At 33.9% G+C, this 69,059-nt stretch overlaps 4 protein-coding genes across 4 annotated transcripts; 2 read left to right on the plus strand and 2 right to left on the minus strand.

Moving 5' to 3' along the window:
- Positions 1 to 22,830: 22,830 nt before the first annotated feature.
- LOC124842227 (protein CHUP1, chloroplastic-like) lies at positions 22,831 to 24,548 on the plus strand. The gene has a single exon (XM_047318671.2). The coding sequence runs from the start codon at positions 22,851 to 22,853 to the stop codon at positions 24,231 to 24,233; it is 1,383 nt and encodes a 460-aa protein (XP_047174627.1). The 5' UTR covers positions 22,831 to 22,850; the 3' UTR covers positions 24,234 to 24,548.
- A 1,979-nt stretch (positions 24,549 to 26,527) lies between these two features.
- Positions 26,528 to 29,785, plus strand: LOC148193937 (peptidyl-prolyl cis-trans isomerase FKBP16-4, chloroplastic-like). Its single transcript, XM_088096094.1, has 10 exons — positions 26,528 to 26,686; positions 26,766 to 26,918; positions 27,023 to 27,078; positions 27,174 to 27,229; positions 27,528 to 27,585; positions 27,914 to 27,988; positions 28,250 to 28,339; positions 28,768 to 28,845; positions 29,416 to 29,456; positions 29,534 to 29,785. The coding sequence occupies exons 1-10, from the start codon at positions 26,617 to 26,619 to the stop codon at positions 29,559 to 29,561; spliced, it is 705 nt and encodes a 234-aa protein (XP_087952220.1). The 5' UTR covers positions 26,528 to 26,616; the 3' UTR covers positions 29,562 to 29,785.
- Positions 29,754 to 38,103, minus strand: LOC124842222 (splicing factor Cactin). The gene is made up of 14 exons (XM_047318664.2): positions 37,991 to 38,103; positions 37,425 to 37,753; positions 37,237 to 37,328; positions 35,943 to 36,042; positions 35,672 to 35,743; positions 35,414 to 35,476; positions 35,187 to 35,327; positions 34,914 to 35,009; positions 31,405 to 31,689; positions 31,193 to 31,328; positions 30,950 to 31,101; positions 30,691 to 30,867; positions 30,217 to 30,483; positions 29,754 to 30,134 (listed from the first exon to the last, which is right to left on the minus strand). The coding sequence occupies exons 2-14, from the start codon at positions 37,710 to 37,712 to the stop codon at positions 30,015 to 30,017; spliced, it is 1,989 nt and encodes a 662-aa protein (XP_047174620.2). The 5' UTR covers positions 37,713 to 37,753; positions 37,991 to 38,103; the 3' UTR covers positions 29,754 to 30,014.
- A 24,946-nt stretch (positions 38,104 to 63,049) lies between these two features.
- Positions 63,050 to 63,478, minus strand: LOC148193938 (uncharacterized). Its single transcript, XM_088097052.1, has one exon. It carries the CDS (start codon positions 63,476 to 63,478, stop codon positions 63,050 to 63,052), a length of 429 nt encoding a protein of 142 aa, XP_087953178.1.
- Between the last annotated feature and the right edge of the window lie 5,581 nt (positions 63,479 to 69,059).

Genomic DNA, 69,059 nt, shown 5'->3' on the forward strand with positions numbered 1-69,059 from the left:
TTTTTTTTAAAATGTGAAAAAATGAAACCATTTTCATTATGTTTTGTAAGATGGCGTTTGGACATGATGAGATAGAAGATTGTACAAATTACTTTTTTATTTATTTTTAAAATGCAATGTAGTTGATGCATTTGTGTTGCTCCTTTTAGAAAGGGAGTTATGTTTGCCCAAACATTTGAAAGTGTAAGCCTTGAAGAAGAGATTGTCTTTCTCATTTTGGTTTGATCAACCAAGGTATGTCTCGTTCTCATTTTTGTTCATCTTGCTTATGTAATGGGTGGTGATGCAAAATCCTAGTGTGTTTTTTCATGGTGGTGAGTCAAGGAGATTGGGTATAATACCTATTTGCTATTGTGATAAGAAAGTAGTGTTGAGAACTACTAGAACCTATGCGAATAAGGGGAAACAATTTTGGGATTGTCTTAAGTTCAAGATAAGATTCATGGAAGCACTTTTTTTTTTGGTTTTTGAAAACCATAAATGTTTGTTTGTACTATTTGAAGTGTGTTTTTATTGAAGAAAGGGATGGTCAACAAAATGAAGAAATGGATTATATTATGATGAAGATGGAAGAAAGGGAAGGTGAAAAGAGGAAAACATCAAATTTGGTGAAATTTATTTTCACTTTGGAAAAATGGTTGAAGGTGTTAATAAGGATGATCTTTGTTGTCTGTGTAATTAGCATAATTGCCATATCAATGTTGTTGAAAAACTCATTATGTGTTGTAAAATGTTGAAGTAGTTCATATAATATTTTTCAGTCAATGGCATTGTTGTAGCATTACCTAACTCATATGAATGTCATTGAATATTTGACAGCTCGATGTCATTCCCTACTCTTCAGACCTCATCACCATTCGAATCATTACACTCTTCTTGTCTCATTTTTTACCCTTGAAGTTCCAATTGGTCGACTGCAATCTTCTTCTTTGAGTTTTGCCTTTGAAGTCCCAATTGTTCCAAAAAGGCCTTTTGGAACACTTTCAACTTGACATTCAACATTATCATCTCATTCATTATCTCCTAATACACTATCTATGTCACATTCAATATTGATACCAAGTAGCCTTTCATCACTGAAAGACTCACATTCACTATCACCCTAATCATCATCTACCTCCTCTAACACAACATCACCCTCTACACCTAACTCATTGTCATTCGCGTCCTCTGAGCATTTTTTACCTTCACCATCACTCTCAAATTGACTCCCCTCCTCTAAGTCTTTCTCACCTTTGCCATCACCCTCCAATTGAACCCCCTCTTCTAACTCTTTTTCACCTTCACCATCACACTCAAACTGACCACCCTCTTCTAACTCTTTTTCACCTTCACCATGACCCTCAAATTGACCATCCTCCTCTAACTCTTTTTCACCTACATTATCACCCTCAACCTGATCACCTTCCTCTAACTCTTTTTCACCTAGACCATCACCCTTAAATTGATCTCTCTCCTCTAACCCAAGTATAGCATCAACCTCCAACTCAACCCCCCTCAATCATGTATATTACTTTAGGACCAAACATTTTGTGTACCACATATAGATGCACTACATCGTTTAGTCTAGCTATGTTAACGTACCTTTGTTATTAGTCAAAAGTTCAAACCTATCTTCCAACACAAACCCGCCTCTTAAAGAGTACCATAACTCTTTCACTCCAACATGTCCCAACTCTTTTAGTCAAGCTACAATATCAAAATAATTCCACGTATCTGAGTCATATAACCACTTTTTTATTTCCCCAGCAAATTGTAGTTTTCCATCGCCATCACTTACAAAATATGCACTATAGAGGACCACCACTTTAAAACACTCATCAGACATGTTTATTTATATATATATATATATATATATATATTTCTACACTTGTAAATTATGCCTTTAAAATAATAAACATATTATGGTCCTTACCACTAAACAATGAAATAGGACACTCAAATGGGGACCAAAACTTTCAAAGGTAAAATCTAATGGGAATTACAACTTATACTTAATGAATAACATAACACAAAAATAAGTAACAACTGATATCCAAACAATAGAACATTTCCATCCTTAAACCAAAACGCAACACCCAACCACGACAATAAATACTCAATCAATGAAAATAATCAACGAATACTGAAGAACTGAAACTCACCTTCACTAGTAACGACCTTCGATCATCGATGAATGCATCCAATGGATAAAACTCTCTTTCACTGCTCCTTCGATCAAGGTTTTTAAATTCTTCAAATCCTTAATTCTACGGTTTGAAACCAAAATCACCCAAAATCAATGTTTTCAAAAATAGGGATCTAATTGGAACCATTCATAATATGATGACTTAATTGAGATTTTTAAACAAAAGCGAAGATCAACCAAATATTTTAACCTAATATTAAAGAATATTAAAGAATATTAAAGTCCTAGAGGATAAATTTACCACAACTTCATTTATTTTTAAATTTCTTCGTTATATTCTTAATGGCTATAACATCTTCATCATTTTTTTAATTTCTCAATTATTTACTTAATGGGTTATGAGTCCACAAAGTTAGAGAAATTAGTCCATCAAGCTATTCATTTTTGTGAAGAATTCACAAATTGGTCTGAATAACTACAATTTTTGTGAACTTTTTAACCTATCGTAAATGATTCTATTTTTTACTGACTTACATATGTATTTTGTCTTTGAACTATTATGAAAAATTATATTTAATTCTTAAACTTAATTATAAATGTTTGTTTCTTTTACTCTATAAAAAATCAAATGTAATAATCCTATTGTTTTAATCATTTTCATAGTAATAATGAAAATAGTATAACGCATCAGTAATTATCATTATATGGGATTATATCTCAATTCTTAAACTAGAGTATATCGTATCTAAATGCATCATATATTTACGCAAAGGTTGTATAATTAAATATTTGAAATATATAAAATATCAAAGAAGAGACTAAGGATCAAACATAGAACTACTATAACACAATTAAACTCTTGCTTCCAAAAGACTCGTGAGACTCTATATTGAATGGACTCGTGAGACTCTATATTGAATAGACTCGTGAGACTCTATACCTATCAAAGTAATCTTCCTCTCCTTTTTCTATACAACAATAACTCAAGTGGAACATCATATATCTCATTAAATATTGAGAGGGTTAACTTCACTAATTCCTTAAGTAATATCCTCTTTCATATCATATAGTATATCCATTGAATCTTTTTCAACTCTCACCACCTAGTTATCATCCTCTACGTGAGTTAGATACTAGTAAAGTCAGGATAATTCCAGATCACAACTTCCCTTCAATACACTTGAAAATAGCTAATTTGATAATCACAACACACTAAACTTTCACAAGTAATCCTAGAAAGATAGTTGGGTTTATAAAATTAACTCTATAATAAATACTATATTTATAATTTATCCTTTTTATTAATAAAATATCTACAAAATTTATTCCTTCAATTTCCTCTCTATTTTTTTTCATGACATATAATCACACACACACACCCTTCCAATTTAATAAATTTCAAATGTAGAAGTTTAGAAATTTTCTTAATTCGTCAAATATAAATCACTTCTACTTTGTAATTCATCAAGATATGTATATAAAACTACATAACATAATATCATATTAGATATCTTCATCCATCATCTCTATTTCCTGACACGGACTTCATATAATGTAACCCCTTATCAGCAATCAGTCTATATTTTATGTTTAGTCCCAAACCCCACATTCTCATTACTTAGTCCAATATAAGCTATCATGTTCTCAAGACACAAGTACACAAGTTATTCACTATTCATCTACAAAATCAAACTTTGATTATCTTACCATTTTATAGCCATACACTATCATAAACATTTTCACACCATTTATAAGCACAAAACAGGAAAACCTCTAAATTTTACATTCAACCCAAGCTTTAAAAGTTCAAAGGTTTTGAAATAAAAATTCAAATTAAAATATACAAATTTAAATTATTAGCTCCTCTCACATTTTCTTTTAGGCTAGCTCCTCTTGAACACATACAAAGAATTTCATTTTTTTTACAATAGATTCAATCCCAACAAGTTTCTCTATTTCAATCGTTTTCCATAGTCACATATTTATTTTTCCACGGTTCAACTCAAACACATTTTTTCTAGCCTTTTCTATTCATAAAAATATCACCAATATCAACTCTATTTATCAAATTCACACTTATAAAGATTATCATATTTAAGCAAACATGTAATCACATCATTTATGCTAAAATCCTTAATTTCAAAAACATTAAATTTTTAAGGAAATTAGCTTCTCTTACCTCATAGTCTTAACTTAACATTGTTTTTTTTTTCTCCTAAAGACTCCACGTGTCAAAGCGCTCTATCTACACAACAAAAGGCCCAAATGATGATCAAGATACAACATTAGGGTCTCAACCTAAGGAAATTTCATCAAGGATGAATGGAGAGCACATGAAAAACAAAATGGAGCTTGTATGTTGGAGAAAACATATTGTTATATATAAAGAATGAGAAAATTTTCAAACTCACTATTAAGAGAAATTGAATGGGGCTTTTGAGCTCTTTATGTAGATTACTCTAGTGGTGGTGAATCTTCAAAAGAATTAGAATTGAATAAAAAATTTATGGTAAGAAAAGAGGATTTTTGGAGAGAAAAAATAGGACTAGAGAGAAGAAGGGGCTAAGAGTAGAAGAAGATATAATTTGAGATTATATTTTAGTTCACTATTAAACTTTTTTTTTTCACATGAGAAATACTTCACATCTCCTTAGTGTTTTACATGACTTTCATAAATACACTATGATATAGTTTAAAGACGAAACACATTTTTTTATAATAGTTTGAAAATAAATAAAAAAACATGTATAACCCTTCTGTAATTTAGCTTGGTTCAATTGAATGGTGAGTTAAGTTGACTTGTTTTAGTAACTCTACTTTTTTTAATATATAGTATTGGATTTAATATATAATTCAAATATTTTATAAATATCTTTAATTGAAAAATCAATTAATGACTATATAAAAAGTAAAATCTAACAATTGAATGATCTTCTAATTTATTTTTAGCTTATTGTCAATTATATAAAATCCTCTTAATGATAATTATTGGATTATTATTTATATATTTTATTCTTATAGTTTAAAATATCTTATATAATGTCTTCATTAAAGGGAGATTAGTTTAAGCTCACTATTTTTTTTTATTGACTCTTATTTTTCTAATATTTCCTAAAATTTCCAAGTTGTATTATTATTATTTTGACAAGAAGTTAAACTATCTCAAATTCATCCAACTATGAGATTGACACATCTTCATTAATCAATAGTCTCAAAACTGACATGGAAGAGATGTAACAAAAGAATGTGTGAGCCTTGTGGTTATGCAATAAAAGAACAATAGTACTCAACTTGTAATTCTACATAAAAGGTAATCACTTGAAGCTTGTTCAAAAATTAAGCAAGCACAACCACAGTCTTTCCTAATTCTTTTATGTGATGGAATCTCATATTATATTTACATATCAAAAAACCAGCACACAACTTCAACAAAAAAAAACCCATCCAATTAGGCATAATACAAAGCAACTAATTACAAATTTTGTCACTGATATATAATCACATTTTTACTTAATTTAGAACATTTAATATTATCTTTCTTGAATTGTTTTTTAAATTAAATCTACCATTTAAATTAAAAATTTCCAATCGGGATTATCTAAACCTTAACTAGAATTATTAATTAAAATTAGTGTTTAGCTCCAATAAATGATCTAGTAATAACAATTTATATTATTTGAATTGAATGATTTTATTTTGGAAACATGCCTAATCCAATTATGGAAACAAAAGCTTGTACTCAACTATGATTTGTAATTATATTTCCATATTGTTTTTTTCTTTTTTCTTAAAGCATAAAAAAAATGCATATGCGCCTGGTAATGCAAATTGTGTAGAATAAAAGGTTAGCTTATTTAGAACCGCAAAAATTTTATTTCAAAAATTTAGACACCACTCTCTATGATAGAGACTACATTATGCACTATATACCACTACTTTTTTATAAACTGTTTTCTGAGATTTTTATTGGAAGACAACTTTTAATTCACCAAATCTATTTAATCCGGTCTATAATTAAATTATATGGACGCTTTATGTGGTAGACAATTTACTTTGTTAATTCTTTGAAAATGAGAATTATAGTCACTTAGGATAAATAATCCTGATTACAGAGGTGGTTGTTGAAAATTACCATTTTAATCTTCATAATGACTTCTCAATTACATTGTATTGAGCTTACCTCAAACGGACAAATTACTGTCTGAAGACAGTAATTGGTTCGTTTAATTAGTGGTAATTAGTGGTTCCCGTTTTTGCCCAAGAACTCTATAAATAGAGTTCTCCCCATTTCATTTTAGTTGTAACAAAGACATAAAGAGCAGATACTATTACAGAGAATATAGCAAGTGTGTATTTTTCTTACCTCCAACGAAGCCTCTGTGCTGAGCGTATTTTCCTTTCGCCAAACGTCCATGGCTGCATCGTTCTGGAAGGTGCTATTCCACTTCTCTCTCTAGTGCCTGGCAGAGCCCTAGGCTCTTTCTCTCTCTGTTGTCTGGGACGAAGACTACTTCTTCGTAAGCTATCTTGCTTAAGTGATATTTCATCTCTCTTACGGGCCTCCAATCCAATTGGGTCGTCCAACCCTCAGATATGCATTGGGCCATATTTTAATATGGTATCAGAGCAGGTTTTAAACCTGCTCTGCTTCCGCTGCCTCTGTTTTCAAGACTACCAACAATTCTTGGATTGTTTCTTGTTTTCTGCTTGAATTGTTTCCTACTGATATGGAGCACATGGATCAATTTGCTAATCCTACCAGCCCTTTCTACCTGCATCCTGGGGAGAATCCAGGACTCACTCTCATCTCTCAAGTTATAAATGACAACAATTACTCTTCTTGGAGGAGAAGCATGAGGAGGGCTCTTCTTTCCAAGAATAAAATCAAGTTTATTGATGGGTCAATCAAGAAACCTCAAAGAAGTGAGGTTTTATTCGATGCTTAGGAGAGATGTAATATGATGGTTCTTTCCTGGATGATAAAAACTCTTTCTCCAGAGATTGCAGAAAGTATAATATATGTTGAAGAAGCAAAAGAACTATGGGAAGAATTGAAAGAAAGATTCTCTAAAGGTGACTATTTTAAAATTTCTGATTTACTCCAAGATATCCATTCAATTAAACAGGGAGAGAGAGGCGTTAGCCAATTCTTCACAGATTTAAAAATTCTTTGGAAAGAATTAGAATCCCTTAGACCTATACCCACTTGTACCTGTGAGATTCCTTGCAACTGTGAACTTTCAAAGATTTCTCTGAAGTACAGAGAAATAGAACATGTGATATGCTTCTTAAAAGGGCTGAATGACACATATAATACTGTAAGAACCCAAATTCTTTTGATGGATCCTCTCCCCAACATCAATAGAGTCTTCTCCCCTATCATGCAGCATGAAAGACAGGAGAGACAGGATTTGGGCATAGTCAGCCAGAGTCAAACTACTGAAACCAAGGTTCTGGCCAGTACTGTTGATAGAAACAATAACTGGAGATCTGATCAGAACTGGAAAAGCCAAGGGCGTGGAAATGGACTACGTGGTCAAGGAAGGGGGAGAGGAAGGAACCCTAACTATGGAAAATAGTGCTCCTATTGTAATAAAATGAATCATACCGTAGATGAGTGTTATTCCAAACACGGTTACCCCCTTGGTATAAGAAAACTGACAGTAATCCGGACAGGAAAGGAGACTGGAATTCTGCTAATGCTTGCCAAAGCAGTTCAGGTCCAGAGGGTGTTCAATCTACTCATCATGTCAGCATCAATGCTGCCCTCAACTCTTTTACCCCTGAGCAAATGCAAAAACTCCTCAAAATGATAGAGAAGTGTCAACACTCAATTTCGTCCAGGTGACTAAATAATATATGTTTTTTTTTAATTTTATTTTATCTTATTTTATGTCATTTTATCATGTTAATTCTATTTTATTTCGTTTTATATTATGTGATTTTATTTCATTTTCTATATTAGTTTGTGTTTTAATTCTATTTTTATTTTATTTTTACTTTATTCTATTTTTACGTTAGTTTATTTTGTTATTTTATATTTTAACTTCTCTTACTTTTTAATTCTTTTGTTAAACGTTCTAAAGAAACAAAACAAAAGAAATGGAAAAGGTCAACTCTCTCATAATGCTTTCTTTTTCTTCGTTTCCACGCTATCTCCCTTTTTGGATGGGAATATTTGGCTCAGGCATGCATGAACTTGCGCTACCTTTAGCTGGATTACCACAAAGGCAAAAGTCTTCTCTGACCATGGGAGGAGTGGTTGCAGGTGCCTTGCCCGTGAAAGGGAAAAGAGAGTGCAGAAGAAACAAAAAAAAAGAGGGAAAAGAAACAAAGTTCTTCGATTTGGCAGAGGAGAGGGACATTGAGAGAAACATTTTTTTCTAGTCAAGGAGCAAAAGAAAAAAAGGAAAAGGGGAAGCACCAACATCATTCACAGAGACTGCTCTCAACTCCTCCTCAGGAATTTCCTCCATGAGGCACACCCACCATTTCCTAACCTACATCCTCATTCACTCATCTTTCCTAGCCTCTACCCACGGTAACAATAGAAACTCCAACCTTTGTCTCCTTGGCAAGCCATCATCGACCGCTTGGATTCTCCACTAGACCTTGACTCCCCTCACCCAATCATCAACCATCATCCATATTCACACATCGCCATAGTCATCTTAACACTACGGCTACTACCAACACCCTTCCACCATCTTCATCTCAATCAAATATTCATTCTCATCCTTCTTATCATACTTCTCTCCCATTTCCCCTGCATTCAAACAAAAACAGAGAAGCCCAAATCAACATCATGTTCGACTTCACCCATCAACCACCAAAAATCCTAAGGGCCACTTCCATGTAAAGACAGAAAACACAATACAGAGGAGGTATTCCCAGTCACGGCATTGTGGTGTGGCAGTGTCGCGGTAGTGAGCGGCAGCATCAGCGGGGAGCCACGATTAGCGGTAGTGAACCTGGGAAAAGATGAACCCCATTGGAAGGGGGAAGGTGAGAAGGTAGCATCGGTAGCGGCCTCCAAGGTTGACGGCGGCGAGGTAGAGACGGTCACCGACATCAACAACGCGGTATCGGCGATGGCTCCGACCGGTGGAAGGGAAACGTTGGCAAAGCCATGGCCTAGTGTTTGTTTGTCCACTAGAAATTGGGGTTTCTGTTTTGTGTTGAAGAAGAGGAGATGAATTTGGGGGTAAGGGCAGTTTGTCCTGGTTTCTTTTGTTTGAAGTAGAGACCCTGTCGTGAATCTAGAAGAAGGAAGAAACCTGGTTACTGATCTGAGAGAAAAAATGGGCCTTGGGCTTGGACCGTACCCCTCGTGGCCTCGGACTGTGCACACATTCTTGGTTTCTAATCTTTGCGTCCTTACTCTTACTGAGCTTTTCTTGTTTTGTTGTTGTTTGAATTTTATTTTATGCATTTGTGTTTTTCATCTTTTTTGTTGATTATTAGTTTTTACTGCCTCTTTTAAGAGAACCCCACCCCTTTGCCTTGTGTTTTATTTCATTAGGCTTGTTTGTCTGCTGTATTCCACTTCACACACTCATTTTTCTAATGAAAATATCTAATAAAAATCATAAAAAAAAATAAACAAAAAGATAAAATTATAAAATCAAAAAATGGTTTTAGGACATCTGATACATCTTCGTTTGCAAATAAATAAATAAAATTTTGATTTGTTAGTTTTTTATTATATAGATCACAAAATGACAAAAAAAAAATAGCCTTACTGTTTCTTAATTATTTAGTACCCTTTCAATAACTACAGTATAATTTTAATTTGTTTCAATTTTAGGTCTCTTTAAACATACTTATGTAAATAATACTTTTACTTTATATTTTATAATTTCAATTTTAATACTTATGTAAATAATATTGTCATTTTAATAAATAGCTATGTAAATAATATCATTGTTTCAGTTCAAATACTTAGTAATTTTTTTTTATTTTATATTAAATCCTTACGCAACTATTATTACTATTTTTATAATCTATTTTAAATATTTTTTGTAAATACTATTTTCATATTATAAAAAATATAAAAAAATATTTTAAAGGTTAAGCACATGTGTGATCGCTCGCATCGTCCTTGTGTTAAAAACCTTTTCTCTTTCTTTTATAAAAAAATACCAAAAAATATTTTAAAGATTAAGCACATGTGTGATCACTCGCATCGTCCTTGTGCTAAAATCTTTTTCTCTTTCTTTTTATAAAAAATGATAAAAATATATTTCAAAGGTTCAGGCACATGTGTGATCGCCCGCATCGTCCTTGTGCTGAAACCTTTTCTTCTTCTCTTCTAAAAATAATAAAATATTTTAAAAGTTTAGGCACATGTGTGATCGCACGCATCGTCCTTGTACTAAAACTTTTTCTTCTTCTCTTCTAAAAAATAATAAAAATATTTTAAAGGTTTAGGCACATGTGTGATCGCACGCATCGTCCTTGTGCTAAAACTTTTTCTTCTTCTATTTTAAAAATAATAAAAATGTTTTAAAGGTTTAGGCACATGTGTGATCGCACGCATCGTCCTTGCGTTAGGACCTTTTCTTCTTCTCTTCTAAAAAATAATAAAAAATATTTTAAAGGTTTAGGCATATGTGCGATCGTTCGCATCGTCCTTGTGCCAAAAAACCTTTTCTCTTTCTTTTATAAAAATATAAAAAAAAATATAAAATCTTTAAAAACTAAAAACATCAACAATTTCAAACAACAAACAATCTCTCACCCAAAACTATGTGATCCTTGGTTCTCCATCAAGAGTGGAGATACGTAGAGCAAGGCTAGTCCTTGTCAGGTTCACTTCCCTATTATCCAAAATCATTTCAAAACAAATTTTCAAACAATTTCCAAACAAATTTCTCAAACAGATTCAAAAGAACTACGGAACCCTGATTTCTCATTCTGAATGAGAATACGTAGGAGCAAGGTCAATCCTTGTCGGGCCCAAAAAAATAAAAAAATATATTTTGTTTATTTAGAGTTTTATTTTAGGGGATAGTTAAACATTTTGAAAACCACATCATATTCGTGCATTTAGTTAAAGGTACTGCCTTAGGGCAGGCGTTGTAGGGTGTTAATACCTTCCTTACACGTAACCGACTCCCGAACCCAGAATCTGGTTCTTGTAGACCATGCTTTATCCTTTTTATGGTTTTTCCGTAGTTTTCCAGAATAAACTATGGTAGCGACTCCAAATCTCTTTTCGAAACCCGTTCCTTTTTTTGGATCGTCGTCCCGCCGCGATTCCGGTTGCGATAAGAAGGTTGATGAACCCACTCACAAGATCAAGCAGGTGCATAGAGATAGCGCAGAGATCAAACAAGGTATTTCTTCTTGGATTCTTGACACAGGGGCCACAGACTATGTGACCCATGATAAAAGAAACTTTGTTACCTTTTACAAAATTAAACCTATCTCTATCAGGTTGCCAAATAACACTATTATCACTGCTGAACATGCAGGAACTGTCCAATTTTCTAAAGTTTTGGTTATTTTTAATGTTCTGTATATTCCTAACTTTTGTTTCAATTTGATTTCTGTCCAAAGTCTTATCAGAGACTTAAACTGCAATCTAACTTTTTCTTTTGAGATTTGTCAGATAAGGGAGAATTCTACATTGAAGATGATTGGGTATGCTAAACCCTACCAAGGTCTCTATTATCTACAAGCCTTTCCTAATCCGGACCAAAATTTTATTTCAAAGTCTGTTTTCTCTTATAAACATGTTGATGTAAATTTGTGGAACTATAGGTTAGGCCATCCTGGACATAAAACTATGAAACAGATATGTGAAAAGTTTCCTTATGTGCAAATGGGTGTCCTGATATTGTTTGTGATGCTTGCCACTATGCTAAACAACATAAACTACCTTTTCCTAGAAGTAATTCTTTGACTACTGATTGTTTCGAAATGGTTCACTGTGACATATGGGGCCCTCTTTCAACTTCTTTTGTTCACGGCCATAAGTATTTTCTTACTATAGTTGATGACTCTAGTAGGCATACTTGGGTCTTTTTAATGAACAATAAAGGTCAGACAAGGGATTTATTACAGAATTTTATTGTCAAGATTAAAAATCAATTTGATAAAGTGATTAAAACTATTAGGTCGGCCAATGGACCTGAATTTAATTGTGTTAATTTGTATGATTTGTATGGCATTGATCACCAAAAGAGTTGTGTTGAGACCCCTGAACAGAACTCTGTTGTGGAAAGAAAACACCAACATATTCTTAATGTGACCCGTAGTCTCCTTTTTCAATCTAATATACCTAATGCCTATTGGTCCTATGTTGTTAGTCACGCTGTTTACCTGATAAATAGGTTGTCTTCTCCCATTCTTAATACCAAGACTCCTTATGATCTCGTTTATAATGTTCCCCCTACCTATTTGAATCTCAAAGTTTTTGGGTGTCTATGCTTTGCTTCTACCCATGAAAACAGCAGAAATAAGCTTGACCCAAGAGCTAGAAAGGGATTTTTCCTTGGTTACAAAGGTGGTGTCAAAGGCTATGTTGTTCTCGATATGAACACTAAGGAACTTTTTATAAGCAGAAATGTTGTCTTTTATGAAGACATTTTTCCCTACAAAGACCAGCGTGACAACAGGGAAGTTACTGACACAGGAGAAGGTAGAACCACATCTCTTAATGACCTCCTGGGCAGTCACAACCCTATTGACGATGAAAGACCCACGGAGATGGATGCCAATGAGCAAAGAGAGACGCAACAGACTATCGCTGACAACAATAACAGTGACAGTGCTGCTAATGGTGAAGAAAATCATAGCTGCAGGAGATCAAACAGGGTTAGAAGGACTCCAGAATATCTGAATGACTATGTGCATAGGTTAATCAATCCTTATCTGTGAAAAATACTTTAAAAACCCCTTATCCCATTTCTGATCTATTGTCCTGTGACTCTTTGACAGCAAAGCACTTAAAGTATACTATGGCCATTACTACAAATGATGAGCCTCGGTCTTATAATGAAGCCAAAGGCATGTGCGAGTGGGAAGAAGCTATGTAGAGGGAAATCAAGGCCTTGCAAGACAATAACACCTAGTACTTAACACAGCTGCCTCCAGGAAAGAAACCCATTGGTTGTAGATGGGTATACAAAACCAAATACAATGCTGATGGTACTATAGAAAGATACAAGGCACGCCTGGTGGCAAAAGGATACACACAACAAGAAGGGATAGATTATTTAGAAACTTTCTCCCCTGTTGCCAAACTCACTACTGTTAGACTACTTATTGCCCTTGCAGCCTCTAATAATTGGTTTTTGCATCAACTTGACGTGGACAATGCTTTCCTACATGGGGACTTAAATGAAGAAGTTTACATGAAACCACCACCTGGTCTTAATACCCATAAAGAGGGTTAGGTTTGTAGGCTTACTAAGTCACTATATGGACTAAAACAAGCTAGTAGGCAATGGTTTGAAAAACTTTCCTCCTTTCTCATTTCTGTCAACTATACCCAGTCTAAATCTGACCACTCTCTCTTTATAAAAGGGACTTCTACAGATTTTACTGCCTTACTTGTCTATGTAGATGACATCATATTGGCCGGAAACTCCATGACTGAAATCAACAATGTAAAGACTCTATTGCATAACAAATTTCAAATAAAGAACCTAGGAGAACTCAAATACTTCCTAGGCTTGGAGGTGGCCAGATCTAAGAAAGGTATTCATCTATGTCAAAGGAAATATGCATTGGACATCCTTAAGGAAACAGGAATGATGGGATGCAAACCATCTTCTACCCCTTTCTTAAGTAATACAAGCTCACTGTATAGAACAGACAGCTACTTAGATGACCCTAGCTCCTATCGAAGATTGATAGGGAAGTTACTCTATCTCACCAATACCAGACCTGATTTGTGTTTTTCCATTAATCTATTGAGTCAGTTTATGAAATATCCCACTAACCATCATTATCGGGCTGTGCAACATGTTCTTAGGTACATCAAATCTAAGCCTTCAGAGGGATTGTTCTTTGGAGCTGCTTCTCCAGTTCATCTAAAAGCTTTTAGTGAATCAGATTGGGCAACGTGTCCAAATACTAGAAGGTCCACTACAGGGTTTTGTGTATTTCTTGGATCATCCCTCATTTCGTGGAAATCCAAGAAGCAAAGCACTGTTTCCAGATCTTCCACCGAGGCGAAATATCGTGCCCTAGCAGCCATTGTATGTGAGATATAGTGGGTTCACTATCTCCTACAAGATCTTCAAGTACAGGAAGCTGGAACTCCTGCCTTATACTATGACAACAAATCAGCGTGACACATAGCTCATAACCAGAGCTTTCACGAAAGGACCAAGCACATAGAGCTTGATTGTCATGTTGTTCGTGAAAAAATACAGGCAAATTTCCTACGACTTCTCCCTGTCCGGTCGGATGAACAGCTGGCCGACATCTTCACCAAATTTCCCCGTCGTGTGCGGTTCAAATCCATAGTTCCCAAGCTTGGATTAGTGAGTATACATCATCCAGCTTGAGGGGAGGCTATTGAGCTTACCTCAAACGGACAAATTAATGTCTGAAGACAGTAATTGGTTCGTTTAATTAGTGGTAATTAGTGGTTCTCGTTTTTCCCCCAAGAACTCTATAAATAGAGTTCTCCCCATTTCATTTTAGTTGTAACAAAGACATAAAGAGCAGATACTATTACAGAGAATATAGCAAGTGTGTATTTTTCTTACCTCCAACGAAGCCTCTGTGCTGAGCGTATTTTCCTTTCACCAAACGTCCATGGCTGCATCGTTCTGGAAGGTGCTATTCCACTTCTCTCTCTAGCGCCTGGCAGAGCCCTAGGCTCTTTCTCTCTATGCTGTCTGGGACGAAGACTACTTCTTCGTAAGCTATCTTGCTTAAGTGATATTTCATCTCTCTTAGGGACCTCAAATCCAATTGGGTCGTCCAACCCTCATATATGCATTGGGCCATATTTTAATAGATTGTTTGAAAAAAAATGAAACAAAAATTTTGGAACGCATGAAATATATTTCGGAAAAGAGCTTCTTGAAATAAGATTTCCAAAGAAACCTTTTCGAAATAGATGTTATTTCGGAACAGAAAGTTTTTTCTCTTCATCTTCCCTGTAGCACTCTCCATCTCTTTTTCTTCCTCTGTTTGCAACGCCAATGATGGAAGCAGCGGTGAGTGATGGCAGCTATAATGAAGGATATTTAAATATTTTACTTTAGTATAGGATGCAATTAGAAATAATATCTCATAATATTTTACTTTTGATTAGAGGCCCAACCTCCACATGGGCTGAATAAATCATTTACAGAGGCCTCTTCACTGCATTTTTTCACATTTCTTTTCTATCTTCATTTTTCAAAAATAACATTCTTTAACTGATTTTAAAAGAAATTTGTTGAAAGATTTTTCGAAAACTCTAACTGATTTCCAAATTAAAGTTTAGAAATATTTTCAACATATTTCGAAATTTGTTAAAAAAGTAAGTCAGGTATAAGATTTTTTAAAATACTTTTGAAATTTTTAAAACATATGTGAGTACATGAATAAATGTTAGGTGGTATAAGGAGAAACATTCTCATTTTCATTTTGTGTTGTTGGTTCTTTCTCTCCTCACAATTATTTACAAACCAATAAAAAATGTTTTGAAAATTATATAATTTGATTAATTATAGTAAATAAGAATAAAAGTAGAAAAATTCATAAAAATAAGTGAAAATATTTTTATTTTTTTTCTCACCTTTTATCCTTTTGCTAAACATCCAACGTTAATTTTCCCTCTCCCTATCTTTCTTCTTCCAGCCAAGGGTAAATTTTCTAATAGGTCCTACACATATTTAGATCCTAAACAAATACTAAGGTGGTGATTTGTAAATTTAAGAAATTTTAGTGAGAATTAATACTTTAGGGAGACTATGTTAAATTAAATTAATGATGAATTAATTTAAATTATGTTGAAGAATAAAATATTAAGAGATAATCCTATTACATTTGTTTTATTATGTTAAATAATCTCAATTGCATCACCAAACATTTAATTAAGGTAAAAAAAATTATATATACATTTTTTATTTAATTCGCAAGGTATTATTTAAAGGATAAAATCATAACATAACTTTAAACTTTATAATGAATAATACACCTCAGATGTGATGATGAACTCTTAACGTGGACAATTTCTTAAAATAAATCATATATTAAGAGAAATTCATTTAGTTAAAATTCATAATTGATTAATTTTTAAATTTGTGAGAATACACATGCACTAGTTTCCTTAGGAGATTTACTGGAAATGTGAACATATCCCTTATTAACTCTTCAAAAGGTAGGAATTGAACTTGAATCACTTTTGTTAAATGAGGTGAACACGTCGTTGGTACCGATTCAAGTGGGTCTCAAGATGATATCTAGAAAATATAGAGAGAAAAGAAGAAAAATATATGTCATGCAATATCAAATAAGAGAAAGATAAAAAAGTTAACAACGATTAATAAAGTATATGTACTAATTTTAGAGATATCAAAATGAATTTTAACTTATGAATTAATCAGTTTGTTATGGATCGATGGATTGGACTGAATAAAATTAAATATTTTTAAATGTAATATAAATTGAATTCGAATAACTTAATTGATAAATTAAATGAATTTGATTTATGTAAGAGCTCTTTTTTTCTATCTTGTTTCTTCTTTCTTTTTTTGGCTTAATATTCCTGATGGTTCCTATTTTCATCAAGTGTATTCGATTTGGTTCCAGTTTTTTTTCTGTTCAATGTTGTCCTAAAGAATGTAATTTTTGTTCAATTTAGTCCTTTTTGCAGACGGCGTTTAAATCGTTAACAGCCAACTGTCCAACTGTGCAATAAGTGACACATCACTCTTGATACGATATCATCATTTCCTACCTCCAAAAACCCTAATTTCCCCCTAAACCCTAATCGTCGTCGCCACGCTCCCGGCCAGCCACCATCTTCACACCTCCGTCATTAAACATTTTGAAACTCTAACCAAATGGTCGCGCCGCCACCACCGCTGTTCATCTTCTCCATCCAGTACCCTTCCTACACCGTGAATCGCCATCAACATCTTCTCGTGACAACCATGACTGCCGCAACGAGACAGTGAGCCATGCGCGAGCTGATCTTCTCGGTCAAGTCTTCAACCTGCAAAGGGAAATACAGAGAACAAAAAAGCCAATTGGAGCATAATCGTTGCCACAAAAGCACCATTCTCCATCAATCTTCATCTTCTTCAGCCATCGCGAAGCTGCTCTTCAAACCTGCAAGTAGAAAGAAACCAAAGAAACCAAATCGCAGACAAGCAACCACGAGCCAGATTCGCATCGCGACGCTCCTGCATTTCGAAACTCATTCAACTTTCCTCTCGCGGCGGCGTAAGGAAGCTTTTCCCCCTTACATTCAGAAACCCTAATTTTTTGGGTGGGGAAGGGACTACCACGTGGCAGTCTCTCATTGGCTGCGTCATGTTTTAGTCAAGGCATGTCAGCATTGATATGCACAGCTGGACAGTTGGCCGTTAACGATTTAAACGCCATCTGGAAAAAGGACTAAATTGAACAAAAAATACATTCTTTAGGACAACATTAAATAGAAAAAAAAACTGGGACCAAATCAAACACACTTGACAAAAATAGGGACCATCAGGAGTATTAAGCCTTTTTTTTTCTTTCCCCTCACCCATATCCCTTTCTTCTTTCTTTTTTCAGAAACCTTAAGGCTAGGGGTTTTTTGGGTGTGAGAGAAGGAGAGCGGCAGGAGAGACTCCTTTCTCCTTCCAAGTTGGGATTTGTCGCACACATGGAAAGGAGACGACTTTAGCAACATACGCGACTTCATCTTTGCGGCGCGACGACCTCCGTTGTGACCTTCGCTCGTGGGTACAGCGGCAGCGGCATTTCAAATCGTGAGGATCTCATTCTCAAGCCTCTTAGAAAAGTAGAGACTTGGATTGAATTCGCGATCGAGTTAGGATTCAAATTTTGGGGTTATGGTTTCGAAAGGGGGTTTTCGTCCGACGTCTTGCAATCTTGGGAATTATAGTGAAAGAGAAGAGTTTTCAGGTAAGGGAAACTAGTGTTATATTTCTTTTCGATGAAATGATTGTTTGGTAGTTTGTGAAATTGATGTATATTGTTGAATTTTAGTAAAATGTTTGTTATTGATTTTTTTAAGTGTTTTAGAAGATGATTTGTGGTTGTGTAATTGTGTTTGATCTATTGTTGGTGGACTTGTATGATGTTGTGTTAAACTTCAAATTTTATGATGGATGGTGCTATTGAGATGTGTGGTGGTGTTGTTTTGGGTTAAATGTGTGGGAAATTGACCTAAGTTGAATGGTAAGTGTTTTTGGTAAAAAAAACGAAGGGTTTTGGTATGTGAGTTTTTGAGTTAGGGGTTAGAAAGAGTAAATTCAGTTTTAGAGTATATTTAGAGGTGAATTAAGACTTGTTGGAGTTGTTAATTAGTTGAAATTTGATCTAGAAAGAATTAGTAGTACTTTAATGGTGTTTTGGTTGGTTTTAAGTTCAAATTATGGGGTTTTGATGAGTGAAGTTTTGAAGTAATGATCAAATGAGAGAAATTGTGCCTTTGGGGATATTGTGTGGACATTTGAAACTTGTCTAGGCTCTTAGTAAAGAGAAATCTGAGGTAAAATGAAGTAGTAGTTCGAATGTTAGAGTTTTGTGTGGTTTTAAGTTCAATTTTAGGGGTTTTAACTAGTGAGATTTCAAATTAGAAGTTCTGGACTATAGATGATGAATTGTAATATGTTATTGAGTCTATTAGAACTTGTTCAAGTAGTTAGGTTGCAGAAATTTGGTGTATAGGATGTAAATATGAGTTTAGGTACTTTTTTGAGTGTCAAAAATAGTTTGATACACTAGTCTTGGGTTTAATGATCAAATGGATGTTTACTTCTACTTATAAATGTGTTTCCCATCAATTCTAATGTTTAGAGATCCCCTTTGATCAATAGAACAAGTTTCAAGTGCATCAAAAGCCAATTTTGAAGTTGTTGTCAACCGGTATGGCGCTCGGGTACCCCCGAGCGCCCCTTGTTCTAGTGCGGCTTGCGCTTGGGCGCCCCCTTGCGTCACTACACCAGTTTTGGAGATTTTCTGGGTTCTAGATGTTTGTTTTGAATGTTCTTTAGGTTGTTTTGAACTCTTTCGAAGTTGTTGGTGAGGGTTTCAAAGTTGTTTTCCTTGCCTAAGTATGAGTTTAAAAGGGTTTTATGTTGTTTAGTGGTTTTACTTGGACTATTCTTGTGTATTAATGTATATGGAATGATTTCATGTTATTTTTGGTGACTTGTTAGGTTGTTTATGATCCTTTGAAGTATTATCAGTGTTATATATATATATATAGATATATATATATATATATGTATATATATAGATATATATATATATATATATATATATATACATATATATATATATATATACATATATATATATATATATACATATATATATATATATATATATATATACACATGTATGTATCTATACACATGTATGTATAGATACATACATATGTATACATACATACATACATATGTATACATACATACATACATATGTATGTATACATACATATATATACATATGTATACATAGATATATATATACATACATATATATACATATATATACATATATATATACATATATATACATATATATACATATATATATACATATATATATATATATACATATACATATATATACATATACATATATATACATATACATATATATATATATATATACATATATATATACATATATATATGTTTGTATGCAATGTAAATGACGAAAGGTTATTTGTATATGATTTTAAATGGATTCAATGTAAAGATGAAGTGATATCAATGGTTTCAAAGTTGTGGAAGAGAGTTCTGAGGAAGAACATCTAGTGGTGGTTTCAAGTGTATTAGTATGAATGGAAGGAGTTCAGTATTTGGGGTTATCCTGATACTCTAATGATCATACATTCCTAAATAGAGAGGTTTGACGCATGTGGTGAGAATAGCAAGAGGTCCGAGCCTAAGGGGCCTTTCTCCATTTGGCAAAAGGGCGTTTGAGGACTAACCTTGTGATGTGTGGTAAGATGAAACCCAATTGGCAAGGGCTTTGCAAAGCAGTAATGGCCACCACAAGTGCACAACCCGCCATAGCGCGACATTCATTCTAAGTCCAGACAGTACAATTTAGGTCATTGCATGTTAAGATGTTTGGGATAGATTAATTTATATACACTAGTAAAAAAATAGCATTTAAACTCGCACAATAAGTCTCGGTTTAGAAGAAACCGAAGCCTATCAGAATGCAGTGGCATTTTTGTAATTTTGTCGAACTTATATGCCTCGGTTCAAAGGGAACCGAGGCATATAAGCTATATTACCTCTGTTGCAATTTTAACCGATGCTTAAAACCCTGAAAAATTCAACAGCTTTTCAGATCCTGCTTACTGCCTCAGTTCTGTGGTGAACCGAGGCGTATAAGTTGAATGTAATTTCAAAAATGCCATTTTATATTTTTCTTTTATTTATTTCTGAGGTGTATAGACATCGGTTGCTTTGTTAATTGAGGCATATAGACATTTATTGCCTCGAGTAAGTGAAGAACCGAGGTAGTATAGCTTTTTATACTTCAAAACTCGTTAAAAATTTTAACCTACTGTTTAATCTTCTTCTTCCTCCCGCAAGAGCTCTTCTTCCTCGCACACCCAAGAAGTCTTCTTCTTCCTCGTGCAAGCCTCCATTGCTCTGGCGCCATCCTCGTTGCTCGCTTTCTTCACGCGTTGGTGCCTCTGGTTCTCTTGCTGCTGCTCCAAAGTGTCTCGTTGGGCTTGGCTGAGTTTCGTGAGATCGGAAGGAAACTCTTTTCTCATGGCACGACGAGGACGCAGCGGCAGCGACGTGGAGGTTAGGCGTTGGATCTCGCGATTTGGGGCTTGATTTCTAGTTTTGGTGATTTTTATTTGTAGGTCACGAATGGAGTTTCTGTGAAGACAAAGCTTTCAAAGGCGCTGTCTCGCAATTTCCATGGTGGCACGATGGCTTCGCGTGATGAAGATGAGTTCTTGCGGTGGTTGTTGCAATTAGTTTCGTGAATGGAGGAGATCGCGACGAGCTCGCGTGCTTGGAGGTTCAGCGATGATTTGGTGAAGGCGCGGAGAAGGAAGAAAACGCGGCTAGGGTTTCTGGAAAAATGGATATCCGATTTGGATCTGAAAAAATTAAAAAAAAAATTAAAAACACTCTACTGCCTCGGTTGTCTGTGAACCGAGGCAGAATCCGAAACCTTTTGCCTCAGTTCTGAACCGAGACAAAAAGTCTACTCCTTTCTACCTCGCCTGTATATGCCTCGGTTGCGGAACCAGGGCCTATAAGCGAAAATAACTGCTGTCATTTCTCTTAACTGCACTAGTGATATATGATTCTTATATGAAATGCTTTAGAATTATGAAGTATGGTTTTGTATCTAGCTTACCTTTGTTTTTATGTTGTCTATCTTTGTATTGTTTTTCTCTTTTGCAATGATCACTTAAATGGTGTGAGCTTAGAGAAACATTCTTTCTAGTTGTTCTAGCAATAGGTGAAGGAGAAACATATGAATTGTTAGATGGTTCTGCAAAGGTAGATATCTCTCGTTTTTAGTAGGTTTGTATTCAAGTATAAATTCTATTATTATATGTATAACATTTTAAATTTTAGTAGTTTTAGACTAATGGGATGTACTACAAGTTAGATTGAAATCAAGTTAACTTGTAACCTATATTACTAACAAGATTTTATTAAAATTTTACTATTTTTTATAAATTTTGTATTATAATTATTTTATTACTTATAATTATATAAATTGATAATTTATTTATTTTTAAATATGCTTACTATAGTTTAAATATTTAATTTATTTATGACATTTTATATTTTAATTATTATTTTTATAATGTTTTTTTAAAATAAATCTTAATCTAGCTCGATAAAAATCCACAGATTGATTGAATAAAATTGAATATTTTTAACGTGGATTAAGTTGAATTCGAATCACTTAACTCAAATTAAATGGATTTATTGGATTGAAAATAAGTTAACTTATAATCTATCACTAATAACATTTTATTATTTTGGTACCATAAAGTGTTATAATTATTTACTTATAATTATATAAATTGATACCTTATTTATTTTTTAATATATTAACTAATGTTTGAATAATTTAAATATTTAATTTATTTATCATGAGTTGGTATTTTAATTTTTAATTACTATTTTTATAATAGTTTTAATGAAACAAATAAACAAATTAATTATAGTACTATAAAAAAATTAATAAAGTCAAAATAACAAAATATTCTTAAACAATTATCCATCGACCTATGTTTCCTGAAAAGTTAATCGAATTGGGGTGAGTTATTTAAGCCGATCGATGAGCCAACCCTTCCCATAAGTAGTTTGTAATTCTTAGAATATTTTTTATCTGAGTTTGAAAAGATGGAGAATATATTAACATCACACAAAGCTGGTGGAAGAAAAGAAGCCCTGACATGGCAAATATCTATTTGTGAATGCAATAGGTTGACACGGAAAGGAATCAGATTCCTTAGAGCGATTGATGGTGCCGTACAACCTCTCTTGGAGTCGTCAAAAAGTTACACTTCACCCTTCCTATAATCAAACATATGCAACTTTCCTCAAAAACAAAGATCAATTTCACATTTTCTTCAAACCAACTTCCTTTCTTCTTCATGGGACTCACACCACTCAAGCCAGACAATTTCAAGCCACTCATCCTCAAAGCTGGTGTTCCCTTGGCTGCATCTTTAGCTGGTTTTATCTATGCATGGATACTGGCAAAGAAAAACTTGTCTTCTAAGGTTTTTTCTTCACCAGAAAATGGATGTCATTCTCCAAAAATCACTTCTCACCAGAGAGCTAAACATGAGAGTTTTGACAGCCTTTCTTATGTGGAAGATGGTGAATCATCTACTCCTATGAATAGGTTGGTGATGATCCATGACAAAAAGTCATGTTCGGAACACGAGATCACTGGCCTGAGAAACCAGATTGAAGGTCTTCAAATGAGGGAATTGGCCATGCGTTTGCAGTTTGAGCTGTACTGTGAAATGAAGGCACAAGAGTCTCTACTTGTTGAAGTCAGAAACATGTTGTCGTTGGAGAATGATCGTGCTGAGTTCTTGAGCAAAGAGATTTCTTCCATAGAGACCGAGACAATGAAGTTGGAGAGTTTTGTAGTCCATTACATGAGTGTTGTTGAACAGCTTCAGTATTGGAGATCACAGAATAGGGTGCTTCAAAGGAGGGTTCAAAAGCTTCTCAGGGACTCCAAGGGAAAGTCTCGTTTGATAAAGGTGCAGGCTTTGATGATCAAAGAGAAAGAAGAAGAACTTTTGAGAAACCATGAGGATTTTCAAACGAGGGTATGCGTGATTAACAAGTTAGAGGGTGAAATCAGAGAGCTACGAAGGATTTTGGAGCAGATGGAGGAAGAGAAGAAGGAGGTCGTGAAGAAGCTTGAAAGAGCAGAAGCAGAAGCAGATGCATCTAAGTTGAACAAGGAAAAGATACATAGAAAACCATTGAAATATTATTTGGAGGTTGAATCAGGAGATGTGAGTAAGGAAGAGTACAAAAAGGTTCTGAATGAATTGGAGGAGATGAAGAAGGAAAGATCAACTGAAGTAGAAGAGCTGATTCATTTGAGGAGGGTGAATACTTGTTTGAGGCAAGAGTTGATGAGCCAGTACGAAGAACATCACGAGCAACACAGAGAGCATGAGGAGGGAGAGTTTGAAGGAGGCTTAGGAATTATGCAATATGATTCAGAGCATGAGTTGCATTACTCCCTCTTGGAGCATCACAATGATTCTGCTGAGAGTGATCATGCTTCTTCAAAAAGGAAAAAGTTTCTTAAGAGGCTGAAAAGGTGGGTTGAAGGAAGTGAAAAGGTAGTGAAGCCTGAAATTATCAAACAATCTTCTGTTTCCTGTGGATCAAAGAAACCTCAAGTTTCTTCAAATTCAAGGTTCTGTTCCAGTGCTTGATGACTCAAAATACCATTCAGCTTTTCCCTAGCAAAAACTAAAATATATATTTAGACCAAGTCATGATCATAATAGAGCAAAGCTTAGATACTTTCCAAAGTATTTTTTACGTTGTTTTTATGTAAGGATTGAAGTTTCATCTTACCAAAATCCAATTCTTACACAAAAACTAACACTAAAAAAACTTACATAACAGCATCTAAGTTTTGATCACCACAATATAGCTATGGATATGTATTACACAATAAAGATGCATAGGGACTGTGCGTTTGTTGCAAAATAAATGGTGATGGCATTTCCTAATAATTTGTACATTTCTGCATGCTGTTTTCTTTTAATATCTATCTATCTGTTCTAAGTTACAGAATGACTGCTAAAGGGTTGAGAATAATATGAGATTAAGTTCCATATTCATATATGTGAAGTTAATTCTTATATTAGAGGTTAATTTTGTAGAATAAATTAATATTAAAAATGTCTCTTGATATTAGAAATTCTAAAGGATAAGTCATGAGAATAACTAGATTAAGAAAAAAATAATGATATTACGGCCGTAGTCTTAAATATAGACATGTTAAATGCGGTAGAATATTGGATGAAGATTACAATAAAAGTGTTAAGTTTGATATTAATTACATACAAATATTATTTTTAATGAGTTTAAAAAACACGTGATCATGGCACTTGATGTGCTTGTACAACATTTATTATTTACAAATTAATATTAATGAGAAATATAAAGTAGAATTGGTAGTCAAAGTGCTTACGGGAAGGGAGATGTATATAAAATAAGTCTAATCCGATATGATAGCTTGAAGGCTTTTACTTTCTACACCCCAACATTTTCTTCGTGCATCTTTCCAACTTTTCAAAAATGACCATTTTATCTTTTGTGAAACTGATTTTCGGATTACATATATTGAAAATTTTCCAGAGCAAACTTTTCGAAATTTTAAGAAAAAATTTCTGAAAGGTATGAAATATACTTCGGAACAGACTTTTTATTATAGAATATTCACAATAATTTTTTCAAAATACATATAATATCTTTGTAACAAATTTTTCAAAACATGTTTAAATAAAATATATTTTGGAAAAAGAAATGCAAAAAATTGTATTAAATGGAGCATTTGGTATACTCCAACCCGTATACAAGAAAAAAGAAAATATAAAGAAAAGTGAGAAATTTTGAATCTAAACATTTCTCAAGCTTCCATTTTTACATTTGAATAAATAAGATAAAAGATAAATTATATTTGTTTTTGTTTTGGATTTAATATTGTTCATATTATATTGGAGATAAAGTAAAAAGATTGAGTTTTAATATAGAGTTTAGAGTTATTATAACTAATGTATTTAAAAAATTAATGATAAAATTATCAATTGATTGTGGTTGATAATTTTTAGATTAAATTATTTCTAGGTTATAGCATATAATAGTTATAGAAGTTGTCCTCCATTGATCTTTGCACCTTGCTTCTCCTTCCATGGTTTAAGTTTAATTCTCATGATAGCTGTGAGTATAAAATAAATATAATTAGTAATTATTCTATTATAATATAAATGATTTGTTAGTATGATTGACTGTATTTGTTTCACATGTTCTTACATTGTTCTTAAGCTTATTTATTGCGCACTTTATAAAGTTTTATGTCTCATGAAAAATATAAATTTATGACTTGTTAATTAAATGAACAATAAATAAATAATTATTAATAAAAAATAAAATAATGATTAGACTTAAAAAAAAGAGTTATTTTCATTAAAAACAAAGGAGAATATCTTTTTGTTGAAAAATAAATCACCAAAAAATCACTCTAGTTAATAGACATATTATTATGGAGATTGTTATTGATTTAATAAAAAAATAAATAACATTTTTTATCTTACATGGTTCACATTACTCAAAAGAGAAAAATCGAGTTATTAAAAATAAAGCTAATGCGAGTGGTTTATTTAAATATTATTATTAAATTAGCTCATTTCAGTTTATGATTAATATCTCACTATTTTCAAGATACTGGGATGAGTAGACAGATATAAAATAAAAGTTAAATTAATTTACTTCACATACAAAAAAGGAAAAAAAAATGTTAAATAAACAAAAAAATCTACAGAAATCATTTTCTGTTTTCCTTGTTCTTACACGAAATTTTCAGAGACAGAATTTGTTTAGATTTTGGAAAGATTTGTAGGTGACTCATCAATATCTATGAATTATATCAAGAATCTAATATTCTATATTTCTGAAACCAGTGATTTTTCAATGCTTCGAAATTGTGGATGGAATTAACCACGTTATCCTCTCTCTCTCTCTTTCTTCTCTAACTATACAAAAAGGAAAAGATTCTGATCACACTGTAACAAGCAAGAATCAAACACCATGGAACTCTCTCTGTTCCACCATCAGCACCATCCTATGATGTTCCTCAATTGCCCCATTAGCTTAACAAGTAACTTCTCTCTTCTCTGCTTCTCCATATACACTTCTTTCAATTCAAACTAGCCTGAGAAATTTCCTTAACTCCACAGGAACACACACAACACTTAACAAGAAAAATTCATACAGGTTATCATGCCACTGTTCATGTTCTTCCACAAAAAACACTACAGCAGAACCAGTTACAGTGTCTTCTTTGAGTATTGAAGGAAGGAGAGCATTACTCAGTTGTCTCCTCACAACTTGTTAGTTTTTAGTTAACTATCTTGGAATGTTCCCTTTCTATGTTTTCTATGTTTTCTATGTTCCATTCCATGTGATTTTCTTAAATGTTTTTATCTTATGCTAGTTTGTGGAGTCTATGCATGTGATGTGGCTGGAGCTGTTAGCACAAGTAGAAGAGCTGTATGTGGCCCCATTATTCTACTTTGTTAGTTTATTTGAAAGAAAAATCGTGGTTCTGATAAGTGTGGAATTTTCCACTCTTCTGTTTTCTGCAGCTAAGAGGAGCAAAAATTCCTGAAAGTGATTATACAACCTTACCCAATGGCTTGAAGTGAGTTTATGCTAACATGTTGATTGTGAATCTTTCTCTACCTTCTTTCTCATTTAGTATCAGACTCTGATGACTAAAGCGTGTTGAAATTCTTCTAATGGATATCATCACAATAAGAATTCCACCTTCTAGAACATTTATTGATGTTTTCTTTATCATAGAGAAACAGAATCTGTCACTTTTATTTGATTGGCTAAACTTACATTGGTAATCTTTAAAATTTCGTAATTTGCACTGATTTTTCTTTTTGTTGATTGCATTTTAAAGATGTGTTGGTATGAAACTTTTATATCTTCAGGTACTATGATTTGAAGGTCGGGAATGGAGCCGAAGCTAAAAAGGGATCTCGTGTTGCAGTACGGTTGTGATCCAGTTAAAAATGTTTCACTCATTATTGCTTCTGCATGTGGTTGAAAGCCATTAGCTGAATGTGCTGTGAATAATTAGAAATCGAATGCTGAATCTACGTTCCATATCTAATAAAAATGAGAATGTTGAGCAATATATACTAAAAATGAGCAATAAACTTGTTATCTTAAGATTTTGGGTTGGAGTGGACTATTATATTTTCTGTGTAACTCTGATGTGCTGCCATGTGCATTCATATATATGATCTTACCAAAAGATTTTTATTTGATTAAGTATTGCTAAGAATTCAGAAATAATGAGATTATGGTATTGTAGATTCACTATGTGGCCAAATGGAAGGGTATCACCTTTATGACTAGTAGACAAGGAATGGGTGTTGGAGGAGGAACGGTATGATCCAAGTAACTATGCCAAATTTCTCATCCCTTTCTATATTGTGTTGTTAAGGTCGATTGGTGTAGCAAATCAAATGCAATGGCGTGAGAAAATGAACCCAATCATTTCTATTATTTCTATAGAGATTCACAGTTTCAAAAACTATTTATCCTCTACTTGATTGGTCTGGATGATCAAATGCATTACTATATATGATGCATATTTTTTCTGAAAAGTTGCTAATAGGCTGACGAAAACATGCTTGAATCATTGCAGCCCTATGGATTTGATGTAGGGCAATCAGAGAGAGGAACAGTCCTTAAAGGGTTGGATTTAGGCGTAGAGGGCATGCGAGTAGGAGGCCAGGTGAGAACAAATTGTTGGAGCACTTTTCTGTTTTATTGACAATGCAAATTTAAATATTGATAATCAATAAACTTAAGTCTGCAAACTCTAAATTCCTTTTAATCCATTTGATGGGAAGTTTCATAGTTCATTGAACCCTAAGGGCATTACTGAACAAGTACATTGGATTGGAATTCATGCTACTACAGATTTTGTTTTATTTTGCTTCAGCTTTGCATATTCTATTGTGACATAAGTATTCAAAGATTTTATGCATAAAAGTATCTAAACTACATATTTTCGTTGGATGATCTCACTAAATTCGTTAACCTCATAAGCTGTCATCAGCATGCGTGCAATAGTTTTGCATGAAAGGGTTGCAAATTGTTTTGACTTTCTGGGTTGAATCATATGCCTCAAGAATGTGTAATTTAGATGGTTTTTTGCAGCGACTATTGATTGTTCCTCCTGAACTTGCCTATGGAAGCAAGGGAGTGCAAGAAATCCCTCCTAATTCAACGATTGAGGTGAGTTCTTCTGATCTCTTTGTTAATATTTTGTTCCATTACGTTGAATGCTGATTTTAGCTCCGTTTCTTTGCTCTCATACATATTGTAAGACCGATTCCAACCAATTATAATTCGTGAATAGTGTTCTTATGGTTTATTTGATTTGACCGGAACCTTCTGTTACCAAAACAGTTTAATCAAAATTTAATTGTAAAACACAAGTTGTAATGAACAACCTCTTTGTGCTGTCAAACGGAAATTCATGGGCATTCAATGATTGCTTTATTTCAAAGTTCAAACATATGTTTGAAAAGTTGGATATGACCACTTTCACCCAACCAAAACCATTTTCCCTCCACTGTAGCCTACCCCTTCCTACACTAGATATCAGGTTCTATAATCAAAGGGGGTAAAACAATGTTAACAAGTTGGATAATTTGGTCATTTTGATATGATTTGCTATTTTTCCATGTCATCATCATTTAGGCCGAGTCTACTGCTGAAGTCCTTTATTCGACTGTTTTCCTGTCAAAGTGATTTTTCTTTTTTAAATTTACAATTTTACCGTTTGATACTTTCGGAATGCAGTTGGACATTGAACTGCTTTCTATCAAACAAAGTCCATTCGGGTAAGTAACGATGTCAGATTTTTTTTTTTTATATTTTAGTCTCCTGTAGTTAATTTAAATTATTTTTGGTTCTGCAGGACTCCTGTAAAGATAGTTGAAGGTTAATACAATGATTTCAGAGTGCTTAGTCGACATTTTAAGAGAAGAAAAATATGCCCACCCACTCACCGGCCTTTACTTTTCCCAATATCTCAATGAACAATCTTTTCTGGAGCTACTATTGTTTCAATTCAGATTTCTGTTCGCACGGAGTTGTAAAGTTCATCAGATGTGATTATCAAAACGAAAATAAAGCAGTGAAGAAAATAACCGCATCTGTTTTCACTTTTTCTCTTGTGTCCTTCCGCCCCTTCAATTGTTTCCTAATTCTTTCAACATTCAACTTTCAAGTCAAATGTATCATCAAAAGACAATGATCGGGTTTTGTTCAATGTTGGTTGTACAATTCCTCCATATACATAAAAGAAACTATAGGCCAGCACCTTAACATTCACGGATATGCACCTTAAATTTCAAAATGGTAACCAACCCATGTAGAAGGTAAGCCAGAGCCTGAAATTATCTGCGGTAGCGGTAGCGTTTGAAATTGAAGTACACATGTAGAATTCCACGTTCAAAAGTGCACTTAAAACCTTTCTTATGAGAATATTCCCATTCTTTATTAACAATGCGAAAAGCCTGTCATGGAAGACAAATAAAATGGGTAATTTGTTTGAGAGTGTATATAATAAACCTTCAGAGCATCAAGAAGTAGACTTACAATGTCTTCATATGGTGGCCCTGCATGAAATCTTATGATGCAAGTTTCACCATTGCTACCATCCTTCTCAATAGTGTAAGTTGGAGCTTTTGTCTTGTCTACTAGATCCGGGTAGAAAATGTTAAATTTATACCCTTGTACAACCTTTGGCGGTGGATTGTCATGATCGTAATGAGTCTGATTATATTTGTTCCATTCGTACCCAGTGTGGACACGGTTGAAATACTTTGGTTTCCTGGGCCTGTATTTGTCATGCCACCAATAAACCTGCTCCAACATTACCAATTACATCAAACTTTAGATGTTGATAATCCCACGTCCTTGAATATAGTAGTATAAAAATCCAGAACTTTCTATAATGAACTAAATATTTTACAATCTATCAAACATGTAAATTTCGAAGAATCATAGATAACGACAATCATTTAAAGACATTTGACAGAATGAAATTACATAATAACCAAGACAGGTTACCTGTGAATCTAGATTCACTTCAGCACCAGATCCAAACAATGCATCCCCGTCTTCCATAGCTCCCATAGCTTTCATGGCTTTCGTCTCAAAATTATCTTCAGATGGAGCAGGCTTTAATGCCATTGCTTCTTGAATTCGTTTATGCTGCTCTTCCTTTACAGCCATACGCTTCCACTCCTGTGAACGTACGATGAGTTAGACTACACACTTGACACTCAAACGAGAAATATCATTGTTGAAAACCATGTTTAAAGATTACCAATAGAGCTCTGTCCTCTTCAGGGTCAATAGCTTCCTCATCTTCATCACCATGAAACAGTTCCGGTGAAAATGAGCCAGCCTGATCCTCAGCTTCTTGATCTTCTTCTACTTTAAAAGGTTCGGGTGAAAATGATTCATCTGCAGATTGGGCTACACAATAAACATCGAGCAAATATCAACACATAATTTGGGTGGAGAATGCATATAAACTAACAATGACAAAAATCCACCGCTAATATACATTTTCTGTAATGTTCATTGTCTTCGTCAGAGTTTCTAACTGGAGCATCTTCCAGTTTATCTTCATCCTCCGATGGTTGTTCAAGGTGTTGCAAATGTTTGTGTAACATCTTAGAATGGATTTCTTTTAAAGAAGCCTGCATATAGCACAATTAATAATGAAGTGAATGTATCCATTATTTTAAAGCATGCTCTTAAAAGTAAGAGAGTTACCTTGGCCTTATATATGTGGAGGTATTTTAAAACTGCCTCCCAGTACTCAACCACCTTTGCCGTACCAGTACGCATCTCTGATGCTATATGCACCTGTAAAGCTTCTAATTCTGCATGTGTCTTTCCCTGCAAAAGCCTCTTCACATCTGGCTCAACACTGTAATGCAGACCCCTTTCTTCTGCAAGCAGCTCAGGGGGAGGTTCTTCACCACGTACCCTAGCTCGATCAATTGCATCTTTTTTTCGAGCTTCAGCGAGCTCCCAATCACACACTAGAAGGAGTGCCTGTATGAAGATATTGAGCAACTTCAACTTAGAACATGAATTGTGACATGATTAATTTAGTGTCAAGATCAATGGCATTACATGTTAAGGAAGTCACACAATGGCCATACGAGTGAACTGAAACAGAAGAGGAAGAGATTAAGGAAACTAATTCATCTGGGATCCAATTCAGAGGATAAATTTCATATGTATAAACCACAAACATAACAAGACATCAATAGTCACATAAAAGAAACTGCATCAATAGTCACATAAAAGAAACTGCATCGAAAGGCATAAGCACCAGCATGCATATGACAAAAATATATAAACTACGGGGGAGGAGGAAGAAAGCACACCAAAATGAATTTGAACTGGGAAAAGCAATCTCATTGTCTAATTGAATATTCTCCATGCTACAAGCCATTCCATAGCATATTGTTATAGAAAAGAAACCTTAATCTAAATTTTAAATACCCATCTACGCTATGCCTGACATAGTTTGGAACAATCTTCCACTCCGTTCCTCTAAAATTACATCTACACCAACCTCATAACTTTTTGTGTATTAAGAATTTATTAGAAGATACATAAAGAAAAGTGAAATTCCTGCTGCCTCAATTTTACCCAAAATATGTGTAATAGTGATATTATGTTATCTACCTTAAACAGGGAATTAGACAAAACATAAACAAGCTGAAACATGTTTTACATTTCAGTAACCCACTTCTACTTTATGCAAGCAACCAGAAGTGCAAAAATTGTATGAGACTTCACCATGTTACAACTCAATAAAAGTACAAACTTGTAACACAAAAACTAAGTTTTAATACCTCTCCAATCCCGACCAGAGTTCAGAGAGAGAGTGGAAGAACTTCATTCTACAACATTCAATACAACTATGACAAAAAGAACTTCAATGCTAAAGAGGTTATACCTTATTGAATATAGTGAAAACTATATATGAAATTAATCTCCCTTGTGTTGAATATACACATAGGGTACTCTATTTACAATAAAAGAAATATAGACTAAGCCCAAAATACAAATAAGGAATAATAACAAACTAACTAAAGATAAAAGATAAATAAAGATAAGATAAAGATAATATATCTAACAATCCCCTTCAAGCTAGTGCATACAAATCATATGTACCATGCTTGTTACTAATATAATCAATAAAGACTTAGTGAAAATATCTTCTTTTGCACTCGACACCAAATTGTTAATGATTTACAAAGACGACATAGAAGACAAAATACCAACCCAGAAGACTCCCCTTGAGCAACAAATATGGGAGGTTATTCCATATAAATCTCTTCTAGCAAATCACCATCGAGGAATGCATTATTGACATCCAGTTAATAAAGAGTGCGAACAGAGGTCGACAAACAACTAACAACAGTTGTGGAGAATAATATTGAACAACGGTGGACTACCGCGAAACTTTGATAACTTTGACAAAGAAGATTACCATCAGTAGTAGACGATGGCTAACAGTGGTGGACAACGACAAACTGCAAGGACTAGATTGTCATCAGTAATGGATGGTGGCCTGCAGTGACTGACAGTGATAGATTGAAGGGACTAGATTGGACCACATAGAAACAGACTCCCCCTCACAGCGAACGATGGAAATGACGGCGCGTGACAGTGAAGGTGGAAGATCTGACTCTTCAAAAGAATGGTCTCCTTTGTTCATCAAAGGACCTAGACACAGACTCTCCATCACGAGGAACGGTGGTGGACAGAGGCACAAACAGTGGACGATAGTGAAAAAAACACTATAGAGAACTAAAATCAGGAGTGCAGGACTGAGGTACTCAAACACATGTGTTGAAAGACAAATTTCTTAGGGCGGCTGAGACGATCAAAACCATGTGGTCACCAGTCGAAACTGGAACTCCGGCGACAGCAGCAGTAGACAGTGGCCTCCAGCAATAGACGACCGCGTCACCGACAACGGCGATAGACGGCGGATGTAGTGGTAGAGGTGACAAAAAAAATTTCTCAAAAGAACCTTAGGCTCTAGATACCATGTTGAATATAGTGAAAACTATAGATGAGATTAATCTCCCTTGTGTTAAATATATACATAGGGTACTCTATTTATAATAGAAGAAATATAGGTTAAATCCAAAATACAAATAAAGAATAATAACAAACTAACAAAAGATAAAAGATAAAGATAAGATAAAGATAATATATTTAACATAACTTTTATATTTAGCACTAAGAAATAATAGAAGGCAGTGTTTTCATATGCTCTTCTACAAATAAAAAGTCAATAATTAAAGGGCATTATCCCTGTGCATAACAGTTAAATTCAAAGCAAGTTCTCTTACAACTGCATTCAAGCATATCCAAGAACATAGACATGATATTTCCTCTTTAAACCCAAACCAAAGAACATACACCAAAAATTTCCTCTTAATTTTTGCTATAGTCTTCTGAAAGTATTTTAAAACCCAAACCAGAAAAATGTCAGAAAAAGTTGTTAGTTTTACAGTCAATCAATCAGTTCAAGTAGTTAGATTACTAATTGAACCAGATATATTATATTTAAAAGTTAAAACTAAATATTATGTGCATATATTTATAAACAACCTGAAAAAAAATTATCCCCTTACCATAAAATACATACACAAATTAGTGACAATCTAACTATGAAGGATTGGTATATTAACAGGCGTTAAACGTGTGTCAATCTGCATTATTTTGCCATTGGTAATGAAATTATATTTTGCTAAATCACATAATGATAAATAACCACTCACAAGAACAAAATGCATTAAGCTAATAATAACAAAGAAACATATTCTGCATGGAAAATCTACAAAAATATTTACAAACTAAGATAATACATATTAATCACATTCTTTACTAGCACTAGCACATTGGCTCCAGCAATCATGTTTTGTTTTATGCTGTTCTATAATTAGAGACTTCCAAAATACATATGATGTTTTGCATGTAGATATTCATAACCTTGAATTTCAGCTGTTTTGTTGTTTTGCATTACTTTTTTATGTTTTTCTTTTTAATAAAAAAATGTGATCCTTTGTACCAGAACTGGAATAGATTCATACTTCAAAGTCACATCACAGTCACATTCAATATAACCTACGGTGTATAAAACAAGATGGTAGTATAAAAAATAGACAGGCTAAAAATTATTAAGTAATTAGTACGACTCTGTGAAGGACTATAAAGTAATTAACTAAAGAGTGGATAAAAGATGATACCTCCCAATATTCTACATGGGTGGGTGTGGCCCTGTCAAGGTCCAGATGCATTTTGATGTCATCACGAAGCTCATCCATTTCCTTTACTGTCAAACCCTGAACCATATAATTCAAATTGTTATGTAAATTGTCCAACAACATTGGTATTTAAAGCTGGAAATCTTTAATCATACTAAGGAAAAGGTTCAATGAGTTTTCAAAGGCCATTATATTATAATCTTCATCAGTTAAAGGAAAGGGAAGATATGAACTGCTATAAATATAAATATTAACCTTGAACACCATGTATGGTTCATTTATTTCTATATCCAAATCAGTGGATCCATTGAGATGCTTGGTTAGGATATCAATCGGCCTGGCACGCCCTTCACGCAATCTAATTTCGGATCTAACCTTGCTTTGATCAAAATGAAACTGCATATGAAATCGTCTTGATTATCAGATTGTAATTACCACAACTGAAAAATTAACAATAAATGAAAGGAATTCAAGGAACATACCTCCTCTTCTCTTTTTTCCCAGTCATGGAACTCAGCTCGTGCGCGCTCTCTAGCTAACAGTGCCTGTGAGAGAGAATGTGGATAAGACGTAATAGTTTTTGCACTTACAGGATAGGAAATAATTAGCATGTCATACGAGCATATACCCACCACAGCCAGGCTCCAGCCAGAAACATGAGTGTCAATTGTTAAGAAAGAATTGTCCCTCCAATAGATTAATGATAATTTTTCTAATAACATATTATGGAATGAACTTACCATTTCTTCTTCATGCCGTGCTTTCTCAAGTGCCCTTTCTTCTCTTCTTTTTTTTACCTTTTCAATTTCTGCCTGCATTATGATTTTTACCAAGAACTTAGTGAATAAATGGAAGACAGAGATAATGGTTAGTTGTTTCACAATTTCATCATTATAACTTAGTAAGGCTGGAAGGCAATAAGCAATAAGCAAGAAGCTACAGCAATTATTTATTTAGTATTGCCTACAAAATAGTAAATATTTATTTTATCTTTTGCAGAAAAATGCGTACCATCCGTTCTCTCTGTCTCATTTTTTCAGCTTTAACTGAAAATGCATCAATAGGCACACCTTGAACAACATCACGCTCAATCTTCTTCCGCCAAACAAACCTACAACTCAGTAAATTTGAGAACCATAAAATGTAGGTAGGTACCACTCAACTACTAATACATTAGTTTGAGGTAAAACAGCTATGTGAAGCTTCTAGAACATGAAAAATGACAATAAAATTTTAATCTTAGTGGAATCAAATAAGACAGACAAAATGAACAAGAAAACTGATATATCAAAGTTTTTTAAGAACAACCAATTATATATGTTGGAAGTCCCACGTCAACTAGTGATAAGGTCAGTTTAAAATATATAAATGGATGCAAACCTCATTTTATAAATCAGTTTTGTGAGATTGAGTTAGGTTTAAAATTGATCTATTGAAAGTCCCACATTGACTAGTGATAAGATCCTTTTAGAATATACAACTCCCCATCCACAAGAAAGTTGTCCAACAGAAACCAATGGCATTTCTAAAATGATTTTGGATGATAAACTGACAGGGCAGCTTTGATTCAAACAGGAAAACTCTCTAATTTACCCGCAGGGAAACCTAAGAAACTTCAGCACTTGTAACAAGTATCCCAGAAGATTAAAAATACAAAAAATGTGGGAGAGAGAGGGAGAAGAAATGACTTTGTAAGAGGCGTCCTTCTGTGGGACCCACATTAAGAAACTCTTTCAATTTTAAGCAACTCATATGCGGGGCCCATATTAAAATAATGTTTCCATTCATAAGAAACTCAAAGAAATCCTATTTAGGATACACTAATATGAATTTAGTATTACAAAATTGCCACAAAGTACCAAATACCATCCACCATCTAATTACAGAATTTAGTATAAGTAAATCAGACAAGCATTCTCCTGAAAGACTGACAATACAATTGCCGCAAAGTTTTCCAAATAATTATTATGTTATCAAACAAATTGAGATTTTAACTAAAATTGAAAACAGAATCATGTAAGAACCTCAACCAACAATCCATCAATAATTAACTGGTTCTGCAGAAGTTTCTTACTTTCAAATTATCACCTATACCAAAATTTAAACTACAGAACTCCTTAGCATTCACCTCTACATAAAATAAAATGCCAATTGTACACACACAAACACAAGTTACAAGTATGTATCTGGAAAATTCATCTCTTATGGTAAACAGCACAAAAAAGCCCAGTTATTAGATCAACAAATCCAAAACCACACAACACAGGAAAAAGAATAGGGAGAACCGAGGAATGTAGGAACTTACTTCTCATTAAGATTAGAGTCACCAAATGGATTTGCATCATTCGAATAACCTGAAACGGTACGAGTCTTCAGTTTCTTGGCAACTTTCAATGCCTGAGCACAAAACCAAGAAGAAGGAAACATCAAAACACGTAACTCAAATAATAAAACATAAAAACGCCAAACAAGGATAAAGAAGCATCTTCAAACCTTTTTCTGAGCCTTTTTGGCCAAGTACTGTGCTATTTCCTCCTCAGTAATGTGCCTGGAGGACTTCTTCTTCTTGCAACCCCTGTCACTACTCTCGTCAGAGGAACTATCTGAGTCCTTCCTGCTTCGTCCCCACCGTGAACGACGGCGGCTACGATGATTGTCTCTCCGGCGTCTCTCCGGAGACGACGAATCACTGCTGTCTGAATCGTCACTGGACTGTGAAGATGGCGACTCTGATGAAGAATCGTCAGATCTTCTTCTCTTTTTCTTACTCCTACTACCCATTATATTCAATTCAACATTTCTACTCTGCTCAGGTTATAATGCTAAGCAAAAAGAGAACGTAAAGTAACAATCGTATTCCATAACAGTGAAACAGTGAAAGTGCTTCTGTGTAAAGTTAGGCTATCGAATAAGGATTTTCAGCTCACAAAGAATCAAATTAATTGTTCAATAATAAAAAAAGATGATTAACCACAGAAGATTAGAACTCGAGGAAATGAGCAAAGTTCATTAGTTCAAAATACGAATGTGAAGAAGTAACCGATGGGAAAACGACAAACCTGTGGCGAAGAAGACGGTTGCGAAATGAAGACGACGGTGCTGATGAACTTCCGGTAACTCCAAACCGGACTTTGAAACTTACAACTTGGATTTTGCTTAGGAAAAAGAATGGGCCTAATCCCAAAGAGTTTGAGTGTTTCATCTGCACCTCCAACATCTCATCTGCACCTCCAAAAATTCCATTTTTAACCTTTTGACATATCCACCTCCAACTTTTCAAAAAATTTTACTTTTTAATAAATATATTTTTATTTTCTTCTCTCTCTTATTAAAGACATTTTAATAAATACATTTTTATTTTTTCCTCTTTCTTATTAAAGTTCCTCTGTACCATTTTAATAATAATTTAATTTAATTTAAAATTTAAATATTATTTAATATAATTTTATATTTAATAATTATTAAAATATGATTTATATCATAATAATAGTTATATTAAATATATAAAAATCAAATAACTAAAATAAAAGTAATAATGATAAAAATAAAAAATAAAATAATAATAACAATAATATAAAATTTGTTTTAATATATTCAAATATATTAAATTATATTAAAATATTACAATAAATTAAACAGTTATTAAATTTTGAATAAAAACAAAATTTTTAAAAACTTATTTATTGGATACCGTAAAATATGTTAATAGTTTTTTTTTAAAATTTACTAAATATTTAATTTAATTAAAAATAATAATATTATTTATTATATCTTTCTAATTTAATATTATTAAAATATTATTTATATTTTATAATAACTTTATTAAAAAGGTAAAATAAAATAACTAAAATAAAGTTAATAATAATAAAAATAAAAATAGTATTGAAAATCACATAAAGATACTTAAATATATTATATTATATTAAAATGTTAATATAATTAAATAATTATTAAAGTTTAAATAGAAAATAAATTTAAAATTTCTTAATCGGATATAGAAATCCGATAACGTATGAATCGGATATGGGTATCCGAGAAGTTTTCAAAATTTTGTTTTTTATTTAATTTTAATAATTATTTAATTTAATTTAATAATTTAATATAATTTAACATATTTAAATATATTAAATGTGATTTTAAATATTATTATTATTTTTATTATTATTATTTTTAGTAATTTTAATAAAACTATTATAAAAATATATATTATATTTTAAATAAAAAACTATCCAATAAATAAGTTTTTAAAAATTTTGTTTTTATTTAAAATTTAAGGTTTAATTGCTTCCTTTGTCCCCAGTTTGGTTGAATTGTGTCAAATTCATCCTCATTTTTAAAAAAGTTTCATTGTCGTCCTCACGTGGTGTAAAAGTTTCATTGTCGTCCTCACGTGGTGTAAAAGTGTCAATTGAATCCAAACATAGAAAAAATTTGTGTCAAAGTAGTCATTTTTCCTATATCTCTGTGTCTTCCTTTCATATGTCACTTCTCTGGAGCTATGAAAAGCCTTTAAAAAATGAGGATGAATTTGACACAATTCAACCAAACTGGGGACAAAGGAAGCAATTAAACCAAAATTTAATAACTCTTTAATTTATTGTAATATTTTAATATAATTTAATATATTTGAATATATTAAAGCAAATATTATATTATTGTTATTGTTATTTTATTTTTTATTTTTATTTTTATCATTATTACTTTTATTTTGTTATTTGATTTTTATATATTTAATATAACTATTATTATGATATAAATCATATTTTAATAATTATTAAAATATAAATTTATATTAAATAATATTTAAATTTTAAATTAAATTAGATTATTATTAAAATGGTGCAGAGGAACTTTAATAAGAAAGAGAAAAAAATAAAAATGTATTTATTAAAGTGTCTTTAATAAGAGAGAGAAGAAAATAAAAATATATTTATTAAAAAATAAAATTTTTTGAAAAGTTGGAGGTGCATATGTCAGAAGATTAAAAATGGAATTTTTGGAGGTGCAGGATGAGATGTTGGAGGTGTAGGATGAAACACTCAAGAGTTTTGGGTTGTTCTTGCTTTATCCTCTAAACCTTTTCTTCTTACACCTCTATTATTACTGTCTGCACCCACATACTAACAACAAAAAGACTAAAATATTCTCACTCACTGCTCGGTTGTGCTGTGTCTTCCTATTATCAGCTGCACTCACGGGATGGCAACGGGACAGCCCTAACTAGGTAGGGTTTTGTTGTTCGATATTCATTTCAAGAAAAAATTAATTTCATACTCAATTAAGGAGTATCAAATTTTTATTTCATCCCTATATCTCTATCTATCAGGTTAAATATTCATATTTATATCCGTATCCCTTTTATTATAATTTTAAAATCAATTAATTAATTTTTATAAAATAATATAAAATTAAGATAAAGTTATCAAATATTCAATAAAAAATAATAATGTTTTTTTCTTCAATATTAAATATTTTAGAAAAAATTATAGTTTTTAGATATTTTAAATTACAATATCAAATAAAATTTTACGAAAATTAAAATATTTATTAAATTTGTAAACATTAATAAGACCTGATAAAATTTAAAAATATTTTTAAAAAATATAAAAAAATATTTTAAATTTCTCTTACATAATTTTTTAAATTCTAATGAAATTTATTTTTTATATACTAATAAAAATTATAATACTGGATTGAAATCACACAACCACAAATACTAAACTAATAATAATAAAATTTAACATATATTATTTATGACAATTACATTAAATTATTATAATATAATAAACAAAATTTTAGACTTAATTAATTGATCTCTATTTTGGGGGAAAGTTTCAATTTGGGTCTTCCTAAATTTTATTTTGGATGGAATTACATCTTTACTTATAAAAAGTGTTTCAATTAAGTGCTTTTCAAAAAACAAAAAATTACTTGCAGCACTAACAACTTTATGACTTTTTAAAAAATTTAAGTATTTTTGAAAAATTTGTTGGCATTCACGTGTTAGGTTCATGTGACACTCGATATTATCAATATCAGTATTAAGTGTAATTGTTTTGATTTTAATTTAATCTTTATATATGTTTTTTAATTTAATTTAATTCCAACTTTTTTTAAAATGAATTATATTGTTCCTCTCCAAATCTTGTCCAAATTTATTATTTATATAAATGTTACAGTGATGTTATTTTATTAAAAATGAGTTTTTAACATATCACATTTGGTCTCAATTAAAGAAGATAAAATTTATTATTAGTATAAATATTATTAATTAATTTATTCTTATTAAAAGAACTTGTAATATGTTTGTTTTAAAAATTTATTTATTTTTTGAAAAACATTTATATTTAATTAGTTGTAATCTTATAAACAAATATGGATTTTACAAAAAATTTAAAAAAATTAAAAAATTAAGAAAAAAAAACCATATTAACAAGTGATATGCATTAACGTGGTTAGTAATTTTTCTTAAAAGAATTTAATTGAAATACTTTTTCAAAATTTAGGAGACAATTGAAATAAATTGTTCAGTGAGATCAACTTGAAACCTTTTAAGCAAAGTGGAGACCAAAATGAGTAATTAAGCTTAAAATTTAGTTATACAATTATAGTAATAAAATTCCACTTATGATAATGATTTAGAAATAATATATATATATATATATATATATATATATAATATTAAAACAAATTATACATGATAAAAATAAACAAGAAATAAAAATATTAAAAAAATTATCAAATGTATCTTAAAAACCATTTGACACATCATTAAATGAAATCATTCAAAGGAAAATAAATGTATAATTATGAAATTGCACAAAGGAAAATAAATGTATAATTCAGGATATGATAAGATGAAAAATATATTAAAGATTTAAGAAAGTTTTTCAAATATCAACCTAGTTGAACCGATGAGAGATAATAAAAATTGTTTTAACGAAATAAAAGCATTCTTGAAATAAAAAACAATTAATAATAACATAATAAACAAGATAAGTTTTTATATTACCTAGTAAATGAAACACTTAAATTAATAGTTAAATATTCTCATGTGAAAAAAATACACAATAAATAAAAATATTAAAAAAGAGTAGAAATATTCAAATGTGAAACATAAAAATATTTAATTAATAAACATTTGAATATAATTGCAAAAAGGTTGTAATAAGAAAAAAAGAGGAGATCTGAATGAATTTCATAATAACAATGAAACAATTAGAAGAAATACAAAAAGTACGTAGAAAAAATAGATATATTATGAATATTTTAATAATTTAAACGGAGACGAGGGTGGAGGACGAGACATATATGTACATATTCATCTTTATTCCCATACACAATTGAAAAAATTAGATAGTATCCATATCATACTTGTACACAAGAAGTGCATGGATTTTCTGTCAAAAAGGAAATGGGTTCAAGTAATATCCAAGGAGATGTGTTTATTTGTCACTTTAAGTGCAACTATGTTCTCCATCCCACTCTTTGTAAGGAAGAAAAGAGAGAAAAATGTTGGGCTATTTTTTTTAGAAAATTGTTTTGAAAAGTGTCTTATATATTTCAAAAAAATTATTTAGTAAATCTTATTCAAGAATTTCTATTTTAGAAAACATCTTATATATTTTGAAGAAGTTAGTAAGAGACACTAAGGTGTTTGCAATAGGTTCTTGGTAGTGCACTTGTATATTTGGGATGTTTAATCACATAATGTATCTTCCCTTTCTTTATTGTTACTTTTCAAAAATTGAAAATAGTAATAGTCATTGTATATCATTATTTCATAATAAACAACATTTAATTAAAATTGGTTTTTATTTAGTGTATATAATTAATTTCAATTCGAACAATTGTAATATGTAACTAATATGTATTGTAGCATATGATTGTCTAGTCAGCCATAAACCGGACGGTGAGTCTGACAGATCGGTCAACTATCAGGACAATTAATTCTAATGTTGAGCAACTTAAGATAAAATATGATTACCAACAATTAGGTCATAATTAGGTTGTTTCTAAGCAAAAGTCCACTCTAAAATCTATAGATATAAGTTTGCGGTAAGGAGGTAAATGATTACATTTACTATGCCATTATTATTTGAACTGTCAAACATTTATTACTTTGGCATCATAATACTTTCTACAAATACCCTCCAAACGGTTTGCATGAACGACCATAAAAGACTTAGAACATAAGACAAATTTTGAATCCCCAGAACTACTCTTTGGACGTTGGACGTTGACCTCGGACCTACACCCCAAAACATGTACAAATTGCATGTATTAGTGTGCATGACAAAGTATCGAGAGTGCTTCCTAGGGTTTTTGGGTAGCATCTAAGTCTTCCTCTTTGCGGCGGAGATGATTGGTAAGTAAGGTTATGATGGTATAAAGGGTTTGAGTGAAATTGTTGTGAGGGAGTTGTTGCTTTTGTTGGGAACAAGGGTAATAAAGGAGAGAAGAGAGAAATAAACAACATTAAGAAGTATTTGTTTTGGTGCATTTGTAAACCTTACATAAGCTTTCTTATATAGCAAAGTGAAGAACACCATCTCACTATACTAAGCAATGTGAGACTAAAAACACACTACAAAAACTTAATCAAACTACATAAAAAAAACTAACAATTCTCCCACTTGGAGTTTGATTACCACATAGTGTAATTGTCTTCATCATCAGTTATTCTTGAAGGGCAATTGAGGTATTGCAAAGCCTCAATTTTTCTGTTGTGACAACCTTTGTCAACATATCCGCTGGGTTCTTACTTCCTAGTATCTTCCTCAACGTTAGTACTTCATCCTCAAGCAGAGATCTGATGAAATGATAACGGAGATCAATATGCTTCATTCTGGAGTGAAAAGTTGAATTCTTAGCCAGATGTATTGCACTTTGACTATCACTGTGCAAAATAGTCCTTTCTTGGATGAATCCCAACTCTGTCAACAATCCTTGAAGCCATATCAATTCTTTGCTAGCTTTTGTTACTGCTACATATTCAGCCTCTGTAGTGGATAGAGCAACGATCTTTTGTATTTGTGACATCCAACTAACAGCTGTAGTTCCAATAGTAAATATGTAGCCAGTGCTACTACTTCGATAATCAATTTCTCCAGCAAAATATGCATCTACGTAACCTTGTACTTTTAGTTCACCTTTACTAAAGCACAAACACTTCTCCTTAGTTTCTCGTAGATATCGCAAAATCCATTTCACAGCTTCCCAGTGAGCTTTACCTGGATTTGACATAAACCTTCTTACAACTCCCACTGCATAGCCAATGTCTGGCCTTGTGCATACCATCGCGTACATCAGACTTTCAATGGCTGAAGCATACGAAATCTTAGCCATAATCTCTTCTTCTTCTTTTGTCTGAGGAGACTGATCCTTGGATAGACGAAAATGACTGGCCAAAGGAGTACTGACTGGTTTGGCCATGTCCATGTTAAATCTCTGCAAAACAAGGTTGATGTACTCTGCTTGAGATAACTGTAAAACTCCTTTTTGCTTATCTTTCGTGATTTGCATTCCAAGAATCTTCTTTGTTGGGCCTAAGTCCTTCATGTCAAATTCTTTTGACAATTGCATCTTCAAATTTTTTATGTTTGTTATATCTAATCCTGCTACTAACATGTCATGAACATAAAGTAGCAAAATGACATAGTTGGACTTGTACCTCTTGAAGAAACAACAATGATCAGCATTGCACTTCTAGAAACCTTCCTTGTGCATGAAGCTTTCAAACTTTCTATACCACTGTCTTGGAGCTTGTTTCAGGCCATATAGGCTCTTCTTCAATTTGCACACCATGTTTTCTTCTTTCCTTCTAAAAAGCCTTCAGGCTGGTGCATGTAAATATCCTCATCTAGATCTCCATGAAGAAATACAGTCTTCACATCTAATTGCTCTAGGTAGAGCTCCTCACTAGCCATAATACTTAGCACAGTCATGATATTATTGAGTTTGACAACTGGAGCAAAGATTTCAGTGTAGTCAACTCCTTCTTTCTGCTGAAATCCTTTGACAACCAGTCGGGCCTTGTATCGCTTGGAACCATCATGGTCTTCCTTCACCCGATACACCCATTTGTTGTGAAGTGCTTTCTTTCCCATAGGTAACTCAACTAGTTCCCATGTCTGATTTGAGATCAAAGACTTTATCTCGTCTTTCATAGCAAGCTCCCACTTGTCGGCATCTGTAGTTTGACAAGCTTCCATATAATCTTCAGGCTCCCCTCCATCAGTCAGTAACATGTAGTCTATGTATCTCCTGTTAGGCACATGGGGCCGAGAGGATCTTCTCAATACAGGAGTTGGAGTAGGAGGTTCTGATTGCTCATTGTTTTCTTCATTTGATTCCTCTGGCTCAGGACTCCTCAATATAGGACTTTCTAGGATATCTTCCACCTCTGCATAAATTGGTCCATTCATTTCTGAGTTTCTGGTGCCAGTATTATGCATGTCCTTGTACATCACTTTTTCATTGAAGATTACATCTCTGTTGCGGATCATCTTTTTGTTTTCATCATCCCATATGCAGTAGCCAAACTCATCTTCACCATAACCAAGAAAAGTACACTTCTTTGATTTTGGATCAAGTTTGTTTCTAACTTGATCGCTGATATGCACATATGCTACACAGCCAAAAACTCTAAGATGTGAGAGTTTTACCTCTTTTCCGCTCCATACCTCTTTCGGTATCTTGTGCTCCAATGGTACTGGTGGACTTCGGTTGATCAAGTAATTTGTTGTGTTGACTGCTTTTGCCCAAAACTGTTTTGGTAAGCCTGACTGTACACGCATGCTTCTGGCTCTTTTAGTCAACGTTCGATTCATACGCTCAACTACACCATTGTGTTGAGGCATACCTGGCACGGTTCTCTCCATTCTGATTCCGTGCTCATAGCAAAACTTCTTGAATCTAGTGTCTACATACTCCCCACCATTGTCGGATCTGAGCTTCTTAATCTTCAATCCTGTCTCATTCTCCACCATAGCTTTCCAAATCTTGAAAGCTTCAAATACTTCAGACTTGTGTTTCAGAAAGTAAACCCATACCTTTCTGGAGTGATCATCAATAAAAGTCACGAAGTATTGCTTCCCACCAACGGATGGGACAATCGTTGGTCCCCAAACATCAGAGTGGATAAGCTCAAGCTTCTTTTTCTTTGGGGTTCTTCTACTTGTCTGAAAGCTGACTTTCTTCTGCTTTCCAAGTATACAGTCTTCACACATGTCAATTTCTACTGACTAAAGACCTGGTAATTTTCCTTTTGAGTGCATGACCTTCATCCCTTTCTCACTCATATGCCCAAGTCTTTGGTGCCATAAATTGGGATTTTCATTTGCTGCAACTGTAATCAAATGACATGCTTCTGCTGTCTTGTAAAGAGTACCACTCTTTTTGCCTCGAGCAATTGTCATCGCACCCTTTGAAATCTTCCAATCATCACCGTGGAAGATTGTCGTGTAGCCTTCACTAGCTAGCTGGCCCACTGAGATTAAGTTCTTCGTTAGGTCGGGAATATGTCTGACATTTTTTAATTCCCATACAGACCCATTTAACTTAATCTTTACTACGCCTTTACCTACAATCTCACATGATTGCTCATTACCAAGGTAAACCTTACCAAGGTTTCCAGGAACATAATTCTCGAATAGTTCTTTTTGTGAGGTTGCATGGAAGGATGCTCCAGAGTCTAACACCCAAGACTCTTCCTTGTTTTCCAACGAACATATCAGCGCATCATCTCCTCCTGAGGTCGCAACAACGTTTGCTTCATCTTTCACCTCCTGTTTCTTCGTGGCACTCCTGCATTTATTTTTGTAGTGACCAATCTTCCCACAATTCCAACATTCGATAGTTTTCGATTTGTTAGAGCTTTGATGATTTCTAGATTTGGACTGCCTCTCCTTTGATTTTCCGCGTCTGGTTCCTCTGGTTGAACTTCTACCTCTTGACTCTGTATGCAATATTGAAGAGGTTATTGATTCACCCGTATCTATCCGGCGAACTTCTTCACTGAGGACTAAGTCACGAACATCATCAAACTTTAACTTGTTTCTTCCTGAGGAGCTACTCATAGCTGTGACAATAACATTCCAACTTTCTGGTAGGGAAGAAAGAAGTATTAGAGCTCGTACTTCTTCATCGAAATTGATTCCAACTGAACACAACTGGATTGTAATTGTGTTGAGTTCGTTTATATGTTGCGTTGTTGATGCGCCTTCTATCATCCGTAGGTTGAACAACCGCCTCATCAAGTGAACTTTGTTTGCGGCTGACGGCTTTTCGTACATGCTGGAAAGGGCCGCCATAAGACTAACTGTGGTCTTTTCTTTTGCAATGTTGAAAGCAACATTACGAGATAACGTCAAACGAATGGCTCCGAGAGTTTTTCTGTCTAGAAAGCTCCACTCATCTTCCTTCATAGCTTCTTGTTTCCTGCCTGTGAGAGGTTCTTGCATGCCTTTCTGATACAGGTAGTCCTCTATTTGCATCTTCCAAAAGCTGAAGTCTGCACCATTGAACTTTTCAATCTTCATCTTGCCTTCGTCCATTGCCATTGCTCCTATTGCTTTTGAAGAAAAGCCCCCACTAGTTCTCTAAACTGAGATCCCAAGAACAAGAGAAAAAATATTTTCTGATGTGGAAGATCAGACACAGCTGCAGCCACAGAGCATACTAAGAAAATTTACTCTGACCAAATATTTTCTGATGTGGAAAATCAAACGCTGTTGCAACCACAAAGCATACTAAGAAATGAGCTCTTGATACCAATTGTTGGGAATAAGGGTAATAAAGGAGAGAAGAGAGAAATAAACAACACTAAGAAGCTTTGGTGCATTTGTAAACCTTACATAAGCTTTCTTATATAGCAAAGTGAATAACACCATCTCACAATACTAAGCAATGTGGGACTAAAAACACACTACAAAAACTTAATCAAACTACACAATAAAACTAACAGCTTTAGCATTTTATTTCATAGAAGGGGTATCCTGAAAATATACAATAGCATTATGGGTGTCCTGGAGTTAAGAGCAGTTTTGACGTTAGGGAGTGATTGCGCGACTCTTGGGGTTGTTCTACGAGTGGGAATTTGCATGGGTGAGGTGCATGGGAACGTTGGTATGAAGAAGATAGAGAGTAATTGTCGAGAGATGAAGGAAGAAAGAGTGATAGTTTGGGAGGTTATTTAGGTTGAATGGTGAGTGATGTGGTTTAGGGAATAATGGTGTATTGGTAATGAAAGGAGTGCGTCAGATATGGGTGGAAGTGTCGGAACTACATGTAGGAAGTTGAGTTGATTTATGAGTGAAGAAACAGAAAGGGAAGGGGTGGAATAAGTGAGGGTGGTTGAGTGTGTTGGGTACAAACAAAGTCCCACATTAGATAAAATATGAAATTCACATGAGTTTATATACACATAAGATACATCCCTTAGTAAAAGGCTTTTTGGAGTGATACCAAAAGCAAATCCGTGAGGGCTTAACCCAAAGCGGACAATATCTTACTAGTAGAGAGTGTGGTTTGTAAGTGAGACAAAAAAGAGAGATAGTGAGAGAATTTTGAGGGGTCACGTGAAGAGTTAGCGGAGAGTGGTGTGAGATGTTGGTTGGGATTTTAACAGAAAGGAGCGTGAAGGTGTGCATGGAGAAGAGTTTTGAGTCCAGGTGGTTACATGAAGAAGGAGAGTATTATGTCCTGGGAAGGTTTGAAGCAAAGATAATAAATGGGAGGGGTGTAATTAAAAATTTAGAGAAAATAGGGAAGAAAGTTGTTTGTGAAATTAGTTGCACAGAGTGAGTTTTCTATCTTGGTTGGTGATTTCGTTTATAGTGAATTGATGGTTTATAGAAGTGGGGTCATGCGAATATAAGTGGAAAAGATTAATGGTTTTAGCTTGCATTGGAGATTTTGAAAGGAGAATATATGTTGCTTTTAAAGTTTACTGCTGGTACGAATCAATGGGTATTTGGGTTTGTTTATTATATATATATATATATATATATATATATATATATATATATATATATATATATATATATATATATGTATTATGATTTATAAGAATAAGCTTGATGAGTTTCTTTTCACTTAAACATAACTGTTACCTTGAGAGAATGAGGAGTATAGTTTTAGGTGTTTGAGAACGTTAGGACCCAACTTTGTTAAGAGAATTCATTTTATCATTTTAGCATTCTAGTTAGCTTCATTTTTGTTTTGTTTATTTTTATTTAAAGCAAAGTGCCTTGTCCAAAGAAAGGGTATTTTTTGGTATGGAAAATGTTTTTTTAACAATTGTTTATGTGATAGCTTGTGATTGGTCCATTTAAAATATACATACTAATAAAATAGTAACACGTAATCTGTTGTCAAAAAGTTATTAAAAATGTTATTAAAATATTGGGGTCCGTGTGTGTGTAGGAATGTGGATGTCTCGTCCAAAAAGACTTTAGCTCGTGCTGAATATAGTGCACTGCTACGTGTAGTGTCAGTATTTTTACTTGTTAGTCCTTGAGAAGTCGGGAAGATAGGTCGGAAGTCGCGATGGAAGACGACTAGGATTACCCTATTAGTGAGAACAGGTTCCTGTTAGTAATAACAAGTCATGACGACACAGTAGAAGGAAACAAATTTGGTTTATGAATGGTGTGACTATGATATTAATGCTGCGATGGAATATGTTATATGATTATATTACTCTGTGATTAAAATGAAATATGTTTTGTGGTATGTTATGATATTTGTGGTTGCTCATCCTGAAATGTTGTGGTTGTGGTTTCCACCTACGATGGTTGTACTTGTACGAGAGTAGATGATCTTTTAGATATGATCGAATCTAAGTAGCTGACGAGAGTTGGGAATTTAAGTTCAGGTTTTATAATTATGTTTATCATTTAAAAGTTTCCAAACCTCACTAGTAGAATATTTGCTTTTAAACTCGCACATTATACCTCATTTTATAACAAACCGCTACCTATCAAAACGCGGTGGCAGATTTGAAATTAAAATCAACTTATAGGCCTCGGTTGCATGACAAACCGAAGCATAATGGAGATACCACCTTGCTGCTTTCAAAACCGGTGCCTAAAACCACCTACCGAAGATGTTACTACTTCGGTTTCTTTGAGAACCAAAGCATAAAGCCTCTACACCTGCAACTCACTGAACACGCCAACTGACAACTTTATGAAAAGGTTATACTGCTTCGGTTCCTCTCAGAACCGAGGCATAAAGCCTTTACCACCTCTGCACCGTACCACTTTTTGAAGACCTTTTGAAGCTTCAATTCGTTTTGTCCAAGAGTTACAACCTCGGTTGCTTTAGAAGCGGTGTCATTGGCAGTCTCGGCTTCGGTTTCTCTTCTGACCGAGGCATATTGTGCTCTATTGCTTCGGTTGTTTTTGAAAACTGAGGTAGTATCGTTTATTAAGTTGAAAAGTTTCAGCTCTCGTTTCATTTTTCTCGCGCTGCTGGTTTGTTATGCTTCTTCTTCTTTCTTTGCGCATGAAATAAGCTTCGTTGCTTCTGCTTCTTCGCTGCTTCCTCGCGTTGTTGCTTCGTCTGTGCCGCCACCACTATTGCTTCGTCGCTGCCGCGAGTCCTTCGTTTTATTTATGTCGCCTCCGTCGTCACCGCTTCGCTGCCTTTGTTTTTGGTGCTGCCTTGGTCGCTGTCGTCGTAGCCGTTGCTGCCCGCGCCCTCACTGTGCATTTCGGTAAGTTTTTGAAATCTCTCTAATATTAATTTGAGTTGGTCTGTTTGTTGAAACTATTCTAGTGTCCCTGCTCTCTGCGTTTTGCTTTATAATTTGTTATGGAAACATTTACTTATTCAAAGGAACAAACTTGGATATATACAAAGTCTGTGGGGAAGGCTTCTTCTCTGGCTAGGTTTTTGTTTTCGGTGCCTTCTTGTGTTGCCTTTTAGGGATGGAGTTCTTCATGCCGATGAAAAGCAACAGAGCACCAAAGAGAGCCATATTCTGCAAGGAATTATATTATATTTAGAGAACAAATGTAAAAATGCATCTCGAATATTGTATTGAAAATAAACGTCTCTTATTTGTGTAAATTTGATGAAAAGTTGAGTAAATTCTTTGTCCTTGCTCTCATAATTGTAAAAATCATAGTGGATAGGAGTAGCAATAAGTTGATGCAGGAGCTACAGCCAAAATAAATAAATTAAATAAATAGTCAAAACTAGGGAAAAAAAAAGAGGAGCATATGAGAAGAATATGAAATTCAATTTATTTGGGAAAATTTGAATATAAACCAGAAGGAGAGCTCCAAAAGAGCTGCCAAATATGAAAGAACTCCTCCAAGGCCCTTGAGAGCAATAGCCCAGCAATTAAAATTTTTTTCTGCTCAGGACATCAATCATATAAGAGAAATTCTACCATACAAGATAATATAATATACATTCGAGATATAAAGTATAATTTTTATGTAACTAAGGTGATATATATACACAATAGCTTTAATACTTTTCTTCTCAATTATACCATTCATGGCCAACACAGACTGATAAATCTTGTCTGTTGAGAACCCTGAATTTTGTATGGGCAAGCACGAATAAGCTTGAAGGATAAAGGTACAATCCTCGTTCAACATAAATTGCAAGTTCTATGAGACAGTATTAAATAGATATTTATTATAGTATTTAATTAATCTCCAATTACTTTCAAATGAAGACATAATGATCAGGCATAATTTTCCAGAAAAGATACACGTGATAGAGAAAGAAGAGAAACTAACATCAATTTGTGGGAGTTGAAAGCCAACTTAAGAATGCACGTGATGTGGGAGTTGTTTGCTTCAATATATTGTTTGGTAGAATATATTACATGTTGCATATGTAATTATTAATTTGCTTGAATATATGTTGTTGTTGACAATTAGCCTTAATTTCCCGTTTGAGATTCAATACAAAAATGATTTACTATCTCCAGATTTTTTGAACAAACGTACTTTTTACAAATGAATAGAGGAGATGGTAATAATAATTTACAAGATTTGAATCTTGAATTGTCTAGTTGGACAATTAAGAAGAGTAATAACTTTTTCATAGTTTATTAGAACATATTAATTTTAATATACATGTCTTAAATTTCATGAAAATTTTCCGTTGTGTTTTGTATTGATTTTCGGGTGCATATTTGATTGTGATTTATATAATCACTTTCATTTCGTGTAACCTGAAGACCAATGCGAAATGCTGGCAAAATTTCATGAAATTTAAGATATGTTGTTTAAAATTGATATGTTTAATAAACTAAAAAAAGTGAATCTTCTTGAATAGGATAAGGTCACACCTTGAATACAAACGCGATCAAAGTGATCATTCAAGATTATTGAAATTGTGTAAACAATTTCAGTAAACATGCGTACGGATCGAGGGTGGATTAATTTACCACACATGAGCACTGAGTACGAGAGAGGGGTCTGAGTACGAGAGAGGGGTAGAAGAATTTATAGAGTTTGCGCAACGTAATGCGAGTACAAGTGGTGATTATGAAGTCAAGTTCAGATGTCCCTGTGTGAACTGTTTGAATGGGAGGAAGTTGAACGCAACTGATATTAGGGAACATCTTATTTGTGATGGTTTCATACGAAGTTATACAACATGGATATGGCATAGTGAATTAACAGACTTTCCAATTGTTTCTCCAACTGAAAATGTATATGATTCTACAATGGATATGGAAGATGGAGCAGAAGAAGACAACTTAGAGGACATGATCCGCGATGTTGGCGCAAAAGCTTTTTCCCAAGCGGATGTGTATGAAACGATGTCCACTGATGCGGAGACTCCTTTGTATGTCGGTTCAACTAAGTTCACACGGTTGTCAAAGGTGTTAAGGCTCATGAATTTAAAGGCGACCAATGGATGGACTGATAAAAGTTTTACAGATGTAAGTGGGTCGACAATAAGAGTGGTGTCAAAATAGATGAATCTGGTATGACACTTGTTGATTTTCGAAAGGTTGGTTATGGAGACGAACCGTTCATCATGGCATATCAAGCAAGTAAGGTTTTTTATGTCAAAGATCCTGCGTCTGGCCATTGGTATATTGCTCTCCAAGGAAAAAGACAAATTAAAGATAAAGAAGAGAATCTAAGTAATCTTCATATTGCTGACAACCATCCATTTAAAATGACAATAAATTTGGATGACGACCCTCTAATTGATGATATACAAGCAATACGGGAAGATCACAATGAGGGAATATATATATATATATATATATATATATATATATATATATATATATATATATATATATATATATATATATGACCAATCCATATGATTATGTATGAATTTCATGTTTGTGTAAATATTTATGGCTTTTGTTAAATAATAAATGTTATTTTATAAGTGTTTTATTAATCTTTCATCTTATTTATTGTGACAAATATATGGCTGAGTCACCTCATTAGTCACGGGATGAAGTCCCCACCACTTCTAGACACACGAGAGGAGCGACGAGGTTACGACAGCTTATACTTAGAAGAAATGCAGATGAGAGGACACCTGTCATTATTGACGTGGTCACTGGAGTTGCATCTGGCCCAAATGCATATGTATTTAGGTCTTACCTTGGAGTACTAGCACGTGATCGTATCTCTATACTTACTCCATCCTTTGACTATGTATCTGAGGCTGATCGGAATCTCATCTGGCAAGATCTATTGGTAAGTTAAGCAATATTGCTTCAAATTCTAGATTCATTATATTGATAAATTTGTATTGATATAAGGTTATTACTTTCTTTGTTGCAGATGACATTTGATATGTTAAATGTCGAGAGCTTAAGGAATAGGTGTTTATCTGCAATTGCAGAAAGATTTCGAGGGTTTAAGACAAAATTGACGTCCAAATATATATTTGGACCAAAAAGTAATGAAACTCCATGTTCCAAATATTCAGCATTTGACGAAGAAACATGACGTCAGTTTGTAGAGCTTCGTTCATACGAGGCGTGACAAGTAAGTGTAGTAAAATCATTCAATTCATCATTCATAATTCTTTTTTATGAAAATTATTTCATTGTGTCACAGGAAAAAGGTCAAAAGCACAGGGAATAAGTGCTCAGAATAAAAATCCACACTTATTGTCTCGTGGTGGATATAGAAAGCTTGAGGAAAAAATAATGAAGCAGAAGTCAGATAGTAGACTTCCACTTTCTGAGGGTGGTGACCCTCCTCGTCCTCCTTCACCACCATCTCGACACAAGAAGTTGAAGTTAGCCCGTATAAGACCATCGGGCTCCTACACTTTCGACTCTGCCAGAGAGATATCTGAAAGAATTGTAAGATGTCATTTCTCATATTTTTACATTATTTTTGTTGTATATATTACATAGATCTTTCAAATGATTTTGAAGTTTTGTTATGTGACAGAACTCCTTGGTTGAGTAGAGCTCCCAAGGTCAATTCATAAAAGAAGGTCGTCGGGATATTCTTGCCACAACTATTGGACGACTTGAGCACCCAGGACGAGTGCGTGCTGCTGGGATTGGCATAGGCATATGACAGTTCTTTGGGTCTTCCTTGTGACATCCCAAATATATGATAACCACGATCATATAACATAGGCGTCAACATTCAAATAAAGAGAACAGTTAGAGCATGACTTGCGATTAAGTATGGGATTACAATCATCCATAAAAGAAGACAGAATTTAAACTTAAACAGTTTTGAGTATTCAAAATGTCATGAGTTCAAAGGTATCTCCTCAACCACATTTGCTCCCATCCAAGTGGATGATCATCGCAAAGGAAAAACATGCATAAGCAACACACAACACAGAAGCAAGGGTGAGCTAGATGAACAAGCAATATACATATAATACAATCAATGAATATAATCAAGTTTAATTACATATATAACAGAACAATCCAAAGTATACCTTTCAAACCATGCAATAAGTACTCAACACGACTCATCCGGATTTGTATAACTGTCAAACTATTGGTAGTCTTTGCATTTGTATAGTTCAGCTGACACTCCCCAACACCATACAAGGTTAATCCTTATACCAGCCTATAGCTCTACTTTGAGTCTACACACAAGGAGCTCCCTCTACTCTCACCACTCACATCGTTCTTCTCTATTTGAGCATGAATGATGCTTAGAGTGTAGGGATAGACTTACAATTTCAAAGCTCCATACAATTATACAAGACAACAACAAATCCTCTACCATCACTTCCAATCATCTCACCTTGAGATTTCCAAATCATACTCAATTATATCATCTTGATTCACAATTATATTCTTACAACCCACACAAGTCTAATATGTAAACATACATGACACTCTGCCAAGCAAACAACATTAATCAATTCAATACACATTACCAGACAATAACAATCCCAAGAGAACCACTAAACAACACAAAACCCCGTAACTCATACTTAGACAAAGAAAATGGCTTTGAAACCATCACCAACAATTTTACACAGGTCCAAAACCCCCAAAACGACCTAAGGAACGTCCAAAACGGACATCCGAAACCCCAAAAACTATCAAAAACAAAGACAACAGCATGCTGGTGCGCCCAATGCGAACCGCCTCGAATCCAGGGGCGCCAGGGCTCAACCAGAGGGAGCCCAGCCCCATACCAGTTGATAGCAACCATGAAAATTGATTTTTGATGCACTTGGAACCTGTTTTAATGACTAAAGGGGGTTCTTTACACATTGATATTGATGGAAAACACGTTTATAAGTTAAAACAAACATCCATTTGATCACTAGATCCAAGACTAGGTGTATCAAACCTCTTTTGACACTTTAAAAATCCAAATTCACTTCTACAAGTGGCTCAATTTCAATTCTACTCTTAGAACATGAGTTTGACCACTTTGACATTCCTAATAAGTCACAATATACCTGGTAACACTACCCCAACAACCCACTTACAACCCAGACCTCAATTGCCCAAAAACGCTACTCCACTTCCTTCAAACTCACTCGAGAGCACCAATTTCACTTATATCACTACTTATTAACTAGCATAACACATTTCGCCTCATCAACAAGCGCAATTCTCGCAAAACATCATACATAGCATAAAACAAATTTTAACCAAACTCTAGCTCCCCTTACCTTGAAACTTCTTTGCTCAGCTCAAAGACCCACAACTATAGTACCCCACGCGCGAATAATCTAGACAGCACCCTACAACCCGCAATGCGGTGATCAAGAACAACTCTTAGAGCTAGAATTTGACAGCGATTGGGAGAAAAAAAAACAAAAGACACATGCACCCAGCAGATTGCATGGTCTAGGGTTCCAAAACAGCGGAGAAAGCGCAAGAACAACTTACCCGCTAAAAACTGAACTTGATCGGTTCAAGTCGAAGCCCTTTTTGCGGTGGACATTTGTACACCACCTATTGGGAAATCCATTGGCTCAGTTGAGAGAACGGTTAGAGAGAATCTGGAGAAGGGTAGAGTACAAGGTTTTTAGAGAGAGAAAGTGGTTTTAGAAAAAGTGAGCAGAACTTGGTAAAGTTTTATAAAATAAAGAAAAAGCTCTTCTCTTTAAATTAATCCATTTCTCTATTATATTAATATATTCTCTCTCTAGGTCCTTACATTCCTCGCATCCATATTCATACGAAAAGATGAAGGAGGACATAAGAAAAGAGATGACGTAGGAGATCAGAAAGAAGGTTCGGGCAGAGTTGTATGATGTTGCTGAAATGGTTGCGTGCCAGTTCCAGCAGCATTATGAGGATTATGGCAATCGTCCTCCGCCATCTCCTGTAGCGGAACATGTTGTGCCCCCTACAAGTAAACTTAATGATTTTTGTTTATTAATTTACTTTTTGTATAACCTTACATTTAATTTGACAAGTAGAAGTGGTAAAGGAAGTTGCTCAGTTGCCGGTGCCCCAGGGGACGACATGGAGGACACTCGTCCATGTCAGTTATATATTCTCCCTGATACTAGGACCATGCTAGTGGCTCGTGGTACAATTTATGAGACAACCACTGTGGTGCATGGTGTACAGCTTGTAGAAGATGAGGTCAAGGTCACGATGGATGAAGTTGTTGTACCAGATGTTGTTCTTCCTGTGCCTACAAATGAGTTCTTCACTGTGTAAGAAGCATTTAAGTCCTTTTTCGCCTGGCCTAGACATTTGGTTGGTGATGTATCTAATCCCCCGGTAAACACTCGTACTATATACTTCTCAATTTTAATATTTACTTCTAATATACATTATAACATAATCAACATATAGGTCAAGAAGGAAGTCCTACACCGAAGAAGACTCATTTATCTGAGGAGGACTCTCTTGGTGCGTTAGACGAGCTTGCTAAAATCATTTCAGATGCGCCGATGATCGTACACTGGGATTCTATTACATTTGGAAGAGAAGCTCAGATCCCATTATACTTGCATCAGTAAGATGTTAGGGAGCTTGCGTCGGGGAGAGAAGAAATTAATATTACACTCATTCAATTGTGGATCATGTAAGTTTATGAGAAATTTTTTATATAATTATTTCTTATCAACTTACTTATATCACATCATTTCTTCATTTTAGGTATATGTTTGATGTCAGTAACAAGAAGGGGTTGAATGATGTATATGGGTTCATTGACCCCACTATGACTCATGAAAGAAATAAATTTGATGATACCAAACATACATCACCAGCTGCGTTGCAATGGGGAAGGAGATATATTTTCTCCCTTATATACTTGGGTAAGTGAAGTTTGTTAACTTTAAAGTTTCATTTATTAATTTTGGTATATGACAATTAAGTTATTACCAATTTTAGGTGTCATTGGCAGCTACTTGTGATCTCCATACCGGAGAACACTGTTGTCTGGTTTTGTTCATTGCACAAGTCTCCTCCCAGCCCTCTTAGACATGTAATAGATTGGTAAGGACCTAATGTTTCAAATTTCTTTGTTATATAAATGTATGCTAAAGGAATTTTTTTTAATAGTTCCCTTGCAACACATATGATGTTATCTGGGAGATCTACTGCTACAGCTAAAAAACTTGCATGGGTTGCCCTTAAGGTTGGGTATTTTAGTCCATACTTTGTTACATTTGGTTCCATTCAAATGATGTCACTTAACATTTTATAATTATGATGATATATTGTAGTGTAATAGACAAACGGGGTCATATGACAAACGGTAATATTTAGGTTTGAATTTTATTTTCTCTATAGTTTATATTTCATATACACTAATTGAAATCATTGTGTTTTATGTAGAGCTTCAATAGGACTGCTCCAATTCCAGAGAAGTCACTTCAACTCGTGAGGAAAACACTGGCTAAATATGTAATTCAATTATATAATAGTATGTAGTAGATAATAGGATATAGTAAGTTCTAAGTTTATGTTTCTAAGTTGTTTTATGCTTTTCTACATTATTATTAGTTTAACTTTGTACATTGCATTGATTTATGCTTCAAACTTGATTCATGATTACATTGGATTGATTTATGCTTATAAGAAGTTTATTTATGATTCCATTGAATATATTTATGTTTTAATATAATTTTCATTCAAAATATACATTTCTGAAATATTCTGGACTGTTCTAGCTATAAAAATATATGCAGGTAAGTTTCTGTAGTTGGGAATGTTGTAGAAATAGACCTCATTTTAAAAAAAAAACAGGGGTATATGCCTCGGTTGAGGTCATAACCGAGGTAGAAAAGCCCCTTATGGCCTCGGTTATGGTCACACCCGAAGCAGAAAGGTTGGCAGATGAAAAAAAAGGACTCTACTGCCTCGGTTCAAGCTACAACCGAGGCAGTAGAGGGGGACATACTGCCTCGGTTCAGGGGGAACTGAGGCATAAAGTCCTACGAAAAAAAAAAATTTAAAAAATCAAACACTCTACTGCTTTGATTAAGGTTGAACCGAGGCCAAATCCTACCCTTTTATGCCTCGGTTCGCGCCCGAGGCAAAAAGTAGTAGACTTTTTCCCTTGCCTGGATATGCCTCGGTTCGGGAACTGCTGCCTATGGGCAAAAATAAACGTTGTCGTTTCCCCTGAATGTACTAGTGCCTGATATTTTCATGTAAAAAGGATATTCGAAAATTTTCAGACGACATTTATAGTTATGTTTTGCTTTCGCGTTTTTATCGAATAAAGTTGATTATCTCAAATGAATGTTTAATGGAAAGATTTAAAGAAAACGTTTACACCGTGACATCTCAAAAATCGGGGTGTTACAATAAACATCAAAATCATCCTCGCAATATTCCTCTTCATCATCTTCTTTTGTTAATTCCGCATCCACTTATTTAAGATGTCTACTTCGTCCAATTCAACTCTTAAATCCTGCAATCCATAAATACCTTGAACTTTAATAGTTCCATCCACATGTAACATTTTATCTACTTTATAGGCTGATTCATCTTTCACATCAATAGAGTTTGATAATCCTTGGTTTTGTTTTAATGGCAACACATCAATCACATTTATCCTTCTACAATGATTGATATGGTAAATAATAAACTTGTCTAGCATTGTGTGCAATAATAAACAGATCAAAATGTTCATATCTTTTTTCAATTTGAATATCTACAATCCCATATCTAGATCACCCTTAGTACCTTTACTTATGGATTAAACCAATTACTTTCTTAGAATAACTTGAAGTATCGTACTCCAATTCATATATATGTTGAATGACCCCATAAAAACCACTCTCACCTCCTTCTGCAAGACCCTTTAACATTGATCCCACTATTAATTGCTTTCTTGTTGTTGATAGAGGGAATTATGTTTAGCTAAACCCATCTCACATATGATTTTTTGATGATGAACAAAAGAAATGTTTTATAGCTCTAGCACAACAAAATGGAAAAATTGTTGCTTGATTATATTTGTGTTTATGCTTGAACTTATTCGTATATGTATTTGTTGATTGAAAATGAATCATGGATTGAAACACATTGCACATTGCATATTTGTATGGAATAACCAGTTACAATGTTTACATAATCTATTAAATTTCGTCATATATCAGATATGCTTTACAAGGGCAAAACAACTATGTTTTAATCGATTACATTAATTGTATAATCGATTAAAACATGTTGTTATGTCAATATATGTTTGATGAATGTATTGGTATGTTTTGAATGGAAAATGTTTTTAGATTTGCTTAAGTGTGGAATTTAATCAATGACATTATTTTCTTAATAAGTTAAATTGTGTATCTTGTGAAAATCATTTTCTAGAAAAGCCATAATTGTCTATAATGGTCATATTTGTTAGTTATTGGCCTGTATGATTTGTATAATCAATTATATGCTTCATTTAATATGTTAAATCTGATACAGATGTAAAAATGTTAAAGCAGAAGAAAAAGCTTAATAAATTACTGTTGATGAATCGACAAGTGTAACGAATCGCACAAGTAATATAAAAAGATAAGATCAAGGATCGTATCCCAAAGGACTCTCAGCACTAGACAATTGTGTGATAACAAGATTAATTAAGACTTAAAGAAAACGAGATCATTGGTTTCAGATGCAAAGATAGAAAATTAAATATGAATGCAGTTTGATCAATAGTAGAATAACACAATGATGAACATATGTTGTTTTTAATATGAGATGAGTATGTTGTTGGGGTTAGATTTCACCAAGTTTCGTCTCATGTATGTAAGAATTCTTCTTTATGCATTAATGTTAACGTCACTCACTAAATCACTTAAACTCGATCCCTCGGCTAAATAAGTTTGTCCTTAATCACCAATTCATGCAATTCCTAGCATTCCTAGTAATTAAATGTGAAGATCAAGAGCTTTAAGACGACCAAGACTCATACCCTCATCCCTGAGAAATATTTTGGGAGTAATTCAACAAGAATCTGAATTGTAAGGAACCTCCTGACACTCATGCAATTCATAAATCATGTTATTGAATGAATTAAACAAAGCAAGCGTTGTAACAGAAGAACTACTCTAACAATGAATGAAAAAGCATATGTTATTGAGAATCAATTCAAATACATTAGATTTCACAAGGTTACATCATCCCCCAACAACAAATAGAGTTTAGTTCATCATATACATGGTGAAACTAGATGAACAATGGAGAAGAATGAGATAGAAAAACCCTAAAAGTAGAAGATGGAAGCTCCCGCATCCAAATCCGCCTCCAAAGAGTGAAAGAGTGTGTTGTTGTGCTCCTCCATCCAAAGATACAGAACCTAGGACGTCTGGGTCCTTTAAATAGAGCGAAAAAACAGAAACGACGTCCAGCCCATGTTGCTGGCGCTCAAGCGCCCCACTTAGGGCGCCCGGGCGGTGAGCGGTGGTTCCTGGCGCTTGAGCCTCAGAAAGGGGCACTCAAGCTTCGTGCTTCTGCCGCTCAAGCGCCCAAAAAGGGCGCCCGAGCGGTGAGCGACACTCTTCTGCGCTTAAGTCTCCAAAAGGGCGCCCAGGCTTCATGCTTCCGACGCTCAAGCGCCCAAAAGGGGCGCCCAGGCGATGAGCGATACTCTTCTGCACTTAAGCCTCCAAAAAGGGCACCCACGCTTCGAGCATTCCTTCCTTCTGATGCTTTTCCAGGCCTTTTTGAGCTCCATCTCCTTGGCACTTCATCTCTGTTTTCCGTATTATCTCATTTCTTGCCAAAACAAGGGGATTTAGTCATAAATTCATTAAATTCAACTTCAACTCTCTTATTCACACAACTTAACAGAAAAACATGATTTCAAGCAAGTTTCTAAGCAGAAAAGGGTTTATTTAGTATCAAAATTACATCACATATAACAATATTTTCAACCGTTATCACAACCCCAAACTTAGAACTTTGCTTGTCCTCAAGCAAAATAGATTGTAACTCAGCTTTACAAAACAATCACTACAATGACTCAACATTCTTCAAAAACCTTTTCTTTCAGGACAAGAGATCACTTTTATCAACTCAGCATACAGATGTCAGTCAAGACGTGCAGATGCCTTAATTCAATCAAAATCAAGGTAATGCTCATATACTTCAACAAATGTTATCCTTAAGAATGATCAATCAACCAAGCAAAGATGTAATCAGAAATTCAAAGAACTACTCCTTACCAAGGAAAGTGTTTCACTCAAGCACTCAAAAGTGTATCACTCAAGCACTTAAAAGTGTATCACTTAACTCAAAGGTGTATAGTGAGGTGTTGGTGTCTTTTTCACTATACTATCACAATGTCACATAAATTTACTTTGCCTTTCATTTAACCACAATCAAACATACTCACAAGCAAGTTGTCATCACAAGGGCTTTTCATGGCTTATAATTTGGATGGACTAAGAAGGAAATTGGTTTTTCTGGTCAGCAAAATCCTTGAGTTAAGAGAGACATCATTCAAGTACAAACTCTCTTTCTTTTTCCAAGTTTTCCCTTGCATTGAGCTTTTCTTTTCTTTTCATTTTTCTTTTTTCTTTTGTTTTTTTTTTCATGTACTCACTGCTTAGCTCAATGCTTTTTCTTTTCAATTTTTCCAGTAACCCCAAACTTGAACCTTTATCAATACCTCACAAATGTTCTCAACTTAACTCAAGGTAAAGATTTTTACAAAGGGTTTTCAAAACATGCATAAGGCTCAAGGTTCAAAGGGTAAACAAATTGTTTTCTTTTTAGTGGACAAAATCATGTGAAGGCTAAAAGAATAAGGGATAACAAAAGATAGCCTTGATCATGTGAAACCTGCAAGCAAGTAGTTCAATCATAGAAAATTTGGGCAAAGTCATTCATGCTTCCAAAGTAATAGCAATTATTCACAAAAACTCTGAAGCCCAAAACTCACACAAGTAAACTCTCAAATCCCATAATTCAGAAAAACACCTTGCTTAGTATCTTAATTAAATTTTACCTCAAGCACATGTTTGATACACCGCGAGCCATCACCTGTATATTAGCACATCATGCATGATCTGAACATCAATCAATACACTAGAGCATCACAAAGCAATATTTATCACACAACATAGCACAGTTAAATCAAAGCAATGTGGTTCATTCAAGCAAAGTACAATAACAAAATAATTGATTAAAAGGAAAGGTTTAGAAAGATGGGTTGCCTCCTAGTAAGCGCTTCTTTAATGTCACTAGCTTGACACCATAAAACTCAATTTGGATCAACCAACTCCATGACTGTGGAAAGGCGCTCCACCTCACCACCCAAATAATGCTTGAGACGTTGTCCACTCACTACCCAACTTCTTTGTGGGTCTTTGGAGGCTGGATCTGTCAACTCAACTACTCCATGTGGAAGGACATTCTTGACCATAAACAGACCAAACCACTTGGACTTCAACTTTCCAGGGAAAAGTTTTAGTCGTGAATTGAACAGCAGCACCCGCTGTCCTGGATTAAAGACCTCTTTTACCAGCTTCCTGTCATGATAAAATTTCACCTTTTCTTTGTAATTCTTGGAAGAATCATAGGCATGCAGCTGCATCTCCTCAAGCTCAATAATTTGCCTTCTCTTCTTTTCTGCAGTGTCACAAGGATCAAAACTCAAGAATTTTAAGGCCCATAGAGCTCGATGTTCCATCTCCACCGGAAGGTGACATGCCTTTCAAGCAATTGTCTTTTATAGAATCCTTTTTATCTCCCTATTGGAAACCTCAGCTTGCCCGTTTGTTTGTGGATGATAAGGGGTAGCTACCTTATGTCTCACACCATAGTGCTTGAGTACCTTTGCAAGCTGAAAATTACAAAAGTGAGATCCTCCTTCACTAATGAGTACTCTGGGCGTTCCAAACCGGGAGAAAATTTGCCTTTTCAGAAATTTAATAACAATGCTAAAACCATTCTTGTGACAAGCCAGAGCTTCCACCCATTTACTCACATAATCCACTGCCACCAATGTGTATTCATTGTTGAAAGATGGTTGAGAAGGTCCAACAAAATCTATGCCCCAGTAATAAAAAACTTCAACCTCTAATATGCCTTGCAGTGGCATTTCATGACGTCTGGAGATAGTACCCGTCCTTTGACAGTTATCACAGTTCCTGACATGATTATGAGCATCTTTAAACAGCGTAGGCTAATAAAATCCTGATTGGAGCACTTTTGAAGTTGTTTTCTCTCCACTAAAATGCCCCCCATAAGGTGAGTCATGACAGTGCCATAAAATTCCTTCCACTTCTTCCTTAGTCACACAGCGCCTCAAAAGGTTATTTGCTCCAATTTTGAACAAGTAAGGATCATCCCAAATAAACTGTTTGGCATTATGAATAGTTTAAACCGTGAGTCCCCGGCAACGAGGCCAAAAACTTGTTGATGAATCGGCAAGTGTACCAAATCACACAAGTAATATAAAATGGTAAGACCAAGTATTGTATCCCAAAGGAATCTTGGCACTAGACAGTCGTGTGATAACTTGATTAATTAAGACTTAAAGAAAATGAGATCATTGGTTTCAGATGCAAAGACAAAAAATTAAATATGAATGCAATTTAATTAATAGCAGAATAGCACAGTGATGAACGAATGTTGTTTTTAATATCAGATGAGTATGTTGTTGGGGTTAGATTTCACCAAGTTCTCTCGCATGTATGTAAGAATTGTTCTTTATGCATTAATGTTAACGTCACTCACTATATCACTTAAACCTGATCCCTCGACGAAGTAAGCCTATTCTTAATCACCAATTCATGCAATTCCAAGCATTCCTAGTAATTAAATGTGAAGATCAAGAGCTTTAAGATGACCAGGACTCATACCATCATCCCTGAGAAATATTACTCTTGGGAGTAATTCAACAAGAACCTGAATTGTAAGGAACCTCCCGACACTCATGCAATTCATAAATCATGCTATTGAATGAATTAAACAAAGCAAGCGTTGTAGCAGAAGAATTACTCTAACAATTAATGAAAAAGCATATGTTATTAAGAATCAATTCAAATACATGGGAGTTCACAAGGTTACATCATCCCCCAACAACAAATAGAGTTTAATTCACCATAGACATGGTGAAACTAGATAAACAATGGAGAAGAATGAGATAGAAAAACCCTAAAAGTAGATGGAAGCTCCTGCATCCAAATTCGCCTCCAAAGAGTGAAAGAGTGTGTTGTTGTGCTCCTCCAGCCAAAGATACAGAACCTAGGACGTCTGGGTCCTTTAAATAGAGCGAAAACATAATAGAAACGAAGTTCGGCCCAGGTCGCTGGCGCTCAAGCGCCTCACTTAGGGTGCTCGGGCGGTGAGCGATGGTTCCTGGCGCTTAAGCCTCACAAAGGGGCACTCAAGCTTCGTGCTTCTGACGCTCAAGCGCCCAAAAAGGGATGCCCGGGCGGTGAGCGACACTCTCATGCGCTTAAGCCTCCAAAAAGGGCGCCCAAGCTTCGAGCATTCTTCCCTTCTGGTGCTTTTCCAGGCCTTTCTGAGCTCCATCTCCTTGGCACTTCATCTCTGCTTTCCGTACTATCTCATTTCCTGCCAAAACAAAGGGATTTAGTCATAAATTCATTAAATTCAATCTCAACTCTTTTATTCACACAACTTAACAGAAAAACATGATTCCAAGCAAGTTTCTAAGCAGAAACGGGTGTATTTAGTATCAAAATTACATCACATATAACGACATTTTCAACCGTTATTAATTACCTTAAAATCATAATCGATTAAACTGCATCAAAGTTTGATAATTCTATAAATAGACGCATTTCCTACTGCTTCAACATCATTTTATGATCTTACACTTTCATAACTAATTTGTTGGTTGAGAATTAATTGTAGGAGCGTTCTAATCTTCTTGGAGAGTCAAGATTACTTAATTGGAAGGAAATTCATCAAGATTCTCACAAAGAAGTTGTTCTTACATATTGATGATCATATTATGCACTTTAGGTGTATTCTATCAGGATCAATGTACATCTACAATCAAGAGGATTGTGTTCCCTATTGCTGAGAGCCAGGAACAGAACCGTGTATGTTCTAGTTTTTAGAGTTGGGATTGCTCTAAGGTTACAGAAAGTTGGGATTGCTTTCTAGGTTGAGATTGTGAGGTGATTCACATCTTGTGCTATAGGTGATATTGAGTTGTGAAAGGAGAGTGAATTTGAGAGGGTAGTTCTCTATATTCTTGCTTGTATAACTTTATCAATATAGTGGTTACCTTACCTTCACTTAGGTTGTTGAAGGAAGGCTGGATGTAGGCTTGACTGAACCAGTATAAATCTTTGTGTTGATTTTTCTATCCATTCTCTTTTATTATTGTTCATATACTTGTTTGATTGTATTCCAAGAAAACCTCAAAGATTTTGAAAAACTGTTGAAAGAACAATTTTTTAAAGGGCTAACCAATTCACTCCCCCTGGTTGAGATTATGGGTACTACTTTTTCTACAATTGGCACCAGAGCTAGGAATTTGAATTTTACTCGGATTTTAATCCTTTAGGTTTTAAGTATAATCGATTAAATCATTCCTGATGGTCAATATGTCTCCCACCATGAGCAAAAGTGTAATTGATGATGGTTTCTTGAATTCAATAGGCAAAGATGTATGGAGTTTTGTGATTAACAATTCTTGTGAGCCTATTAAGACAAGAATAACATGGAAATCAAATCAAATAGAGAAAAGAGCCATCAACATCCTAAAACTTGCAGAAAATCCAGAGGATGAAGAAATTGACTTAATGGCAGAAAGGTTCTCGAAATTCTTGACAAGTAAAAGGAAATCTGACATGAATCTTGCAGAAAATCAAAAGCACTCTAAAGACCAAGATTCAAAGAAAAATGAAGGCAGTGAAGTTGACTGCAATCACTCAGAACAACAAACAGATTTGAGCATGATGGCAAAATCTGCACAAGTTGGAACCAGTGAAGAAAAGGGTGAAAAGGAAGTCATGTGGTATCTAGACAACGAATGTTCCAGACATATGACCGTAGATCCTACAAGGTTCATCAGCCTATCCTACAAAACAAGTGGTCATGTTACATATAGGGATAACAATAAGGGTAAAATTGTTGGTATTGGTAAAATACAAACACCTTCCCCATACATTATTGAGAATGTTTTACTTATTGATGGGCTAAAACATAATGCGCTTAGTATTAGTCAACTGTGTGATAAACGATTGAAAGTTACATTTGAGCCAAATCATTGTTTAATTTGTCATGCTTCTTCAAATGAACTTGTGTTGATTGGCAAGAGATGTAACAACATATACATTGTTCATTTTTAAAAGACTTCTTTTAAATCTGTGATTGTTTGTTGTCCAAAGATGATGAGCCCTAGTTGTGGCATAAAAGACTTGCATATATTCACTCACAACTTATATTGCTTAACAACTATTGATTTTATATTGTTTAATTGGTACTAACATTGTACTCTATCAAGAAAGTTGTGTTTTGTAGGTTATACAATGATCTTCACTGGTTAGAAGATCAAAATTGTGTATTTGATCATCATCACAAATTTTAACAGATTAAACAAATCCATAATCTGTTAAAGAATTCGTTTTATTGTTATTTTAATCTATTACATTAATAGTGCAATTGATTAAATGGTATTAAACTAGTTTTCATATTTATAACTACTTATCTTCATTGCTTAACATGTTATAACTGTCATTCAATACATATTAAGCATATCTTTCATATCATATGTTGCATATTGATAAAAAAATGTTTTGAAAATTAATACATATGCTTCATTTTGAAAAAGGCACCACCATTGCAAAAATTATTAAACTTTTATAAACTTTCTACTGTTGCATTATCTTGTATCATACATTGACACTACAATTATACTCTGTGCTTCATTTCATTTGCATAAATCATGTTGAGTACTTGCAAATTGCACATGATATCACATGATTCTTTTGAAATTAGTATATGTACTCTGATCTGTACACATTCTTATACTATTATAATGTTTTGAATATTATTAATTGAGCTCTGATTTACATTGTTACAAATCTTACATTGCTCATTTTGGCTAAGTGTTACATTGTTTAATGATAAGGGGCATCACATTCTTCTATGAACTGCAAAGATTTCATTTTGATGTATCTCTTAGCACTTTATTTCCATGTTACTTGAATTGCCATTTTTTTGCTAATGCCCAAAGGGAGAGAGTAACTAGAAAACATATTTCTTATTGTGCATCATCAAAAAAGGGGGAGATTGTTCATAGGGGGAGCTATGTTTAGCTAAACCCATCTCACATATGAGTTTTTGATGATGAACAAAAGAAATGTTTTATAGTTTCTTGCACAACAAAATGACAAAATTGTTGCTTAATTATATTTGTGTTCGTGCTTGAACCGATTGGTATATGCATTCATTGATTGGAAATGAATCATTGATTGAAACACATTGTACATTGCATATTTGCATGAAATAATCGATTACACTAATTACATAATCTGTTAAATTTCGTCACATATCAGTATATGTTTTATAGGGGCAAAACAATTATGTTTTAACCGATTACATTAATTGTATAATCGATTAAAACACGTTGGTATGCCAGTATATGTTTGATGAGTGCATTAATGTGTTTTAAATGGAAAATGTTTATAAATTTGCTTAACTATGGAATTTAACCGATTACATTATTTTCCTAATCGGTTAAATTACGTATCTTGTGAAAATCTTTTTCTTCAAAAGCCATAACTGTCTATAACGGTCATATTTGTTAGTTATTGGCTTGTATGATTTGTATAATCGATTATATGCTCCATTTAACCTGTTAAATCTGATATAGATGTAAAAATGTTAAAGCAGAAGGAAAAGCTTAACAGATTACATTAAAAGAATAATCGATTAAACTACGTCAAAATTTGATAATTTTATAAATAGACGCATTGCTCGTTGCTTCAACATGATTTTATGATCTTACAATTTCATAATTAATTTGTTTGTTGAGAATTAATTGCAGGAGCGTTCTAATCTTCTTGGAGAATCAAGATTACTCAATTGGAAGGAAATTCATCAAGATTCTCACAAAGAAGTTGTTCTTACACATTGCTTATCATATTTTGCACTTGAGGTGTATTCTATATGGATTAATGTTCATCTACAATCAAGAGGATTGTGTTCCCTATTGCTGAGAGCCAAGAAGAGAACCGTGTGTTCTAGTTTTTAGAGTTGGGATTGCTCTAAAGTTACAAAAAGTT

The sequence above is a fragment of the Vigna umbellata genome, chromosome 8 (assembly GCF_029865625.1).
Source record: "Vigna umbellata cultivar VRB3 chromosome 8, Vumbellata_1.0, whole genome shotgun sequence".
NCBI classification, from domain to species: domain Eukaryota; kingdom Viridiplantae; phylum Streptophyta; class Magnoliopsida; order Fabales; family Fabaceae; genus Vigna; species Vigna umbellata.

Bases quoted from the DNA above. Each gene is read 5' to 3' on its own strand.
- LOC124842227 (XM_047318671.2), top strand. From the start codon at position 22,851: ATGCAACTTTCCTCAAAAACAAAGATCAATTTCACATTTTCTTCAAAC.
- LOC148193937 (XM_088096094.1), top strand. From the start codon at position 26,617: ATGGAACTCTCTCTGTTCCACCATCAGCACCATCCTATGATGTTCCTC. The intron at 26,687-26,765 runs GTAACTTCTCTC...TTAACTCCACAG, and splicing joins TTGCCCCATTAGCTTAACAA to GAACACACACAACACTTAAC. The intron at 28,340-28,767 runs GTGAGAACAAAT...GGTTTTTTGCAG, and splicing joins GCATGCGAGTAGGAGGCCAG to CGACTATTGATTGTTCCTCC.
- LOC124842222 (XM_047318664.2), bottom strand. From the start codon at position 37,712: ATGGGTAGTAGGAGTAAGAAAAAGAGAAGAAGATCTGACGATTCTTCA. The intron at 36,043-37,236 runs GTAAGTTCCTAC...ACTGAGTTGTAG, and splicing joins GACTCTAATCTTAATGAGAA to GTTTGTTTGGCGGAAGAAGA. The intron at 30,135-30,216 runs GTAAGTCTACTT...CTTCCATGACAG, and splicing joins GGCCACCATATGAAGACATT to GCTTTTCGCATTGTTAATAA.
- LOC148193938 (XM_088097052.1), bottom strand. From the start codon at position 63,478: ATGGAACATCGAGCTCTATGGGCCTTAAAATTCTTGAGTTTTGATCCT.